This window comes from Watersipora subatra, chromosome 11 (assembly GCF_963576615.1).
Source record: "Watersipora subatra chromosome 11, tzWatSuba1.1, whole genome shotgun sequence".
NCBI classification, from domain to species: Eukaryota; Metazoa; Bryozoa; class Gymnolaemata; order Cheilostomatida; family Watersiporidae; genus Watersipora; species Watersipora subatra.
Genome location: NC_088718.1, coordinates 36,360,318 through 36,432,406, shown reverse-complemented (window position 1 = coordinate 36,432,406; position 72,089 = coordinate 36,360,318). Strand labels below are relative to the sequence as shown.

Here is a 72,089-nt window from a genome sequence, read left to right as displayed (position 1 = left end):
AATGTCTCTCAAACACCCAGTCTCTGCTTGCGGTAAGCTAAGCAGACTCACTCTTCCAGGGACTGCTCACACACTAACGGGAATATCATTGCTTTTTATATTGCATCGACAGTTTTTACTAAGCTGTAGAGATCTGTGTTGTACCTAAGTCATCTAAGTGTATACAATTTATGTGAAAAAATAATGCCATTCTTAAAGTAAAACTTGCAGAAAATTTTAGTAGACTTTATTAAAAAGTATCCATATTTTCTATCATTTGTGATTGTTTTTGATGTTTGAGATGATCTGACTGCCAGGGTGTTTCCAGATTAAAATTGGCAAAACATGCAAAAGGCCGCCACTAATTGTTATTGTTGTAATAGTTGACATCAGCTAATGTGTTCAATTTGCAGCATTATGCTTGTACATTCTGTCTCTGTGCAACTATAGACATCATAATCCGCACTTCCACTTCTTCTGAGCGTTTTAATCGCGCTCAAGTTTTGTTGATTTTAATAAGAAAATTCCGATACCTTCTGATAAATTCAACTAAATTTTTGCGCAAGTTTATTTTTGAAACCGTTCTAGAAGAAGAGTTCTTATCTTAAATGCAGTTATTCAAATATTCATTGAACATAACCGGAATTTAATCAATCGTTGCAACAATAGGAGTCGTGTCTGTCTGTCTGTCCGCCTATTCGAAGCTAGTTAAAAGTTAGAATAAACTATTGTTATAAAAGTATTGTTAACTATTGTTAACTATTGTTATGATATTTAGGTTTGTGGCATTTAGTTTCACATACAGACAAATTGCCAGCTACATCACTCAACTACCTTCCGGCATTTTAGAATACTTGTACGCACAGTTATTCTCTGTGCTTTGTCCGCAGTTTTGATGATCTCTCACATACTAGACAGCGGAGTACTAGTCATAGCAAAATGTCGAGTTGCTATAAATTTTAGTTGGTCTATGAAATTAGATTGACATTTGGTTAGCTTGATTATTGACACCTAATTCTGTTAACATCAAAGGAACCATTGTAGCGATCAGTCAAAGAGTGTGTTGAAACATTTAGCAGCCTTTGCATTTTGCAAACTGCAATCGCATTGATCTTTTTTCATAAACAATAGTTTTTACTAAAATTCATCATTGAGATTTGTCTATCTGCTTGCGTCGTCAAATCTATGACTGTATAACCGATAACAACGCTGACTTGTGATAAAATCGCGCTTGTTTCAGCTCACTTTTCATGGCGTTCAGCCTATTAAACATTCTGTAACAAACTACAAGCAATGTTAAAGGTTGACTTGCAAAAAAATTTACATTACAGTTATTTGGTATCAAAAGTTTCACTATATGTTTTACTCTGCTATGTTGTAGGTGCAAAATATGTGGAAATGTGATTACAAGCTCTTAAAAGCTCAAAAACAAACAGTTAATCATCGCCATCACGACACCGCCGTAGATCAGAATCAGTTTATTTCTCCGATGTAGTCATTACATTTGATTATTGTTTTGTCATGTGATGTTGTAACATAAATAAAGGCCAATAAAAGGTTCAATAAAAAACTTCACGTAGCACTAGTTTATGACAAACACTTTGGGTTTTACCGAAGACCCCGTATTGTATCAAAATAATATAGATGTTTGCTACTGTACAGTTTTGTTTTGGCTGGGTCTAATCGTCAAGTCGTAATCTGATCATGTGACCCACTACTTCGCGAATACTTTCTGCAGCATTTTTCGATTATCACAGGTGACCAACAGGCTCGGCATGTTTATCAGACAATGATATGTACTCCTTCGAGCTAAGGTTAAATAAATAAATGAATTTTTGTGGTAGGTTATAAGATATTAGTGCTGAAAGTAACAGCATTATAATGATGATGAAATAGACGCGTAAGAACAATAGACATGGTTTTATTGAATGCGTGAAGTATATTTGTGAAAACCTCATTCGTCACAAATATATTGTGACGAATGAGGTTGCGTGAAAGTATAAACAGAAGCTATTTTGTTCAACTACTTCCCATCTGAGCCGTTTTGGAAAGAGATTCTAATCTACAGCGGTCTCGCGATGGCTGCGATTAACTGTTCGCTTTGGAGCTGTTAAGAGCTTGTAATCACATTTCCACATATTTAGCACTTAATGTACAACACAGCAGAGTAAAACATAGTGAATCTTTTGATACCAAATAACTGTCCTGTGAATTTTGTTGCAAGTCATTGCTTATCTACCTTTCAGAAAAGACAGATTATTTTGAAGGCTGAATTTAGAGAATAATGGTTTTTAAGACACCCATCTCTATCATTCTAAATTGAACTAAACATCCCCAACTTCTGTTCCTCAAAAGCTAGGCTACGTCACATATTTATGGACGGGGCTTGTTGTGTCGATTGTGTCATTTGTGACACCGATATTGAATCACTGTAAAAGGCCTTCAGAAACAAAAATGGAATAAACTAATGTTTATTTTGAATACAAAATCGGAATCAGCGTGTCTGATTTACCTATGAAAAAATGATGAAAGCTGTTTGTGGTAATTATGCTTTAACCAATCCTCCATTGGAGTGACCTTTTGTCAATCAAAACAGTTGACCTGTGTCAGGAGGCATATGTTCCACAAGGAATATCATGCCGGTTGGGCTAGTCAGCAGCGGGTGAAAACTAAATACCTAATGCTATGTTTTTGCTTTCATAGCAGTTTTACGTCATAGCCTAAACATATGAGGTGTGATCCAGGGTAGGCCCTTAGGCCTCAAGTTTCAGGTAGGCCCCTTCAAAGTATGCCCATTACCTATTGATGCACTTGTCCCAAAATGCCTGCAGGCTAAAAGCCATCTTTTGTATTTTGGTTCATTCTACACTCGCCAATCAGGCCACTTTCATAGTAAGCGTTAACTTGCATACTAAAAAGTAGGCAGTCATTAATCCAATTGCTAAGAGAAGAAATTGTGAAAGCTAGAGTAAGGTGTCTGCAAGTGGGAGACAAGAGTATCTCGACATACTAATCACACATCAATTACGATTTCATTATATTATTTATGATTATTTAAGATTTATTATACAACTGAGTTACTCATATACATAACAATATACAACAAATTTGCATAGAATGGCTCCGTGTGATTGTCCTACATTGCTGCTGCTTAGTGATTTACACTATAGATATCAGCATCGTAATAACGACCACTGTCAACTAGCTGACTAACTCTGTAATGGCTTTGTCTTTATACCAATCCATACTATTGTTAGGCAACTGATCTGCTCCGTTTGACGCGTGCAATCTCTGACTGTTCCTGCCTGTAAAAAAATTATGATAATATTATATCTGACATGTTACCTTTCTGTATCTTGCGCTTGGCTCATTGGATAGCATCACTTCCTATCAATTATGCGTATGAACATATATAAGCGAATGCTATTTTTAATGTAAATGTGTGCTTTTAATTGAGAGCTGGTTGTTTAGCCTCAAAGATCGCTAAGGAGCTGCTAAATAAAGTTGATACAAAAAAGAGAATTTTTTGAGGTAACTGACAGAACACAACAGTTGATGTATACCAAGTTTGATAGAGTCTGCATGTTTTTAAGTGAAAAACAATATTTTTCGAACAAAGATTTTTGCTGCCGAGGTGAAAAAGCTTTCTAGCTCTGTCTATTTTTATTCTTCATTGCCAAGAACTTCAATCAGCATGTCATTAAAGACTAATATCCTGATGGCAGCCATTATTATCCTTTCTCAGTCAGTAAGAAGTGCCTTTGGTATTTTGGCGATATCTCAAGAACTAATAGACCAATTCATTTGAAATTTTGGAATTAAACTGAAAGCCTAAGCCACACAAAATGACTAAAACATGGAAATTCTAGTTTGGGAAGACAACGCGAAACTATGCAATTGAGTTTACTCAGGCCAAGGATCCAATGGGGAGTTATCTCCAGCCCAGGCTTCAAAGTTTTAAATTATATAACTATGATTCATTTTGGTGTATCGGATAATTAAATTTAGCTAGAAGATTTGTTTTAAATCTAACATTGATTTGACAGTAGCAGGTGGGAGGTAAATAATTGTGCAGTTGCAAAAGTTGTATAAAAAGTTACTTGAATTCCGTAAAAAGTCTGTTTTTGCAAAAATGCTGTTTTTGCAAGAATGTGTGTCACAGTCAGATTTGCAACCATATATGGCAAGAAAAACATTTATGTTGACATTTAACGTCTGACACTTGCTGCTGGAAGCATGTCAGCATTTTTGGTTTTTTTCCAAGGAGCTACCCTCATTTTTAACCTTGGCAGCACTTCATGCAGACCAACAATACTGCATTACAAAAACAGACTAATTTGACAAGGAGAGAATGTAAGAATTTAGATTAAAATATTGACACATTTAAAAAAACATCCTCCATTGTAGTGCATTCAGCTTGTCTATATTCAGCTACGCTATTATTGTTGCTTGCCTGATTTGTCTATTTGTACACCTTAGTTGAGTTGAATTGAAATGGAGTTGAATTGAAATGGAGTTGAATTGAAATGGAGTTGAGTTGAAATTGAGTTGAATTGAAGTTGAGCTGAATAATCTGACAAGCACTGTGAAGTCACCAAAAACTATGTAGTCATTTTAAATGCATGTTTGTTATGTCTTACTTAAAAAATTGAAAAATCTTTTCAATGAAGAATCTCATCTTCACAAAGAATGTGCAATGTGAATTTCCAGGAAAATATTAGATGGCTGCAATATTTCCTTATGTATCAGCGTTTCTTCAGGGAGGCAATCGGTTTACGGTGCACATAATCAATGAATGATTTTCGAGAGGATAACTCCGACATACAGCAATATAGTGTGAACCAGGCTTAGCGGCAACTGAGATGAGTATGTGTGATTTTTTCATCTTTCAAAACATTAGATCTGTGTGCCATATTTTCAATGGATAATTGCCAAAAGGACTACGCTGACATATTGCAATATAGGGAGAACCAGCCTTTAGATAACCATCTAAGGAAACAATGTGTAGGTTGTGTGAATATCTTTCAAGTTAATAACAACACGTTGAATCTATTACTAACAGTATATAAAACAGATGTCAAGTAGTTCCACATGCATTTCAGTTGTATACCAGTCATCGTCTGCGATGCGAATGCTTTGAAAGCACGAGCCGAGACTGCATTGCTTTGCATGCTTGCTTATTAAAACCTTTAGAACTGCTGTTGTGGTGGCACATAATACACTGTTTTAAAACAAGATTTTTGTTCCAACTAAAAAGCTTGTGAACATTTAAAAGTTGATAAAATAGAATTTAAACTGGTACATGATTAACCAGATCAAAGAAAAATTGTCTATATTTAGATTAACTTATTTGAAATGTTGTTGTCAGCCAATAGCCTGACTTTATTAAATATTTTGTTCCCTATAATTTTATTTCAAGCAAAAATATTTTTTTAATTATGCCATAACAATAACAATATAGGATGACAATAATAATCTTTATTACACCGAGAGATGTGTCTGTCTGTCTGTCCACCTACAGCCACATGTGGATGTTGGAAAAAAGATTAAGTTATCTGGTATTCAATCTCTTGACATTCCGCTTGGCGGTCCAGTAGTCTAACACCTGTGCCAATATCTTGCCATACCACATTTTGGAATACTTGTGAAGACAGTTATTACATCAGGCAATCTCTCACAGCACACTGAACTGTCAGGGTGGGCTGCTTGTAATCTTTATTATAATAAAAGCTGAGTCTGTCCATCCGCCCCCTCTGTCTGTTTGTCCATCTGTCTGTCTATCTGTCTTTCCATCCGTCTGCCAATTAGTCTGTCCACCCGTCTGTCTGTCCATCCATCTGTCAGAAGCCTCAGGTAGATGTTGAGAAAAAAGTTTACACTATTTGGGACGCCAGACACAATTTTTGGCTTAGTCACCAGGCGTGCTACCACCTAAGCTAATCATCCGCCTTCGATCATAACAGAATATGATATGAATGGACACGAGTATATAACCATACACAACAATGAGCTAAGGATTCTGATGACTGCCTGGGCCAAAGAGAATAATCAGCCAAGTCATGATCAATGCTGGTGCAAGTTGGATGGAACAAATGACTGGATGTAAAATGAATAAACAAAGTTGTGTTGGCGCTTTGGATACCAGATGAGAAAGAATGCTAATATCAGATGCTAATCATGATTTTAATATAATAGCTAATACCCTGATATTAAAATAACAATGATATTAATAATCATTATCATAATGATCTCATACCAGGAGGAAGTAGTAGCAGGAACGTCACAAAAAGGGCAATTATAGGGGCGGCAAAGACTGTGAGAAAGGCTCTACAGCAAAACAAGACAATGACAAGCCTATGGCCCTTAGATAGAGCCCTGGATCACTAGAAAACAGCCTTTAAGGTGGTCTTTAAAAAATCCAAGGCTTCCCACAATATTAATACTCCTAACCCTTATTATTATTGTTATAAATCATTATATATCAAACTATTGTCAGCCCTGTTAGATTCGGCTAACATCCTCAAAAAGGTCCTGTGCTTCCCAGCTAGTAGAACTAGGTCGATGTCAGAAAATATTTTATCCCAGGTCATACTATGATAAAACCAATTATAACAATAAAAATAATAATAGCAATAATAACAATAATAATAACTAATAATAATAACAATAATAACAACAATAATAATAACAATAATAATAACAACAATAATAATAACAATAATAACTAATAACAATAAAAATAGCAATAAAAATAAAAAAATTATAAAAATAATAGTAAACTGATGAAAATAATAAAAATGATAATAATGCTAAAATGATAAAAAAGCTAAAAGTAACCATAATGATAACTCTTTTTATAGAATACTTACCCTTACGGTGAAATTTAAGCCTTAAGGTGAAATTTTTATAGTGAAATTGTACTAACATAAACTTTATATCAAGTTCTGCTTCTCTTCTTTTAAATTAAACCCTTTTGTGTTTTAGTGGTTCGTGGCTGTGGAGCTGGTGCCACTAAATGTTCTTCACTCAAAGTGTTTGGAGTTAAGACCAAATATTGCAACTGCGGAGCAGACCTCTGCAACAAAGCTAGCACAGTCACAGTTTCGACCCTGGCTCTGCTTGCCCCATTTGTAGCTGCCAAGTTGATCAATTAAAGCAATCTATATCACAGTTTCACCCTCTGACCCTGTTGCATCGAATTAGCAGATTTTGTTATGACTAATTTTTGATTTTAAGTTGATAAAGCACATATGAGATTTATTTTATGACTTTAATTCTGAAATAAATAAAAATATGCAGTATAGCTGCGATGTATCAGTTTAGATATTATAAACCAAGTGAGTAAAGTACAGACAACTTTTTATTATTGAGGGAGCTTCTGCCGTCTTATTGTTATTCTTATCCTTATTCGTCTTATTGTATGTATAACTTTCTACTGGCGTTGGTAATCATCAACAAAATGATTTTTTTTTACATGCAAAAAAATTAAAGAGACAAATCAAAAATTATCGAGTGAGTTGAAAGTGTTTTGAGAATTGTTGTTCTAAGAGTATTACTGAAGAGTTGAGATAGTTTAGAATTGAAGGTTGCAGTAACAGAAAGTTCATAAACTGAAATATATGATGGTGGATGTAGTATGTTGGTGTCATGAAATAAAAATTATGTCTGTCATATGTGGGGAAGAATAAATAAAAATATTCTGGGCATAGTTTTTGCAGAATTTTGACAACTTTAACGCAGATGCATAACTGGGCAAGTTTGGGTAAAGTAAATATGTTCCATGATTCTATTAATGCAAAGGCCGCTGTATCCCTTATGCTGTTCATCCCTTTTTTGAGCTTCTTTAGTTACTGCCATAAGCTGTAGGTGCTTCTCTCGTGCCATGACCATCCCTGTTTAAAGCTAATCACATAATATATGACATGGCAATAACATTATCAGAAGCAGATGTTAAATCTATGATCATGACATTGCTGGTCAGGTCAAGGTCAAATACCATAGCATGCTGTAACCTCTTCAAAGCCACAAGCAGAAACTAGAGCACTTATCAATTTTGTGTGTTGAAGTTGAACTTCCACAAAATTTTAGTATATTTTATTAGAAAATCTGCATTTTTCTATCACTTGCAATTGTTTTTGATGTTAGAGGTGAACTGACAGCTAGGATGTTTAAAAATTAAAATTGACAGAATTTGATCGCGGTTAAGCGCTCAAGCTCACCACAAAATCATGCTCAGAAACACCCAAATTCTAACACACTCGCACTCCTCTACACACAAGGAAAAAGGGGGATATATTAATAAAGATGCCCTAGCAGTTTGCTTCAGACCTGTCTGTTTTCCAGAGAGCATCGGCCCAAGTTATACATTTGCATACAATTATTTAGGTACTGTTAAAGATGTAGTTGCGTCAAAATTTAAGTTGATCTTAAAAGAAAGCATTTTTTTTTCTCTATCAGTTGATATGTTGTTTGTTGTGTTACGCGATCGCATTGCCAAGATATTTGAAGATTAAAACCGAAAAAATCTGATCACCGTAAAAACGCTCAGGCCACAAAAACGTGCCCAGCCTCGCCAAAAATGATGTCACGTGTTTGGCAACCTCTCTCTATCTCTCGTATTCACATCGGCTATTTGCGATAAAAGTCTAGTCTTACGCGGCTCTATTGGCATATATCTTATTTTGTATTTGCTCGTGTTGGCTAGAATAACATTTTAAATCCTGCTACAGATGCATTATTATGAATGTTTAAAAGGCCTCAAATAACGAAAATTGAAAGTTTGTTCTACTCACTTTCTCCAAATGATGTGTAAACATTTGGGTACCGACTACCAATTCTACCGGTCTACGGTAATTCTGTCTAGTCACTTTATGTAGAACGCGGTCTTTGTATCAGCACAGTTCTGCAGCTACCCATATAAACGATATACAGCCTCCCATAAGCCCCGCCCACATTATGTCGCCTATTACCTATTGCCTACGTACTAGTTTCTTACTACTAGCAAGCCACCTCTTTGAAAAGAATATAGACAGGGATAGAGTTTTAAGGATGAGAAGTCTGCTGCAAACTGGATTTGAACTCACATTCTCCAGTTCTGCGGACACCCATATACCATATCCGATTCACTACAATATTCTGCAAATCATGTTTTGCATTATCTTCAACAATATTATTTTATTATATAATTTTTACAAGCAAAAATATTTTCATCTCGGCATAAAGCTTTTATTAAAAATATTCATCAAGTCGTGGCCACTCACATAGTATTAGCTGATACAATAAGACAAATTCATCTACTGCAACAAACTCAAACAAAACATCATCCAGCACGCATTCAAGTCTTGCTTTCTCCTTTATAGCAGTTTCCACACTGACAAAGCTTCTTCGGCTGGTGGGACGACATAAACATTCTGTAATCAGTAAAACAAGTAAATGTAAACAAAGTAGATGCAATAAATATGTCATTCATAGATATGTCATTCTAAAGCGTATCTATTGACAGCTTCCAAATTGGGAGTTAAATAGATTGCGAGTGTAATTTTAAAAACGAATAAACATTTAATAAAGGCACAAGTACGCCAAGCCAACTATTCGAAGCTTTGGTTCTGGAAATTAAAGATTTGCAATGATCAATCGATTTTACCCACTTCCTACGTGTGAAAATAATTTGTAATCATGACTAATTTACCAAAGAAAATTCGAAAAAAATATTATAGCTAGGTAAAACGGCAGATAAGCTATGAAACGATGATTGGAGATAGCAAAGAATTATCATTTTATTAATTAGTATATGTATTTATGACTATAAAAAATATTACATTTACTAAAGTATAGAAGACTCTAAGTTAATTTACCTCCATTCTGTCTTCTTCTGCAGCAAAACGCTGCTGACGCCTGTCAGCTTTGGCCATAGGCTGTCTACTCTAATCTTTTACTAAACGTTGCTCAGATAACTCTGAGTAGCGGTCGCTCGAACTTGAAGCCATTTTAAAACTATGTATAACTTAGTAATTGTTGAAACGCGTTGAATCAGTAACGATGAGCATGAATTCTCTAGCGATGAGAATCTTCGAGATCACAGACAACGCGTTTTACGAGTGATAACATTTATTACGGTTTATATAAAAATTTCGCGATCGTGATTGGCTAACGAAGCGACCTCATATTTATCGCTCGTGGTTTCGTTTCAGAAAACAAGCTAGTGACGTCACGAAATTGGCACCCGCTGGAACGTGAGCTTTTTAAAAGAGGGCCTCATTCAAACGCATATATCTCTGGACAGGGTTGGTCTACAAAGACAAAAATGGCATCAAATTGTAGCTGATGTTTTAGCCTTTTATGGGTCCTAATTTCATTTTTGACGCAACTACATCTTTAAACTGTGTCATGTGCTTAGTCAAACTACCCTACAGGACGAAATTATTCTCGGAGTTAAATTTCGTGAAAATTGTCTTTTCATGCATAGCCACGGACTAATTTATTCACGGATGGAAACATTCGCGAAAAAGTTTATATGTGAATACAGTTAGCAATAGGGTAAAATCTTCACATGTTCATACCATGTGTTTAGGGTTCTAATTAGCTGAGAAATTTATGTCGATCGTGTTAAGCTAAAAATTTCTAGCTGCATCCAGAGGTTTTCATGAATACTCATCGATTTGGAGGCTTTTGGTGAACCAACAATTTTTTGTAAATTATGAGTTTTTTCATCGTAAAGAAATGCAGGAGAGATTTTTGTGATTACGATGCCATGCCGAATTTCGAATAACTTGTGACAACCTTGAATAATTTGGTAAAGAAATGTGATGCATTGGCGATGGGCTTAACTCCAAGCCCCGGCGATGATTTTAAAAGTGTTTGGAACTCCAGAGAGCCTTGGCCCAAGTTATACATTTGCACCCAAATATTTAGGTACTGTGAAACTTTGTCATGTGCTCTATCAAACTATTTTGAACTTGGGTCACGTGCTGTTAGTTTGAAGCAAGTACATCTCTAAATTTAGTGATAGTTATGTCATTTCTACTGAGCTGACATTCCAGCCTCCTGACATCAAAGTGTTCCCATATCAAGTTTGCATGACTGCTGTTTTAATGTAAATCAATTTTCTTGAATTGTGTTTTCATACGCATAGGCATTTAAACTAAAATGCCTTACAATAACATTTCAAAGTTCAATGTTTGGCATTGGCTACAAGTTGTACATACCTTGGAGGTAAAAAAGGCTTATATCAGCATAGCATGTCAGCTCCAATGCAGCTTTCTGATTATACCGGTACTAAGAATCTTTGTATACACTTGCCTGTCACTTTTGTCTGTGTGCCTGGAACAAAATTGGTTTTGTCGTATTAATCTGTCCACCTATTCATGTTGTGTTTGATTCATAGCACATGTATATTGTATATGTATATGCATACATGTATACATTTATATATGTATACATGTATACATGTATATTTATTAGTGCAAATCATTGTTTTGTGTAAAATTGAATGCTCTTATTGAGGGAATGGTCTTTACTAATGTGTTCTTACATATTATACTTACTTATGAAGTAAAATGTCATGTTTTATAGACTCTGTATCAATTGAAGACGGTCTCTTGTCATGCAGTAGAAAGTATTGGACTAGAATAGGAATTCTAAATTATTTGAATTTTAAAGGTCCCTCACGTTAAATTTTTAAAAATTTTATAGGATAGTTTAGAAAGTTTCCTATCATTTTGAGATTTGTATTGCTGTGTTGGGTGATCTGACTGTCGAGATGTTTTAAGATTAAATTCGACAAAATTTTATCGCAGTTAAAATGGTTAGAGGTAAAAAGAATTCTCCGAAAATTGAACTTCCTGTTTTTCCCTCTCGTTATGACATCAGCTATTGCATTCAAGTTGCTGCATAACGCATCTCGATTGACGTATGTTTTATTTTGTAAGCTCAAGAATTATGGAATAAAAGTTCAAATATAGCCTACTGCTATAAATGTCTCCCATGATTTAAAGTTGGTTAGAATTAGTCCCAGTGTTTCACAAAGCCCTCTAGGACTAGCATAGCTAACCAGCATAGTCAGCTAGCCTGCTAGTTAGTGGCTAACAAGCAATGAGTTTACAAGCAATAGAAATATGATAAGGTGAACATGCTGCCACTGTGATTTGTGGTCAATCAAGCAGCAATTAATCAATACAATCTAATAAACATTAGGTAGCTGATAGGAAAAGAATTTACATTATGCAGGGAATAAAATACCATTTAGCAACTGCAGAACATATTTCTGCAATAGCGTTAATAGGGCAGATAGATGACTTTGCTTTTGTTCTGTTGCTTCCTCCTTTCTGGCTATAAACTTGTAGAGAACCTTGTGACATATGTGGTACGGATATTAAGATACAGTTGATATTAAGGTTCAACTTTCTTACCTCCATTGACTGTGTAATACGAATATTTTACAAAGAGTCTTTTGTTTTTACATAAATAAAACATTTTCACAAATATGGTCTTTGCATTTCTCCTTTGTTCAAACTGAAATAAAAATTGGTGAAATTGTGAAGTAATACGATTGTTAATCTGTTTTGGTATAATTATTGTAAAATCAATTATTCATCATTTTCAATTTCAATAATTTTTACCTTTTTGTTTAGGTATATACTACACTAGCAGTAGCAGTAAAAGGTAGGCAAAGAGTGTTTTTGAGAAATTTCATGGTCACAGCTATTTGCAGTGAAATTTAAAGGAGTTGTCTCACCCCTGCAGTAAGTATAAATAGCTTTCACTCATTCATTATTGCTGTATCATGTATGACACTTACGGTATGAGTTTTATGCGTTTGCATTGCTAACATGTGCATTGCTAACTGCGTCACTAATTATTAACTTATAGTATACAATTCCTTACCTTTTTTCAACAAAGTGCAAAAGTCGATCCGCATCGTTTGAATGTCCATAGAAGCACTTAATTTGCACGGTAATACAACTCTGAATCTGCATGATGCGCTTCATGCGTCTCATGGAAACATAGTGTATGTAAACTCCCTGAGTTGTACATTGGTTAATAATGACAATGAGCTAGTTGAAAGACTCAACAAGTCCTATCTGACAACGGAAGTCAGCAAACTGGAAATAAAAAAAGTACAAACTACCTCATCTAAATGAGGAAAATAAGCATAAAATCAAGTTTTGCCTTGTTCTCTGTATTACAGCTAGACTTAGACATATATACGGAGCTTAGCATTAAACCTGGTGATGCTTGGAGTTTCTTTCATTTTCAACATAAATTGTTCCACGACAAAAATCCTTAAACCCACTCATTAAGGACAATTGTCATAAAAGATGTGTTTGTCTTAAATTTCAGTTGATTTTAACAGAAAGTATTGATTTTTTTTATCTATTAATATGTTGTTTTTTGCATTAGGCGATCTCATTATCAAAGTATTTGAAGATTAAAATCGACAAAAATTTATCGCGGCAAAAACACTCAGAAAAGAAATATGTGCCCAGACTTGCCCAAAATGATGTATAATTATAGTGAAACAGTCTGTCTTTATCTGTTGTATTCACATCGGCTATTACAATAAAAGTTTAGTCTTACGCGACTTTATTGGCATGTATTTTATTTTGTATCTGCTCATGATTGCTATTGTAAAATTTTAAATCTAGCTACAGATACATTATTATAAATGTCTCAAATGCCTCGAATAAGGGCAATTAAAAATTTGTCATATTAGTTTCCTTTAAATGCTATATAAACATTTGAGTACCGACTACGACCCTTCTAGTCTATGGTAGTTAGGTCGTCATGTTAACTTATTTCATCATGACCTTTGTATCAGCAAAGTTCTCAGTTGCTATCAACGCTATAAAACCCTCCAACTCCTGGCACATTACTGCTATTTTATAAGGGACCCTACTAAGGGTGCTAACTATCATAACTAATCACTGTTTGAGCCACTATTTGAGTGTCTTATCGGGCACACTAAAGACTACCATGCAATCTCTAATAGTAAATATAACTTTTTCATTGTGTGTATGTCTGTTAGTCTGCATAAACTATGCATTTCTACATTTTTTGGCCAATTTAATCAAAAATGCATTCTTGGCATGTCTTGTATTTGGAAGACACGTCATGACATGTCTGACATATCTGACATGCCATGTCATGCCATATCATGTTATGTCATGTTATGTCATGTCATGTCATGTCATGTCATGTCATGTCATGTCATGTCATGTCATGTCATGTCATGTCATGACATGTCATGTCATGTCATGTCATGTCATGTCATGTCATGTCATGTCATGTCATGTCATGTCATGTCATGTCATGTCATGTCATGTCATGTCATGTCATGTCATGTCATGTCATGTCATGTCATGTCATGGCATGGCATGGCATGTCAGACATGCCATGACATGCTTTGCATTTTTATGCAAGACATGCATGGCATGTCTTGCATGAACATGCAAGGCATGTCATGGCATGTCATACATGCTTGGCATGCCTTGCGTGAACATGCAAGACATGCCATGTTCACCAGGCTTATTGCTAGCTTTAAATAAATAGTTTCGATATATTATTATTATTATAAATATCAAGCCATGAAGGTTGATAATCTTGCATTTTACTATTGCAAGAATGTAACTTCATTGCAGTAGCTATTTGGTGTTTTGACCGTAGTTGTGAACAAAAATCAAAAAACCTTTGACAAAACTGCCTTACAGCTTTGTTATTTAGAATAACCCACTAGTGCAGCGCCAAATAGGCAGAAGCCAATTGAGCTGGTATGTTCAGGAGTCTTTTTAACAAACCTTTGCTCACTCAACCTGTACCAGTGTGACATGTCACCGCCTTGGTGGCTTGCCACTCAGCATACAGCTCAGTGACAGCGTTTAATTGTTTGTTTGAATTAGCATTGTTGTACAAAAACTCTGAAAGTGTTTGTACAATTATGTGTTCATTTCTTATATAAAAGACATAGAAGACTAAAACAAAATTTAGCTTTTTAGAAAAAAAAATGCTTGCAAAGAAGTCATCTAAAGTGAAACACAAAAATTGACACTTTCACCTAGACAAGTAAAGCTCATAGCTGCAAACTTGACTAATGAAAGTAAAAAATATAATTTTATAGTTGATGGTTGTTGAACAAACCAAGAGCAAAAGAGTTCATAGTATACATATAAGAAAAAGGTTTCATTGTATACATTAACCAGTCTTAATTCTGTCGTTCTGTTCAAACTTATATAGTTTAGGTATGATTTCTCTATTATACATTTTAGTTTCAGATTGTTCTATTGCTTATATTTCAATCAAATCTTTTTATTGTTCAACCTAGTTTTGAATTGCTCTATTGTTGATCTTTAAGAGGCACAACAGTAGCAAATAAGTAGAAAAGCGTGTAGGGAGTTTTCTTCTTCAATCTTCAAGACAAGACAACTTCTTTAATGCATTTTTTGGAAGGAGATTTTTCGTTCGATTTTTCATTTTTGTCAAGAAGAGCAAAGGACAAGATATGTGTAATTTATTCTGTACAAGAACTAATCAGCTCGTACCATAGAAGTGAAATTCAAATATTTCACATTAGTAACTGGTTATTGTTACACATTTGTTTTTTAATCATTGCGTTATGCTTATATGTTTATGCTTAGGGTATCAGGTCAATATCGTGCTTAGAAACACCTTTTATCATATTTTAGGCATACAAAATATAGCTACCACCGATTGAAGTTTTTTGGATATTAACTGTTGCCGGTAGAGTGTTAATGAAGTGTTGTTAGAACTTTTTATAGTAGCAAGACAACTCCCCTTTGTGGATGCGGAGTGACCGAATTAAAAGCAGTGTTACTCAGCTGAGGATAGAAATGAAAGTTGTATGCGGGACTGCGGGTATTCATAGAACTCAATATTTAAATGACGGCATGATTTGAACCTGTAGCCCTAAGGCCTTGACCTTGACCTATGTTAATACCTGTTTATATCCTTGACTCATATATAAATAACTATCCTGTCCAAAGATTATGTAGCACTACTCAAAATCTCAGATTCAATTTCATTTGATTCCCTCCTTAAACCAATTCATGTCTTTCATTTGCTGTTTGACTCAACTTGAACGCTATTCAGCAAAAGCAGCTTTGTAAAAACAAGTTTGTAGAGCTTCCTGATGGTCTTATAACAAATGCCTGCGCACAAACTAATAGTCATTTTTGTTCTTGTAAGTGCTGTTGATTGAACTTCCTTCCATAATATACTTACTGATAAAATTTAAGACTTCACTTCTCCCTTTTGGGTTATAATATTTGCTGCTTAATAAAATATTTTCCACTAGTTTATATGTTTCTTATTACAAAATAGCTCAAAGCATTTATCCGATAAATTGCCAAACTGCGTAAGTACTTTTAAATAAACTAGCGCCTTGGCAGTTTGCAGTGAGAGATCATCAGGTGTAATAACTATATGTACAGTTCTTCCACACTACCAGTAGGTGACTGATTGGGCCAGTTGTGGATGTTTGGTTCATGGCATAGAATGTCATGAGTTCTAATTCTGTATGAAGTCATCTTTTTCCCAATCCCTCAATGTGGCTTCAGACAGAAGGATGGAACCCACTCTTACTAAAGTTAAAAGTTGACTTGCAACCAAATTCACATTACAGTTATTTGGTGTCAACAGGTTCACCATGTCTTACTCTGCTGTGTTGTAGGTGCAAAATACGTGGAAATGTGATTACAAGATCTTAAAAGCTAAAAAAACGAACAGTTAGTCGCAGCCATCACAAAACCGCCATAGATGGGGGTTTGGGGTTTGGGTTTATAAGTTTATTTCTCTGATGTTCTCAATCCATTTGGTTATTGTTTTGACACGTGATGTTTTCACGTGAACTGAAAGGCTAATAAAAGGCTCAATATAAAACATCTCGTAGCACTAATTTATGACAACCACTTCAGGTTTTACCGAAGAACCCATATCAAATATAGATGATCGCTACTTTGCAGTTTTGTTTCGGCTTCATCTAATTGTTTAGTTGTAATCTGATCCTGTGACCCATGCTTACTGCCAAACAGCGCGAATAATTTCTGCAGCATTTTTTGATTATTACAGGTGACCAACAGGCTCGTCATGTTTATCAGAGAATTATACGTACTCCTAAGGTTCAAAAATTAAACAAATTTTCACAGTAGGTTATAAGATATCAGTGCTGAAAGTGACAGCATTACAATGATGATGAAATAGACTCAAAAGGACAATAGACATGGTTTTATTGAATGCGTGAAGTAGATTTGTGAAAATATTTCGACGATTGAGGTTGCATGAAAGTGTAAACAGAAGCCATCTCGTTCAACTACGTCCCATTTGAGCCGTTTTGAAAAGAGATTTTAATCTACGGCAGTTTCGTGATGGCGGTGATTAACTGTTTGTTTTTGAGCTTTTAAGAGCTTTTAATCACATTTCCACATATTTTGCACCTACAACACAACACAACAGAGTAAGACATGGTGAATCTTTTGATACCAAATAACTGTAATGTGAATTTTGTTGCAAGTCAACCTTTGAGATTACTAACAGATGATTTTGGTTTTTAATATAATAATATAATACATGTATATAATATAATATAGTTGTTATTTATTTATGTTCTCGACTCATTATCTATAAAAGACTTTCCTGTCCAAAGATTATGTAGCAGCATTTCGTATGCATTCACATCATGTTGGCCAAGTTTGTGTCATGAACAATTACGGTATGATGGCCACTTGCTTATGATTGTCATTGTTAGTTGTCTGCCGTTGAATAAATCATTCATCTATATGACATCCCAGAACACAATTAATAAAAACTCAAACTGTTTATTGGGTGTAAACAAAATAGCTCGACTCAAAATCTGCAGACCATTGTAGAAGAAACATGTATACGCTATCAGAAGTATAATTTGCTAATAATTACAGAATAATTATTGTTCTGTAGTTTTCATGTGTTTCTGTAAAGCCTGGTTCCCATATCGATTGCGAGACTCCGGCGGTAATATTGCACAGCAAAACTCTTGCAACGCTAGGCTCTGCGGTTTATGTTCACATAAAGCTGCATCCCTAATATTGGCATAAAGATGTTCTGCTGTTTCCATGTGGTTCTGTAAAAGACGCTGCTCGGTCTTTCACTGGCACACTAGTTAATTCCCCTTTTTCAGGCTCAGAAATAATAACCCATGAGAGTAGAGTGCCTTAGTATATATTTTCATATAACAGGCACAATCGCAGCCAAAGACTACTCTGCAATCTCAGAAAAAGTGCTGCCTTTTATAGGGTTGGCCTATGACAACAACAAGTATTACATAAGATAGTGTGGTCAAGCTTATGATGGTGATTACATAAGTTGTGGTAAGATGTACTTAATACATGAGGAAAAGGGTATAATAAATGGCTAAATATAGATATGCGTACGTGACAACTACAGCTACCGAAAATCACTAAAATAAAGTGTAAGTTTGTCCTAAAATGTAGCCGACAATGTCTGTATGCTAGGGCCACCACAAGTCAAACAGTTTTTGCTGTCCCAAACATTACAAGAGGAAACGTTAAGCTGTTTACTGTCTTACAACTCGTTAGTCAAAGCAAATTCATATTGAAATATAATTTTTTGTTTTCAGAATCACACAAACAACCTTGAAATTGCTCCTCATGTTAAAGCTATGCTATAATCATGATCTTCTCTATCTATCCGTGTGTTATTCTGTCGATGCTTGGACATTGCCCCATGTAAAATTTGGTTTTTCCATTTCTTAAGCTGTAATACTGCATATCAAACTTCATTAAAAACATCTTTTAAAAGATTTAAAAAGTATATAAAATAACAAAATATTAATTGGCAAAGCAAATCGCTTTGTATTAAAAATCTTCAACAATTTTAGCGAAAAATTTCTCTTTTTATTGCAGTGTACTGTAATGCAGCATAATAACTATAGCTGACTAGGAGAGTCATCACTAGCCTTCTACTTGCAATAGATTTTACTTAGCATCAGCAGTGTGTAACATTGTTCTGGAATGTTCTAGACAATGAAAGCGTTGAAATAAGTACTGACTGGTCATAACTGGCTGATGTCATATGACCAAGAAGCTAAATGTCCTACATATTGACACTTTGTTTAACCAAGCACGTGCTTTAGCTCTTGCTTGGAATTGCCGGTTCTTTGACTGTATTGGCGTTATGCCCTACTTGTTGTTTTCTTATTCATTAGTTCAAGCACACCTGAACAAGTTGATAGACTTAGTATGATGCTTGAGAGCATTATACTACAACTAAATACTAAAGTTCAGCCATTAGTACGGCTATAAGTTAGCACATAGTATGTAGAAAGGTATTTATATTATTGGAAAGAGGACATGTCCTTTTAAGGGCTTGACTAGTTCTAGAATAGAGCATCTGGAAAGCTTTTTGTGCTTAAAACAAATGAATAGAAACTAGCTATCTGCAAATCTGCTAGCATAAAACTTTTACTATTTTCCTCATAAAAGTCTTTACTGTGTACACATTGCTAAAAGGAATGAACTTATTTTCTGATTAAAATATGTTAAAAAACTGTGAAACTACCTTTGAAGCAAGGTGTTGTATATGATGATTGTTGTTGTTTTCCTTGTATTAGAGTTGTGTTCTCTTGTATTGGAAAATTTAATCTATTTCTGTTATGTATGTATTTACATCGAACTACATTTTGGTGAGTCAAGTTTTGGTAGAGTAAAAAGTACTGGATGGCTTTTTACAATTTTGAGTGGTAATGATTTTTCCCTACGAATGCACATGGAACACTGAGTACTAGTAACTTGAATGCTACTGGCATACGATTTCGACGATCTCAGTATAAGAAGCCGTGTCTCAGTATGGCATTAAGAGCTTGGCCGACATCTTTACAATGTCCTGTAGGTAGTGCATTGCTACTCTACCCGGTTAAAAAGGAGTTAAAGGGTCGCTCACGCCAAATTTTAAAGATTCAATGTAAGTATAGATATTTTCTATCTTTTGAGATTTTGTTTACGGTTTTAGGTGATCTGGCTGTTGTTGTATAATTGAGCTGGTGGGCCGCGGGCTACACTAATGCCCGAGGTCATGGTAGTTACGGGTAGTTACGAGAGGTTACGGGAAGGTACGAGATGTTACGGGAAGGTACGAGAAGTCAAGGCGAGTATGAAGGCGTCGGGAGATTCAGGGAGCTTTCATCTTTGCTTCAACCACATGTGAGAACAAACATTTATACAACAGCTGCTAGGATGTTTCAAGATTAAAATTAATAAAACTTAATCACAGTTACCATAAAACCTGTAATTAAACGCCATGGCGCTCTATTCTTCAACCTTTCCTTTATCGTGGAGGTCAATTGGAGGTGGCGTTCAAATAGAGGCTGGCGTTGTATTTTTCAAATGGCTTAACCAGAATTTTTGGAAGATAAATTTGGAACTTTAATGGGCGATGCAAATGTCGCCTATATTTTTCCCTCTCTTTACAAAGGGGCAATATTAAATTTTTTGGTCGAAATATAGCTGCTAACTTACCTCTAACTTGTCAAAGATCTCCTAATAAATAAACTTGTCATGCACCATTTGCTGATGTAAACCCAAATGGGTTTGTGATAGTGTAAACATCGCTATCACAGATGATCCCCAAAGTTATGTTGGGTTACTGCTCATATAGCCTACTGGACATGGTGTACCAGCATTAAGTATTAGCTCAAGCACAAGAAGAATGTCTTGCTAGTATGCTAGTAACTTTCATGATGAAGACGTACATGTAGCTAGCTATAAAAAGATTTAGCTTCATGAGATAGTTTGTATTAAAAACCTGTTTTCATTGGTTTCAGCAAATTCAACTCGCTTTTCAAGAGAGCCACACACCAAAACATGACTTACATGTAAGACAAAGTCCTTAAAGGTTGACTTGCAACAGAATTCACATTACAGTTATTTGATATCAAAAGATTCACCATGCCTTACTCTATTGTGTTGTAGGTGCCAAATATGTGGGAATGTGATTACAAGCTCCTAAAAGCTAAAAAACGAACCATTAATCGCAGCCACACGAGACTGCCGTAGTTTGGATTCTCTTTCCAAAAAGGCTCAAATGTGATGTAGTTGTGAGAGATGGTTTCTGTTTACACTTTCATGCAAGCTTATCCGTTGAAATATTTTCACAAATATACTTCACGCATTTAATAAATCCATGTCTATTGTTCTTACGTGTCTATTTTATCGTCATTGTAATGCTGTCACTTTTAGCACTGACATCTTATAACTTATCGTAAAAATTCATTTAATTTTTTAACCTTAGCTCGAAGGAGTACATATCATTGTCTGATAATAATGATGAGCCTGTTGGTCACCTGTGATAATCGAAAATCGCGTCAGAAATTATTTGCGAAGTATGCGTCACGTGATCAAATTACGACTAGACAATTAGACCAAGCCGAAACAACACTGTAAAGTAGCAAGCATCTGTATTTGATACAGGGTCTTCGGTAAAACTCGAAGTGTTTGTCATAAACTAGTGCTACGATAAGTTTTATACTGAGCTTTTTATTGGCCTTTCAATTCACGTGAGAACATCACGTGACAAGACAATAACCAAACTGTAATGACAACGTCAGATAAATAAACAGATTCTAATCTACGGCGGCTTTCTGTTTTTGAGCTTTTAATAGCTTGTAATCATATTTCCACATATTTGGCACCTACAACACAACAGAGTAAGACATAGTGAATCTTTTGATACAAAATAACTGTAATGTGAATTTTGTTGCAAGTCAACCTTTAAACAAGACATGATGATGAGTAGACAACTACTCACTCAGTGAAATTTTCAAATGAGAAATCAGAGAATTCAAAGAAACCTGTGAAAGGTAATAACAAACAAGCCCTTAAGGAAGAACTTGCACAACATTTTAGTAAATTTTATCAGAAATTATCAGTACTATGGTATCATTTGCAATTTTTTTTGATGTTTGAGGTGACTTGATGGCCAGGATGTTAATAAAATTAAAAAAACCTTGGTCGCGGTTAAAACCCTTAGAAGAAAAAGATATGCACAATGACATCCCTAGTTGCTATCGCTGATGTGGGCTGCTGCTTTCAAGTTGCGGCGCCACGCGTTTCTGTTCGGTCTATTTGCCACTATAGACATCATAATCACACTTTCGCTTGACCTGAGCATTTTAACTGCAATCAAGTTTTATAGATTTCAATCTTGAAACATCGTGACAGGCAGGTCGTCTCCAAAATCAAAAGCGATCTCAAAGGATAGAAAAATATTGATATTTTTTGATAAAGTCAGCTACAACTTTTTGTAAGTTTATCTTCAACTACATGTAGGTACTGGTCTCCAATAATTATACTAATACTATGAAGTGTCATGATGGGACAATTGTGTTTTTATTTTAGGGTCCAATGATCGGCTCATTTTTTTCAAATTAAGGTATGTCCCTTGCGATCAATCAACACCGAGCTCGTTAACAACACCGCAGCTTTGTGTGGAGTTATCATACTCATATTACTGTGAGAGGATGCTTATAGTTTTGTTACCTTGTCTTCCCTATTGTATCCCTAGCCATGTGCAACTAGTACAAAGTAGATTAATGTGTATCCACTTTTAATCTTTCTGATACTAAAGGTCGTAAATGCGTGCGGCATTTTCATAGACATCGCAGTCTCTCCAGCTTTCTATGAACATGTCATGCAAACATAAACATGCAAACGTATATTTAATGAATAAAATTCGTTTTATCGCATCAGATCTTATCAAACTGGTAAGGTTATGCCTGATGGGAACCAATTGTATGCAGTTTTGCAGCTATGATAAAGTACTCCACAATTACAGCATTACCTGATGTTTAATAAATGAAAGTATCTTTCCTAACTTTATCATTTTTTTCCTAATTAACCTACTAAGCAACTCTTTCGTAAAATGTATAGCTTACAAAAAATTCACACCTAATGAGCGCTGTAACTTTTTATTTGAGTCAAATTGGCATATATAACATTAGGCTACCTATAGAAATTTTAAATTTTATGAAACAGAAAGTAGTTTTGCAATTATATATTTGTAGGCCCATCTGTAGATTTGTAAATTTATGAAATGTATAGTTTATAATGAATTCATACCTTTTGAACATTATAACCATTGTTTATCAGGAAGCAGCCGGGATTCAGTAGTTATAGTACTCTCCACACAATCAGTAACTCAGTGGTTTGAATCTCAAAAAGACCATTGATGGTGTTTGGAAGGGTATCAAGTCAGAATTGCTCATGCCCAAATGGTCTCAATATATTCCGTATCAAGGTATATTTACGGTCGCCACTCATTTGCGGTAGTGGCCCCTAAATGTGATAAGCCAGAAGAAAAAACAGTACAACTATTTGTTCAAGCAAATGTTTTGCATATTTAACATCATTTTTATAAAGTTATACCTTTACAGAACCAAACATGTTTTAGTAATGGTATATTTGTAGATCTATTAATGTTATGGAATAACAATATGATAATATATGTACAATTTTGAGGTACAAAAATTCATTTTTACACTAAAGTCACCTGTATTTGAACCATATGGGCAGCATCAAAACCTCCGACTGAAGATACATAGACTATAGAGTTATACCTTAATATACAAGCCTAATGCACTCTGGGACTAAGCTCGTATGTCAATTTTCTGGCATCGAAAAACAGTATTTCCTATATAAAATAACTAAGTTCAAATTAATCCGTTCCCATGCTATGAAACAATCACCCAATTACAGAATAGTACAATGGAAAAAAGTTTTTCTATTTGTTATAATTCAGTACTTACCCTAACAAAGTAACAAATACGCATTTAATTGTGATGATCTGCAACAAAAATGAAACATCACTATGTACACTACTGAACTGAGTTTTTACTCTTGAACTAGACGTTGTGGATAACGGCGATCCTAGGAACTTGAGAGCAACATATTCGGTACACTAAACCTTCGTGACCCAACATAAAAAAAACTTTGAATTTAACGTAAATGAATTTAGTTTACTAATTACACCCTTAAAGCCAAGTTGTAATCTTTTACTAGACTTACTTCCATTTTGTTGTCATATTTTTTAGTATCTGTTTCCAGTTATGCGCTTTTTGTCTCGCTTTCTTTATGACTTTTAGTCTACATTTAAAAACCTTTTTGCGAACTGATTCGAGTAGCAAGACTGAGCTACGGCATGCTGTTCTTGAAATTGGCCTCTCGCACACCTGGCCATACAATGTAGTGGTCGCCGAAAACTGGCTCGTAGGCTGGATTTGTAGCTCAAAGATTATTTGTACCTCAAAGAAGAAACTTGCTAGAAATTCAGCGCATATCTCGAGTTTCTCACATATTGGGCACTCGTATGTACAGCGATGACTGTTTCATTCAAAAGATTGTTTCCAACTACAGCAAACCGCGAATAGCCGGGTTACATCAACTTAAATAAATATTTTACTCTATGTGTACTGTGAACTGTAGTGTTATTATAAAATGTAACAAATAACATAAAATTATTTTGTTAGAATAAGGGAAAACAATTCCTTACTACATGAATAAAAGTATTTTTGAATAAGATGATAGAGAAGGTGACGTGTAGGCTGCTAAGATAGATGGCAGAGAAGGAGACGTGCAGGCAGCTAAGATAGATGATAAAGAAGGGGACGTGCAGGCAGCTAAGGTAGATGGTAGAGAAGGAGACGCGCAGGCTGCAAAGATAGATGGTAGAGAAGGGGGCGTGCAGGCAGCTAAGATAGATGGTAGAAGAGGTGACGTGCAGGCAGCTAAGATAGATGGTAGAGAAGGGGACGTGCGGGCAGCTAAGGTAGATGGTAGAGAAGGTGACGTGCAGGCAGCTAAGATAGATGGTAGAGAAGGGAACGTGCAGGCAGCTAAGGTAGATGGTAGAGAAGGTGACGTGCAGGCAGCTAAGGTAGATGGTAAAGAAGGTGACGTGCAGGCAGCTAAGATAGATGGTAAAGAAGGGGACGTGCAGGCAGCTAAGGTAGATGGCAGAGAAGGGGACGTGCAGGCTGCTAAGATAGATGAAGGTAACGTGCAGGCAGCTAAGATAGATGGTAGAGAAGGGGACGTGCAGGCAGCTAAGATAGATGGTAGAGAAGGGGACGTGCAGGCAGCTAAGGTAGAGAAGGGGTTTGGGGTAGATGGTAGAGAAGGTGACGTGCAGGCAGCTAAGATAGATGGTAGAGAAGGGGACGTGCAGGCAGCTAAGGTAGATGATAGGTTTAAAGTAAAAAGATATCATCAAAATGAGGCAAAACGAGCCACGCAGGAAGAAGATTATGAAAAATGGAAAATGAAGACAAAAGCAGAATTAAGTTTAGTATAGAATCAAAAATTATTTTCGAGAGTGTGTTAAGCAGGCTAAATTCTTTCATGTTAAATTTAAAGTTCATGTTATGTTACGTAAGGTTGGAAAAGGTGTTGTTGTCAAGTGTCTTTTACACCTCCGTTGGTGTTTGTCTGTCTTGAAGGTAGGAACTCCATAAATTCTTTTATACAAAATCGTTAAATTTTGTTGCAGGTCATTACGACTAGATAGATATTTGTTACCTTTTGTGCGTCAGCAGTGAATTAAAACACATTTTGGTCGTTTTTTCAAAGGATTGGAAATGATCAACTTGTATTTAGTTATTTTATATAAAAAATATTGCCTTGATATACGACATGGTTGACTTACAGCGTAGCGTTGCCATGGAACACCTTATTTTACCAGGTTGAAGTATGAATGAAGAGCCAATTGGCTTTTTGCCAAACTGTGCTCACATGATTCGATACAAATACAGGTCATAAGACAGAGCTAATTTTTGATGATTGACAAAGGAGGTAGTGAATCCCAAGCATTACAGCGCTGAAGGCATTCAGTTGTAAAATCAATCAATCCAGACAGCTTCAATGTTGAGGTATCAACGCCTCCAAACTCAAACCAGTAAAAGCCGATTTAGTATTATGGGCTAACAAATCTTCTCTGCTAAAAGTCAGAGCCATCCTAACCAGGCCATCAGATAAGCTCCGCCCATATCTTAATGTTTTTGTGCTATCAGTGTGCAGTCTCTCGGAACATCTGGGCCATATGCCGCGCGATATTTGATAGATCGCTGGTACTGTACTAGTAATCACAACTTGGAATCAACAGCTGGTGAGTACAGGCTTGTCTCTCTTTGGTTTGTTTAGGGGAGTTTTACATGTATATTCTAACTAGAAAATGCATCATTGTACTGGCAAATATGTGCAAGGAGGCTATAGCTATAACTTCATTGAGGGAAGACCAAACAGCCTTGTCCTGAATCAGTAAGGCCTGGTTTCCATATGACAGCGCAATGATCGTGCGCGGCCCAGTGATCGTACGCGATACATTTTTTGGGCTGCGACGCAGTGTTTCTATAGCGTGCGTAGGCGCCTTGCTTGCATTGGACATGGTGGGTAATTTCCTTACTTTTTCGTACGGCAGACTGATTTCTTCGGAAACCAGCCCTCCCTTGCGACTTTGCGCTGTCATATGAAAACCAGGCTTAATCTTTCGTACAGGAGACCGATTTCTTAGAAAAACAGCCCTTGATTTGAATTGTGCGATGGGTTGAAAAGGTCGAGCGGTGTATTGTGGGATAGGCTACATCATCGCGCACACCCGTCGCAAGGATCTATTCTGTTGGATCCTTGCGATTAGCGTACGCATGTCGCGCGATCGTCATGCGTTGACGTTTCCACATCACAGCTGGCCTACGCACGACGTCGTGCGCCTTGTTGCACGCCCTGCGCTGTCATATAGAAACCAGGCTTTAGAGCAGAGAGAGGCTTCTTCACAAGAATTTCGTACTTGTTTGACCTTGACCGCAAACTGCAAGCAGAAATCAGAAATGATTGCTTTGTTGGCAATCTCGTTGTAATATTTGCAAACGAGACAGTTTGGGTTAACCTGTGCTCTCGTTGTATCTCGGTAGCTGAAGATGGGGCTAAAATTTACAGAACTCGGACTCATTCTCTATTAAACATAGAGTTTAAAATTTCAAGCTTCGAGTTTTTCGATGGTTGCATGCAGTTTGTTCGTTATAGGAGGTCTTACAGTGGCGATGTCTAAACATTTTGTATAGAGATTATGGGGCAGGCTAGTTCTCTTTAACCAAAAGTTAATCCCCATGGAACAACTCTTAATTGTTTGGCAAACCTGCACATGCGCCGCAATGTAGGTCAATGACAAATCCGAAGTCTTCTTATTAAGGTGCGTTTACAACAAGACAATTTGTTGGAGTTGTATTTCCGTTGAGAGAGTTTGAGTTGGAAGGGCTTCAGGTCTGTTTGCAATTTACAACATGTTTTAGCAAAGACTTTAAACCAAGTCAACTCAACTCCTACTATACAAAATGGGCCATCTTTTTAGGCAATAAATTATAACGACGATATTCATTCCATTTTGACAACTTATCGGCATAAACTCAAAAGTGAGCAATTCCGCTGCTTAATGCCATGTACACGTATATGTAATAATTATAGTGCAATATTATCTGGAAGTGTGGGGTTCCAGATAAAAGATGGTGGCTGCAACATTAGAATTAATTGCTCAGTATCTATTGATTTTAATGCTATTTTCACCAAATCCTTTTGGAGAACGGAGTACACCGCCATTATGCTTGTATTTTCAGCGCTATTGCAATATAGGATCGCTCAGATCTATGCTTTATTCCGTCAATGACATCTGTCAAAATCAGGCAAACATTATGCATCATTCTGCCGATCTTGTGTCGGCGACCGGAACAAAGCTGTTTTTACAACTATTTTCCATTTTACACCAAACAGACCTCATCAGCGTCACAGCAACTATGATAAAATGTCCTGGTGTAATTGCACCTCATGTTTATGTAGCTGACTATTTACTTGTCTAACTAAATGAGTTAATACTTTGATCAGTATATTATTCCCACTTATTTTCTGTTATCAAAAATTTTTTAGGAACATCGGCTGTAAATAGCTCAATATTCATTATGAAAACAACTACTACTGCCCATACAATTATGAGTGAGCTGTCATACCCGCCTTCATCGAATACACCTTACTAAGAAGTTTAGTTAATGTTCTCTCTCTGTCCATTAATACAAGATTATTAATTAACAACATTATATTGTTATATTATCTATATCAACAATATATTATATTATCTGCTACATTATGTTTCTTCTAGTGCCAGTCCCGTGCACCATGAGTGATCAGCAGGATTAATGAGAATGAGCATTGTTTTCCTGTAATGTACTAAGGAGGCCAAGTAGTGTAATGGTTAGTCCGCCCGTCTGTAAAAAGAGGGGTTGAGTTAAAGTCCTGTGTGGAGCAACTATTTTTGCTAACACTAACTGGGGATTTAGACAGATGGACAGCCAGGCGGACACAACTCTTGTTATAGTAAAGATTGCTATAGCTCCATAGTCTGCCAAGTTTAATATTAATTGAAATCTTGTTGTATTCCTATTTAAACTTAGCAAAAATGTGGAGCTTGTAAACTTTTTGATTTTCCAGTGACACTAAAAATGGAAAACAACCTAGTTTTTCAAACTTCGATTTGGAAGAAATAATCCATATTCGGCAGTTGAAGGAAAAGGCCAAGGGCAGCAAAAATTTTGTTGTTGTATAAAGTTGTTAATTTCTATTGCATTTCAGTAAAAAAGAGCAAAAATAACACTTTGAGACTAGAGTAACATGCAGTCTTACAACTCTTGTATTGGTGGACACTGCCTTCTGCTAAATTTGTTTAGATTCACCCTATATTTGTAGTGTACAGGCAGTTTGTTTAGTATAGCCATCTACTCTTATTCTCAACTTTACTGTGACTTGTTACTGTAATAACTTTTATCTAAACTAACTGCATACCCGCGACAAGAGTAACAAAGTGCCACCTGAATCTTTAAATATTTGGTTTAATTTTCCATGAAAAGTTTGTCTGCAATTTCATTTAAGATATAAAGATTTTTGATGTTATGCATTTTATTGGCAGTAGTGCTTTTGTGTAAATATTTCTTGATTTGGAATTCCTAATACTATTACTATTACTACTACTGTTACTACCACTGCTACTACTACTACTACTACTACTACTATTACTAATACTACTACTACTACTATTACTACTACTATTACTACTACTACCACTACTACTACACCTACTACTACTGCTGTTATTACTACTACTGCTGTTACTACAACTACTACTCCTGCTGTTACTATTACTACAGCTGATACTACTATTACTACTGCTACTACTACTCTTACTACTACTACTACTATTACTACTAGCATAGAAAAAATGTATATATAGGTTTGACTTTGGCTGCGATAAGTGATGAGGCAGAGGCAGCAGGACCAATGATTACTATTAAAGCTTACCAAACAATGTACAATCTATCATCCACACGCTTCTGAGTCACCACGGTGTGTAAGGTTTAAACCATAACTGCCACGTACAACTTTTACCGTATTTTGTAAGTAAATCAGACTCGCTGATTTCAGCGTGTTATTCATCTTTATCTGTTATTTATCTTTATTCATGTTATTTCACCTTTTTTATTCTAGATCGGTCTAAACATTCCTAAATTCCGTTCCTAAAAAGCTAGGTTACGTCACGTATTTATGGGCGGAGCTTGTTGTGCCGATCGTGTTGTTTTCACGACTGATATTAAAACGCTGTAAAAAAGCCTTCAATACTCTGAACATTTGTGGACCAATCTTTATTTTGAGTACAAAATCGGAATCACCATGTCTGATTTACCTAGTCAAAACGATAAAAGTTGTTCGTGACAGTTATGGTTTAATATATCACCGCTTTTAAATAGTCTGGCCAGAACAAGATAAAACTGATGAGAAGCTCTAGTTTGGGCAGCGCAAATTCTGAAAATTTTGGTCAAATTCACAAGTTAGTTACAACTTGAACTGGAACTTACAAGAAATGCACTGTTGAAGTTGTAAAAACTTCGTACAGTAGCAACTTCCTCATATTTTAATTTATGAAGAAACCAATCAAAGATTACCTCCTCTTGTCTGCCCTTTAGGTGATAGTGCAAACATGTGCTGCTAACTATGCATTTCTACTAGTGGCTTGGCAGTACAGGTCATCCTCAACTTACAGCCGTGTTTGGTTCCGTCCAGTCGTAAGACGATTAGGACAAAGTCGATTCTGTATAGTGTCACATTAAATTCTGAGTGCAACACCATAGAATAATTAGTAACTGTATCAGGCTAATAGTAGTTCTGTTTTAACACAGTCCTGATACTTCGATTTAGGTGAAAAAAGTTTTTGCATTTGCGATAGAATCTGTGTAACTACGTATTTGTGGCTAAAAATCTGAGGCTATTTTGATTACACATGGTTTCTCTTTATTTGCTCGAGAAATGCAAAGAGGAGTTGCGGCGAGATGCAAGTAGTTAAGGCCAGAAGAAACTTGGGAAGGTATTGAATGGCCAGAAGAACATGAAATGAGTGAAAACAAAAGCAACAATCAGAACGTAACTGGTCGAGCAAATGATGTTACTATTGGTTTAAAAATATTAATTTTTGTTTTAAAAATATTAATTTTTGTTTTAAAATGGTAATTTTTGTTCCTGAATGTATTATAAATATGGTTTGTTTATATCATTTGTTCTAAAAGATATATTTGTGACAGGTCGTATCATTTTTAATACAAATGATGCATCTCATATAGTGCACAATGAGCTCCCAAAGTGATAATTGTCAGTGTGACTAAGACCTTTGTGAAGCCAAGTCATTTCCACCATTCATAAAAATGTGATGTTTGTAGCCTGTGGTTGCTATGACCATCATAAACATTAACAAATAACACTGTTTAAATTCCAATCCATCATCTTTGAAGACAAATTTTTTAGTTTTTTGTGTTGACATTATTGACAAACATCACCTTCGATAAAAAACTTTATCTCCGGTTAAAATGCTTCGATTTCAATTCCGAAAACAGTTTTAAACAGCTGAGAAATTTTTCTATTACATAGGACTACAACAATTTTGTGATCCATCTTTATTTGTACTGAAGTTGATATGACTTGTTCCATTTGTAACATTTGATAGATACTATTATATAACTTATAAATTTGCAGTTTTGTAGCATATTATTTGATAACATCATTGCGGTAATCTGAATTGGCGTACGATGGATTGCCGCTCATAACCCCTCTTCTATTGCACATAAAAACTGGTTTCGGCTTATTGAAACCAGTTTGTTTCAGCTTACAGCCTCGCACTGAACTGCTGACCTTCCCATTGTATAGAGTTTATATGTATAAGCTACACGCAATCGATCTACACACGCATAATTATAGCCTAGTTAATGGAGTAAAAGATACTAGCTTGTCATGCGTTAAACTGACTTCTGATTCATTCATTCAAAACTGTCATTCATGATTAATCACTATTTCATAGCAGCAACTTTTCATCAGGCGGAAAGCAATTATCAGACCAGGTTAGCCTAATCAGCGATTAGCCTGATCAATATATCATCCAGTAGTTACACTCCAACTTGACTCACCATTCTTTCCAAACAACCTAGCAATCGCTTAAAGGTTGACTTGCAACAAAATTCACATTACAGTTATTTGATATCAAAAGATTCACCGTGTCTTACTCTGTTGTGTTGTAGGTGTAAAGTATGTGGAAATGTGATTACAAGCTCTTAAAAGCTAAAAAATGAACAGTTAATCGCAGCCACACGAAACCGCCGTAGTTTGGATTCTCTTTCCAAAACGGCTCAAATGTGACGTAGCTGTGTAAGATGGTTTCTGTTTACACTTTCATGCAACTTTATTCGTCGAAATATTTTCACAAATATACTTCACGCATTAAATAAAACCATGTCTATTGTTCTTACGCGTCTGTTTTATCGTCATTGTAATGCTGTCACTTTTAGCAGTGATATCTTATAACTTACCGTAAAAATTCGTTTAATTTTTTAGCCTTAGCTTGAAGGAGTACATATCATTGTCTGATAATCAAGATGAGCCTGTTGGTCACTTGTGATAATCGAAAAGTGCTGCAGAAATTATTTGCGAAGTATTGGGTCACATGATCAGATTACGACTTGCCGATTAAACCAAAACAAAACTGTAAAGTAGTGAGCATCTATATATTTGATACGGAGTCTTCGGTGAAACCCGAAGTGTTTGTCATAAACTAGTGCTACGATAAGTTTTATATTGAGCTTTTTATTGGCCTTTCAATTCACGCGAAAACATCTCGTGACAAGACAATACATAAATTTCATGACCTACGTCAGAGAAATAAAGAGATTCCAATCTACGGCGGCTTTTCGTTTTTGAGCTTTTAAGAGCTTGTAATCACATTTCCACATATTTGGCACCTACAACACAACAGAGTAAGACATGGTGAATCTTTTGATACCAAATAACTGTAATGTGAATTTTGTTGCAAGTCAACCTTTAAGCCTGGGTCCCCATATCGATTGCGACACCCCTGTGGTAATCTTGCAAAGCATAACGCTAACGACGCTAGGCTCGGCGGCTTCTGTTCACATAAAGCTACATGGCTAATAATTGCATAAAAAATGTTCACTTGCCATGCCGTTTCGATAATGGTGACCTTCACCTGTACAGTGCATTTCGGGAACGTTTTGTCTGCGACTTTTCGCGAAATTTGAACAGCGCTAAACTCTTGTGTGGACCGCTGGCTACTAACGGTGGTGCTCAGAGGTACCCGGCGTGTAGGTTCACATTTCACTGCTAATAGCCTGCGGTGCTATTGCCGGCGCTTTGCGGCGTATATGGAAACCAGGCTTTTCACACATACAGAACTTAACACACAGGCCTACATAGATATATTTGCTCTCTCATACATGCATATCATACTCATTCTTCCAGACAAAGATAATTACTGTAGCATCATTCTCTTCATAATAAATTGTCTTCTCTTCATTATAAATTGCCTTTGTAGGCCTACATATAAATCTTAAGAAATCTAAGTAGGGCTAATTTTAACTAGCAAGCCTTTCATGAGAGGAAGCTTCTCAAAAATAGGAAACCGCAATCAAGCCTCAGCTAACATAGCGTGACAAAGATCCGCCCACCACTGCAAATGATTAATTTACAAACCTTCCATAGTAGTGAAGTGGTTGCGAGCACGCACTATAATAGTGCTAGAAAGTGAATCAAGCTGAATTTCGACTAAGTTTTATTAAGTTGCAAAGAGGGTTCTGACATTTAGTTTCAGTTGTAAGACCTTTAATTAATGAAATCAATCAGTGAAACTAGCTTGAACTAAAAAGTTGTATTTTATTTTAGATATTTAGGCTGCAGAACTGAACATACTAACATGGTTTGAGATTTTTATGTTAGAACTTATTAGATTTTTACAAGGCATTTAATTTTATTTTGTACCTAAATTTTATCAGTTTTTAATAAAATTGTGAATCTGTATTTTTTCTTAGTTGGTGTGAGTCTGGTATAACTAGCTGTCTTAACATGAAATAGTCACCTGCGTATTCCTATAAGAAAAAAAAATTGGATTTTGAACAACTGGTTAAATATGCTTGCCAGATTTATCGCTGATATCCTTAGATTTGCTGAAATTTTTTTATTTATCAGAGGTCATAATGCCATAGCCTCTCTTTACCTTACATCAGCTAACATGGGACTACAAACATTGCCACCCCGTAACAAAAATAATAAATCTGTGTTTGTCCAGTAAATAAAATGAAAAACCGTGGCATGTTCTGTAAAGCGGTAGTCTTGATGCGCATAAGGAGTCTTCCTGTATAAATGTGCCAGTTTTCATTTTTCACTCGCAACTGGCAAATTCAAACATCTGAAAAGACGATGAAAAACGTTGAGATTTCTATATATATATATATATTACATATATATCTATGTGTACTAAAAAACTACAAGTTTTGTTAAAAAATTTTATTACTTAAAAGTTTCGTGCTTCGTGCGTTAGGCGTGTATCAGCCCTGTTTTTACTCAAATCATTGAGCACTCTTTTTAATAATGTGTATAAGTATAACTTATATATATATATATATATATATATATATATATATATATATATATATATAGTATATGTGGTTTACACTGTAAAGTAAAGTGCTCAATAATCGAGTCAATTAGAGCTGTGTATGAAGTTTATTAAAAACTACAGGTTAAAATCATTACTACTATTAGTTTCATGCAATCGTGTTGCAATCTTCAGGTAGAATCTGAAGATTGCAACATGATTGCATGAAACTAATAGTAGTAATGATTTTAACCTGTAGTTTTTAATAAACTTCATACACTATATATATATATATATATTTCTATAGATTTCTATATATATATAGAAATCCTTTTGCTTGCAAGCGTTCCAAACAGGGTTCCAAGCAAGGATCTCATTCAAACTATTATGTCTCTGGACTAGGGAGGCATACAAAGGCAACAATTACGCCAAATTGAAGCATGATTTCTCAGCTTTATATTGATATTATTTTAATCACTTCAGTCATGTGAGTTCAGTGGTGTGAGTTCCCTTCAAGTTTTGACAAGTGATCAGGATTGTTGATTTAATCTAGAAACATCCTGGCAGTCAGATCACCTCAAACATCAAAAACAATCGCAAACGATTAAAAATACCGATACTTTCTACTAAAATCTACTAATATTTTGTATAAGTCCATCTTTAAAAACAAAATAGTAGGCCTATGCAGGTATTGATAACACTGCTTTTTCAGAACAAAACTTATTTATGAATGTCAGTACAGGGTATCAAAACAGGTCTAACTATAGTCAGTTCTCGCTGCCTTTCACGGCTGTCAATTGGTTAGGACTGACAAAATGTAAATCTGTATGAACAAAATAATAAAAATGAATGGAAAAAGCTTTTCTTGGTTACTTTACACGTGAGTAGGCTCGACAGCGCTTAGCGTGAGAGGTAAAGGAGACAGTAAAAATAAGACAACTTACTCTAGTTTAAGGTGAAATCTAAAGTTTAACTTGGCATATTTGTGGTTACATTCTTTTCAGATTTTTGCATCCAATTTTTAAATTTTTCCCAAATTATTTTAACAGACAATATTTAATGAGGTCCATTAGAAATAACTTCAAATTATTTATCAATGTTGCTTATATGTTGCTGTTTCTGCGGTGAGAACCTGAACTATTGTGTATACAAGTAATTGTTACTGCCTAGATGATTTTTTGAATGAGAAAAAAATTTCTGGCTTAAAAATATGATATAACCTGTTTTCTCTCAAAAACTTCAAAAAATTTATCCAATCCGAAAAAGGCAGCCATTAGTCTTTCTCTTTTCAAGAGTGTCCAAGCTCATTCTGGAAAACATTTGTAGCCTTTTTATGGCATCAGCTCATGTAAAGTTTTATGCTGATTAAATTGGTGTCAAAATATTTTTTATAGATTGCAGTTTAAAATTTATTACAATTTATATTCTATCTTGTCAAATATTGGGTTTTACCAAATATTTAATAGTATCCAGGTATAAAGGTTATTTTGGTACTGTAAGAGTTAAAACAGCCATTTGACTGTCTCTTTGATGTAGTCTAAATCTGTTGGCCACAGAGTTGTACCATCTGATTTCATAGAGGGATGATTATTCAAGGACATAAAGTACTCTACAATAATGAACTTCAGCCTGCACAGGTCCATATAGCTGATGACGGGGACATTGCGGGAGTCACCCTCGGGTATGACAAGGACCTAAGGCTGCAAACAGATGAGGTACGTTTTTAGTGACCACCAGGGAACTTTTTCATGGATTAAATTTGCAGTGTTGTTGAATGGATATAATTTGGCTTAAAAACCTTAACTCTTTCGCTATCATGAGCCGATGTATCGGCTATGGCGGTAATAGAAGTACAAACCGTTGGCCGATGTAACGGCTTATCAATAGGGTTTCACTTTTCATTACGAAGCCTACACATAAGCTAGACCAATCAAATTTGGTTTCCAATGAAACAACCTTGCTGCCAATCACGTGCAACTAATCAAAAATCTTTTTGCTAGGCAGTTCACTTTTTAATCATTTTTCAAAACAGGAAAACCTGATTGCTATCGTCATAGCAAAAAGAAATCCACCGTGTTCGTTCAATGCAAAGGAAGCGTCAGAAATTTTGTGAGAGTGGGATTCACTAATTAATTTTATACCTTTCTTGTAAAAAATCTGTATTTATTCTCGAGATATTGCATAAATACTAGTGGTATATCAAATTTTCAAAAATCCGTTTGAATTAATTTGGTCAGAATAGCGATTTTAGTGCCGTAGCGAAAGAGTTAAGTTAGTATTATTTGAACGAAATGTTTAGCAAGGTAGGTCTTTGGTTTACTACATCGATCTGCTCTTAAGATGGCGTGTAACTCATATTTGAGTGTAAGTCGTAAACATTATAGGTGAAATACTGTATATGCCCTGTACCCTATTGTACAGATAATAAAATGCAACAAATAATGGGCTATTTCACAATCAAGTGTACATCAAGGATTTCAATTTTGTTATAACACTGTACTGTTTGTTCAATAGCAAAATACTTTGTGAGGTTTAAGATCCTGGTAGAGTAAGAAAAAACCTCTACAGCGCAGAAAACCGTTTTCATTTTGGTGAATTAGAACGGAAGCTGTAGCAGTTTATGTCATCAAAATCCCCCAATTTTTGAACGTTATATCGTTTCACTTGATTTTTCATCATCAATATCATGAGTAAAACTTCAAGAAAACAGAATTATGTATGTATTTTGATAATGATTCCCATAGCCCAGTAAAATTTCCAACAAAAAAATATGACACTCATGTCACAAAGCTCCCATTTCTCGCTTTTCATATTTATAAAAAGTGCTTTATGAGAAAAAGAAGAGAATGCCTCATCACATAAATAATAGTAAATTCTAATCAAATGGCAGAGAAGCTCAAATAGTTGATGCAGAGCTAAGGTGGACGGTCGAGGCTCCGTAGCCATGAAGAAGGTCAAAAAGTAAAAAGAAACGATCAAAGAACGTGAAAAAGAACACAACTGAAAGTTAGCGACACAACCGCAAGAAAGCATATTCAACCGGTGTGCCCTAGAAAGTAGTTCACCAATTGTTTGCATCGCTTACTATGCAAATGATGGAAGACGAAACGATGCTTTGTGCATAACTTCAAAACAGCATAAACCTTAAAGGTTGACTTGCAACAAAATTCACATTACAGTTATCCCACGACCAAACAAGAGTGAAACGATTGATTGGGAGAATTATGATAAATGCACATGTGCACACAACTCCCGAAAATTATCCGTTAACGGCTGTCACTAAACCCTTGCAACGAAATCCTATCAACAAATTTAACTATTTTTCAGTAAAGTCGTTTAAGTATAATAATGATACAAAACGCATATAAACCTATTTAAATATGTTACCAAGCCTTTGAAAGGTTACCGCAAATTCCTAAAACTAACCCATCTGATCGGATTATACATAAATAGACAGATTTATTAGGACGAAAATTGTCACAAAACGCTTGAAAAGCTTCGTTTAATAAAAGTTAAGACCGGAAGTTGAAACGCCGAGCGACAGAGAATAGAACGATTAAAGTCTTGCCACAAATCGCCACAAAACACTTGAACAGCTTGGTTTATTAATAGTTTCGACCGACCTACGAAACGCCAATAAAGCCATGCGACAGATAGTAGAACTGTTTACTGTGTAGGCCTACTGTTTGAGGCGTAGACCGTAGAGGCGTAGATTTACGGATACGAAAATGTGGTACACAGTTTATCAGCCTACGTTTGTGTCCAATTACCAAAGGTTTTTCAAATTATCTAGAACATCAGCCAGATTTCTTTACATCTTATCTACAAGGTAGGGCATTACTATAACGCCCTTTTATGACAAGAATATTTCTTTATTTCACTCCAGTTTGCATAAAACTTCCAGACGCGTAAATGCCAACGCTTGCACTCTGTTACATATCGCTGTCAAAACCGTTCTACATTCAACACAACCAACTTTCAGACTGTATATTACAATATATTTTATTTTTAATATTGCATTTCAGAGATATAATAAACATATTTCTTTATTGTTGGCATTGTTGTTGTTAGTTAAATTACGTACAGTAGGTTAGGTCTACAGCTTGAATTAATATTTATTTTATTATTGTAAAACATAAGTTTGAGATAGTTAAATATTTATTTTATTAATATTTATTTCTGTTACATATTGCTGTCAAAACCGTTCTACATTCAACACAACCAACTTTCAGACTGTATATTACAATATATTTTACTTTTAATATTGCATTTCAGAGATATAATAAACATATTTCATTATTGCTGTTGTTAGTTTAATTACTTACAGTAGTTAAGGTCTACAGCTTGAATTAATATTTATTTTAACCAACAACCAACTTTCAAATTGTATATTACACGGCAGCTTGCCATTTACTTTTAATATTGCATTTCAATATAATAAGAGATATAAGAAACATATTTCATTATTGCTGTTGTTATTTAAATTACGTACAGTAGTTTAGGTCTACAGCTTGAATTAATATTTATTTTATTATTGTAAAACATAAGTTTGAGATAGTTAATTATTTATTTTATTAATATTTATTTCTGTTACATTTCTCTTATTTATATTGCGCCTTTTTAGAGTCGTACTCCCTCAAATTTATTTTATATCATCTCAAACAAGTCTCATTTACATTATACTCTGTCAATTCCTGCTGAGAACTACTTTTTCAACAACCAACAGTACCCTTTCTTTTTTCCATTATTGCTTTGGTCGTGGGCTGTATGACAGTGGAATTTCTAGTTTAGTATCAAAAGATTCACCATGTATTACAAAGTTTCCATCAACTGAGAACGTACTTAAAACAGTACAAATTTTTAGAAATGAACATCATTTTGAAGTTCTAAGCTTACAGAAAACAAAGAAAGAAAGAGAAATAAAATAGAGTGAATAGTTCTTATGTCATGATTGGAGTACACCTAGTCTGATAGCCTGATAGTCTGATAGAGTGTGTATATTTATTATGAATAGAAAAACAGCAAGTTTTAGGGTAGTTCTTTTTGCTGATGATAAGAAGTTTTTTAGCTTTGTCTGTTTTTGATCTTTCATTATCAAGAATTTAAATCAGCGTGTCATTAAATCCTAATATCTTGTCGGTAGTCAATTTTTATTTTTTCCAAGGTCATATGTATACCTTCAGGTCGCCTCAACCTTTTTGTTCAAATGCCCTCAGTATTCCAGCCATATTTCAAGAGATAATGTTCCTTCAAAGTTGAAACTTTGAAATTAAACTGAAAGCGCATCATGCACAGAAAGACCAAAGTTTACTTATCCCAGTTAAACTGGAAGTGGAAAAAACAGAGCAAATCCCTGCAGCTGAGTTTTTCTCTCTGGTGAGGATTGGGAAAACTCCGAATGAGAGAATCTGGTGAAAAAACAACTTCTCAAAATATTTTGAGCCCAGGCTTCAAAGTGTTTACTATTAACAGTTAACGCGTTTACAGTTAATGTTAGAATTAACATTAACTTTAATGCTACAAACGATGTGTTTTGGTAACCTTTTTGAAATACACAAAATTCAGTTAATTCAACTGCAAACATTTAAAGTTATAATTAAAAGTCCAGGCTTTTACAAATGATCAAGTTTGACTTCGGTGCATCCAGCTGCTCAATGTATCTGATATGAAATTGAAAGATATTCATTTTGTCTTTCTTCTGTTTGTTATCTGCCAATTTACATCCTATGATTGTAGCTGGTTATCGATGCCGGCCATCGTATTGTCATGCCAGGGATAGTAGATGCGCATGTACACGTCAACGAACCAGGCAGGACTGATTGGGAAGGTTTTGAGACTGCGACAAAGGCAGCAGCAGCAGGTGGTATAACCACCATCATTGACATGCCACTGTAAGTATATAACTAGATAACGATGAACTCACACTAAACTCTAGTAGATTTTATTCGAAAGTATCAGAATTTTTCTATCATTTATGATTGTTTTTGATGTTTGAGGTAATCTGACTGCCAGGGTGTTTCAAAATTAAAACCGAAAAAACCCTAATCATGATTAAAATGCTCAAATTTAACGAAAGTATAATTATGACATTTATAGTTGCAAAGAGACTGACAGAATAGAGACACATAACGCTGCAACTTGAACACACTAGCTAAAATCTACTATAGCAATGATAACAACTAGTGACATCATTTTGCAAGTATTTTGCTTCTGAGAATTTTAACCACGATCAAGTTTTGTCAATTTTAATCTTAAAACATCCTGGCAGTCAGATCACCTCAAACATCAAAAACAATAGCAAATGATAGAAAAATATCTATACTTTCTGATAAAATCTACTAAGTCTTTGTGTACGTTCTTTTTTAATAATTAAAAGACAGAACCTTACATTATTATAAAATATATTATTATAAATACTTTACAAATACATACATTATTCTCGCTAGTACTCTGGTAGACCGGTGTGCCGTAAGCGATCGTCAGGCCTAGTAGCTAACTGCACAATAATTCTAGCTGTACATCAAAGTGGTTGATTGGTGCAGGTGGGAAGTTGCTCTGCCCAGCTGAAGGCTGCGTGTTTGACTCTTTTATAATGCAATTTTGTTTTTTATTTTTATTTTTTGATATAAGAAAATATCATTGTCAGCTGCTTTAACAACCTTCCACTTAATATCTGTTCTCTTACCAGAGAACAGATATTAGGTGGAATATTGTAATATATTAGGATATTAACTTGTTTTTAGTGGTTAACTGTTGCCCTTCTTTTTTATAGTTTAATTATTGTGGTATGGCATAGTTTGAAAACATTTCTCATTTCTATTTTAAGTAAAATTATTGCCAATAAATTATATATATATACATGTATATATATATATTTATACTAAGAGCCATGTCCATCCGTTAAGTCACTCGAATAGCGTTAGGAAAAAAGATTCTGCACACTTGTATTGTACTCGGATATACCAGTTTGGTAGACAGGCGCAGGAACCACCTTGCCATGCTATGGAAAAATTGTGGACATACCTACTACACCTGCCAATCTTTCATGGTGCACTGGACTGCCCTTGTCCCAGTGATAAATAGTAGAGCTGCACAACGATTATAAAAATTGATCGCGATTAATAACTGGTGTGAACCAGTTAATCGTTGATTAATCTTAGAATCAATCTAGCAAAAACCTGCATATTCAAAAAACAAATAATACAGCAACATATAGATTAATTATATTTTAGACAATTGTTACTAGTAGTACATGTTATGTACAATGTACATAAGTTACAATGTAATAATTATTATGAGTGAAAACTGTCTATGAAAGTCTATAATTAAGTCAGCCAAGAGTTGAGGCAGCACAGTTTATTCCCATTATCTGAATAAAGAGATGCCCTCTTCCTACATACAATATTGTCAGCTTTAGAGAGTAGCCGCTCACAGGAGACAGGAGTGCCAGTAGTCAGTAGTATTAGCAATTGTCTGAGACAGCTGGTGATGATTTCTGCCGGTAGGATGATAATTAGTTAAAATATATCTTAATGATGATGTGCTGTGGTGGAAGGACAAATTCTTTCTGGCATATACTGCACTTCGATTTTTTGTTTATGCTTCCAACATTTTACAGAAATGCGCTACCTAGGGTGGAAAACATTTTTCTGCTTTCATGTTCCAATAAAGTGTCAATCCTATATTACTTATATTCTGAAGCTGAAATATGATTATGATTTTTTTGAAAAATGAAAATACATGTATAATTTACTTGAGAAAGTTTTTAAAAATAAACAAAAATAAACTGTAAGATACGTATTAAATAATACTGAAATCCCTTTTGTTACTATTAGCCTACCTAGAAACATGTTCAAACAGCTAACAACATCGCTGCTTACAGCTAGATCGGCACGGCGCTTGTGCATTGTATTGTATAAACAAGTTTAACGGCGAATCACTGTGTTTTCATAGTTGAGTGCAAAGTAATTGTGGTTGTAATTTATTGGTAAGAAAGTGTTGCTTGTCATAATATTTATTTGTTAGTAAATTAAATGGTAGTAACCTGCTACGTTAGTATTACTAACGTATGGTACTAAACAGTACAAAGGAAAGGAACCACATCAAGATCATCACCTCGGCTGCATTTTGATTGAAGATTAATTGGCCCAGCTCAGTTAATCGTTTATTTGTATTGGTCGCCGTTAATCGTTAAATTAACGCGATCATTGTGCAGCTCTAATAAATAGTATCTATGTTTGTTGATATTTCTATATCGTTGGCTGTTGTCGGTCCATCCAATTAGATGTTTACTTTTGCAGTCACAAGGTGCAGAGAATAAAGGCTGGTACAATTTTTTTGAGGCTTTTGTTATGCCTGATTATCTCAGTCAGAACATAAGTTATGGGTTTGATTCTTATACTGGTCAATATTTTACTTAGCTCCTTAATTGTATGTACAGAATTTTGTGATATGAGGCCGACACTCCAATACCCGCACAAATCGACCACCATACCGCATTGTGGAATAATGATGCAGATACAGGGCACCCTCACCATACGATTTCAATTTGTTCCAGGGTTGGCATCATAAGACGAAAACTTTGTAAAGAGGGTATAGAAACCCATTGTAAATATCTAATGCAAGCACACCCAGGTAAAAATCATCAGAAATTGATATACGTACTTTACATATTGAAATTAATAACAGAACAATACATTAAACTTAATAACTATAGTTACCTACAGAAGCTTTAGTGTATTTAATTGTTATGATCAGCAATAAAATGTAACGTTACGATGAAATATGTACAGTACGTACATATTACAAGGCAGACGTATAAGATAAACTTTGAATTTAACTCGAATAAATATAGCTTATTAAACATATATTTAAAGCTAAATTTTAGTATGCGACTATGCTTCAACTTTTTCCTCGGCTAAAATTTTATCACCTATCTGTTTCCGATTTTGTTTGCACAATAATTGATAACTAATAATGCTGAACTGAGCAAGATCGACCATTGTATCTCTTTTATTCGTTGTTAGAGGAATTTCGGCGATTAGCGCATCGACATATTTGCTATTTTGACGTCATCCGCCACCAACTGCCAAACTGGAATTTCGAGAGAAATTTTCATTGATTTCGTATGCCGAAAAATATTTCATATATTGAGGGTGAAAAATCAGTGTGTTTTACATCGCAAGGCAAAAAAATTGTATAATAGGGTCATCATAATCCGAGGATGCGCTATATTTATTACACATGGTGATCATCTTTCATGGCGAAACAAATTGCCAGGGTAATAATAAAATAATGAAATTCTTCATTACACATCTACTTATTTGAAGAGACTTTGCGTAAGGTGTACGAGACCATGACCTCATGTGTCTGTGCATTTGTAAGCGTGCATTTATGTATGTGTATGAACGCATGTGTCAATACAGCACTTGTACGAACATTTGTAGTAACACTTGCATTGTTTTTGAGCTCATGTAAATAAGTTCTTCCTACAGAAACTGTGACCCTGTCACAACCTCAGTTAAAGCCTTGGAGAAAAAGATTCCACACGCACAGGCTGAGAATCGTGTTAACATTGCATTCTGGGGAGGAATCGTACCTGGAAATCAGGTTAGATAAATTTTGACCGGAGTCTTGCACTCTGCATTGCAATTTTGTTATTTTATACAATCTGTTGTTGTTTACGAGAAATTTTAGTCTAAAAGTGAAAGTTCTTAACATATTTCAGATCATTCCAAAGAATCAAAACACTTTGAAAATACTATTTTTTTCAGTACACGAGCACTGATAAACTAAAAGCTGACTCACAATATATCACAATATGTCAGCGTTAACCACACAGTACCTCGGTGATCGCTTGTAATAACATTGTTCACTCTTTCACAAACATATCTGTGTTTTTATCGGCAAATATTTAGCAATATAGTGATCTCATCACACAATGCTGCTGTGGAAATGTTGAAATACTAGCCCCGCAGCAACTATCATGAAGGGAAATATAGATTAAGCAATCACTGACAGCCACTCACCATCCTTGAAATGGGGCACCCTGCACAGAATGCCGTGGATGCTCGACAAAATATTTGGAAAGTTTGACATCTGTAATGTTTCTCGACACATCCGTGTTACATCGGCGATGTCATCAGTTCGCAGTACATATAGTTGGCCGATAATCGTCAAGAGGACAACTCAGAAATAAGGCGATACAGCGCGAACCAGCCTTAAGGTATCACTGCAAGAAACTGTTTATGGAGTTCTGGTGCACCTAGATGGTCTAAATTTCTGCCACATGACTTTGAGTACTATGAACGAATCAATCAAACAATAAATACCATAAATGCTTAATTTATTATCTATTGAAGGCAGTCATTCAAACATCCATAGCCAAACAGGAGGATTTGGACCAATTGCAGAACTTTTTAATTTTTTTGCTAGTATATCAAAACCAATTTTTAAATTTAGTTTTTGAAATGCAACTTTTAGTCTTATCGTCAGGTGATTAGTTTTATAGTATTCAGTCTGCCAACACAGACTTTTGTCAGGTCGTCGATAGATCAATTACTGTGTTAGCCGAGTTTCACTGAAAGTAGCATATATAGGATAACTCCACTTTTACTGATACCCATAGGACAGACGAATGCTTATTGATATCCTCAATCTATGAAATATATTTTTGTAACATTTTGCTCAGTATACACAAAGGAAATCTGACAGCGGCCCTCCTGTGATTGGTTGGGTGGCAGCATATGCTTTTAGTCATTTATTTATTGCATTTCTACTAGGAAATGTTCTTAAAACTGTATATTTTAAATGAATTTAATAGTTTTATACTTCAAAATCTTCCTTGACTTGAATTCCTTAAAACTTTAGTAAAACAATTTTTTGTTGTTGTACAGTAATATCTTGAGATACAATTATAATTTTGTCGTATCATCATTAAACTTTCTATGCCTTTCTATATTTATTATACTATTATTACTGTTAGCTTTTTAAGATACAGAAAAATTAAAAAAATATTTTTACAAAAACTTGGACAGTTTTCTGAAATTTTCAAACTTTGAAGAATTTAAATTTTTGTAATTTTTTAGGTTTTTTAAAATGCTATGTTCTGTCTAAATTGTGTTTAGACATCAAGGTTTACATGTACATATTTGTAGCAGTACTCTGAAACTGCATTCACTGTACAGTCATGATGTTCATATTTAGGATAAGCTAAAATCTCAATCCTAATAGATTAATTGCCTCTTCAGTTACTTGCTCTGGGAAGTCTGATAGAGCTACTTAACTCTTTCGCTACCGTAATCCGATGTATCGGTTATCGCGGTAATAAAACTACAGACCGTAAGCCGATGAATCGGCTTGTTATTAGTGTTTCACTTTTCTTTTTATTACGAAGCCTACACATTAGCTAAACCAATAAAATTTGGTCTCCAACGAAAAACCTTGTTGCCAATCATGTGCAAACAATCAAAGTTCTTTTTGCTAAGCGATTCCATTTCTAATCATTTTTCAAAATGGGAAAACCAGATCGCTTTTGTCATGGCAATAAAAAATTCACCATGTTTGTTCAATGCAAAAGAAAGCGTCATACATCTTTTGGGAGTGGGATTCACTAAACATTTTTATACTTTTCTTGTAAAAAATTTTGTTTTGAATAAGATGCATTTTACAGTGAAAAGAATCTGCGTTTGTTCTTGAGATATCGCATAAATACTAGCAGTATATCGAATTTCCAAAAATCTTTTTGAAATAATCTGGTCAGAATAGCGATGTTAGCGCAGTAACGAAAGAGTCAACAAAAGTTTTTCCAGTAATAACTTTTGCATGTTTTAATTTAAATGTGACAGACATTTTCAGATTTTTTTTCTCTCCGTTTAGCTTTGACATAACAGAGCAATTCAAAGGCTGCTAACTTCGCATTATGTAAGCTTACACAAAAGCATCTATAATATATTTTTATGTTTTTATATTTTTAGAGAAGCTAAAATTGGGAAATATTGCATATATTTTTTTGCAAATTTCAAATGAGTTTGACAAGAAACAAATTAATGAAAATTAACCTTTTCTGACTGGCAAGTTTTCTTGATAACTACACAAAATATATGTGGATAGTTTGCTAATCAAGAAAAGTTATATAAGATATCTCATATCGATAGACAGGCATATTAAACTCCTCAAAAATGCATTATTGACATATGAGCTTTAGTAGGGGAAGATGACATATATCCGTAACCATTTTGTAATTGTTTCTACGAGACTATTAGGGAACCTTGAGCAATTTTTGCATAGTATTTACACAAAATACTATGCAAAAATCATAAATAATGCTGTCATAATATATTGGAATCTATGAATAGCTCTATGAATTAGATCTATGAATCGCTCTTAAAAATAAACTTACACAAAGTTTGGTAGATTTTATCAAAAAATATCGTTATTTTTCTATCATTTGCGATGATTTTTTTTATGTTTGAGGAGATCTGATTGCCAGGATGTTTTAGAATTAAAATGAACAAAGCTTGATCAGGATTAGAATGCTGAGATTAAGCGAAAGTGCAATTATGACAACTATAGTTGTTAAGAGACAGACAGAATAGAGACACATAACACTGAAACTTGAACACAATAGCTGATATCAACTATAGCAACTAGTGATGTCATTTTGTATATATTTTTCTTCTGAGCGTTTCTGTTGCAATCAAGTTGTGCCACTTTTAATCTTGGAGCATCCTGGCAGTCAGAGCACCTCAAACATCAAAAAATAACTACAAGTGACAAAAATATACTGATACTTTCTTATAAAATCTGATAAAATCTTTTGGTGACCAAATCGATAGTTGACAGAAATTTGGTTTTATCCCTAGTTCAAGCATGATGAACGACTGCAATTGACTGTTGAAGATACTGCTAGCACCCAACAAATATTTTGTTCACTATTGAGTTCTTGCCATAACAACATAATATTGCTTGTATTGGTAGCATTAAACTCATTAGCAATACATACATCTGAAGATTTAGGTGGAATGATATTATAACGGTGATTACATTTGTGAAAAGATTGTTTCCATGGCAAATATTAGGTTATTTTGAACAAGGTTTCTCACTGTCTTGAGCAACAGAAAGGAATAGCGTAACAATACCTTGTCCAGAGTATGAGAATTTCTGAGTGAGTCAAGTAGGTAGGCTGTTATATGACTATAATGGCGAGAGTTAATGATTGTCATTGGCTGTTTTACTTCTTATCATTCTAATAACGTGAAAATTACTAAAGTTTTTTTACCTTGCAGCCTTAGCCAGTAGCCTTAGCAGCTTTTATCGAGCTGTTTTTAACACTTTCTATTGCCGTAAATAGCCAATTGCAGCTATGAATGTCCAACCCGTGAGCTCACAACTCCAAAGTTGGCTTTATAGTTCTATTCATTCTTAATAATTAAAACAAGAAAAGTTTTAGAACAGAAAATTCACATGTCTTTTTCGTTTAAAATGTTATCACACTCTTCTATCTTCCTTATAAAAGGTTGAACAGACTGTTTTTGGCTAGTAAGAGTGCTGTCATATTTTATCTATGATTGATAGTCGATAGCAGGCGACATAAATCGTTTGTCATTACACTCGTGATTTGATTGATGTGTACTTCATGATTTGGTCACTCTTACATCAGCTTTACTGTTTTCTGATTTACTAGATATTTGTCTAGACCTAAAGTTTCTAATGAAGATGAAGTTTTTAAATAACTACTAGCGTGACACGTTCAGCAGGTGCTTTTAGGCCTCCAAAGTAACCTTGAGTGCCAGCGAAATATCCTGTTACTACCAGCAGAATTGTTCTTGCTCCTGTGCGGACCTTTAACATTCCTTTCTCACCAGCATGTAAGGCACTGCATTGGAATTTTTTTAAATAACATCATAAACAACCAGTATATAGCTGTGCATTGTTTTAGTCTGAGATCAAGCCTATGATAAATAAGGGTGTGAGGGGGTTCAAGGCGTTCCTCATTCACAGCGGAATAGACGAGTTTCCTCACTGCGCTGAAGCTGACCTTCGAGCCGCCTACCAAGAACTTCGGGGAACCAAGTCTGTGTTTTTGGTAAGTTACCCAGCAGATCTCAAACTAGGTCTGAGAACTAGGCCTGATCTCTGAGAACTAACCCAGCAGATCTGAAACTAGGCCTGATAACAGTCACCTTGTTAGACTGAATCAGCAACAAGCTGTGGTTAGCTCACACATGTAGAAAGTTCAGGGTCATTAGGACTCAGAACTGCGAGCATAAACAAAAGTTCGCTAAAATGCTATTACAACAAAGGTTGCAAGCTAAAATCATAGTTTTGTTCAAAACAAAAGTCTAGCCTAATATTCAACGGCCATTTACTGCGAACGCTATTTTGCAAGCTACAATTTATTGCTATGGAAAACTGTAAGGTAGAATAACTGATCTACCTTTATTATGATAATAGCTGTGTTTGTCTGTTTATTCGTCTGCCTGTCTGAAGCTGCGCTTACAGTTTGAGATAAAATGTAGTTTTCAAAAGGATTGGATCTCATGACTTTTTTCTTGGTCGCGGAACACTCTACTCTAACACCTGGACCAATTCACCACCTTCCAACTTTTCAGAGTTGCGTAGGTGCGTATTATCTGTGCTTTGTTGACACACCTGATGAGCTTTCACTGAACACAAGACTATCAGGGTACTGGCATGTGTCTGTGCATAGAGTCAGGTTTATAATTATTTAAAAGTGATAGTTTCACGCCTGGTTACTTTACAATTAGACCACTTTATTATTGGATATGTTCCTGGTTTAGATAAAAAGCTGCTTTTAGAATTTTGGTATGCTATTTTCTTAAGACAGCCTAGACAGGGCTTGAAGCTCTCAGAATTTGGACACGATATCTGAAGTATGCTTACTTCAGATGTTGTGTTGTGTGCTGAGACAGAAGGGTGCTCATGAATGATTGTTTGAAAATTTTATAAAACCCTTGATTTAAACCATAACTGTCACGTACATCTTTTATTGTATTTACTAGGTAAACCAGACCCACTGATTCCGATTTTGTACTCAAAATAAAGATTAGTTCTCTAACTTTCAGAGTAATGAAGGCTTTTTTACACCGTTTTAATATCGGTCTCGAAAACAACACGATCGACACAACAAGCTCCGCCCATAAATACATGACGTAACCTAGCTTTTTAGGAACAGAAGTTACGTAGGGATGTTTAGACCGATTTAGAATAATAGATATGGGTGTTTTAAAATCCGTTTATATCTAAATTCAGCCTTAAAAATAATCTCAGTCTTTTCTGAAAGGCAGATAAGCTGTTTACATTGCATATTTAAAAAAGTGCGATAACAACGCTAGCTTGCGATAAAACCGCGCCTTTTGAGCTCACTTTTTTCGGCTTTCGGCATATTTAAACATCATGTAACAAGCTACAAGCAGTTTTAAAAAGTTTATATACGTTTCATAAAAGACTGCGATTATTTTACAGGCTGGATTTAGATAATAATGAGTTTTAAGACACCCATCTCTATTATTCTAAATCGGACTAAACATTCTTAACTTCCGTTCCTGAAAAAGCTGGTTTCATCATATATTTATGAGCGGAGCTTGTAATGCCGATTTTGTTGTTCTCGAAACGGATATTGAAACGCTTTAAAAAAGCCTAAATGACTTTGAAGGTTAGTGGACCAATCTTTATTTTGAGAACAAAATCGGAATCAGCGTGGCTGATTTACTTACAACATACGATAAAAATTGTACGTGACAGTTATGGTTTAAGCTATAATTAAATTACTAAAAATCAACAGTTTGAACCAAAATTTATTATTTAGTTCCGAAATCAAGTCCATTGCGGTTAAATTCGTCTTTTCTTGTCTTGAAAGTTTGCATTGTATCTTATGATGGAAACTTGAACGAAGATTAAAATCCAGAGATTGAACACAATATTTGGCTCTGACCAGGACAGATAAGCGACCATGAGTGGTTGCTTTTATCTATAAAGCATTTTATGTTTTCTAAAATATTTGAACTAACATTTTAAATCAAACTTTATTTTATAGTTCCACGCTGAAGTCGACTGCGGCAATACGGCTCCTAGTGACTCAGAGAGCAAGCATTATAAAACATTCCTTGACATGAGACCCGAAATCATGGAAGTTGAAGCTATCAAACTTGTTATCAAGCTGTGCAAAGAATATCAGTGAGTCTGCTTCTGCATACAAACATAAAGGCAGCTGTGCATGTCCGATTTTGCTACCAACTTGTTGGTTAATCTAAGCTGCCTTCCATTTTATGCTTTTAGATTTTCTAATCCAAAATCTAATATTTTGGAATACGCCATTCACTATTTTTCTATGATGCGCATGATTAACAAATTTGAACTAATCCGCAAGATAACCGCATCATGGAAACAATTGATCCACAAGCTAAGCGACTTTTGCGATTTGCAAAACTTTATCTAATCCATCATGCTTGCGAATAATGGAAACCGCACTTGTGAATGATGCCCATTAAAATACCGCGCCAGCTATTCAATTTTAAACATTTTCAACACTTCTGTTGTACTTTCTCGGTTGAGTTTCACGCGTTCGACGCTAACTGCATTGCTAATTATTAACTTTTGCAATTTTTTACCTTTTTCCAACAAGGCGTTGGAGTCAATCCGCATCATGAGAATATCCATAGAAACACTTGATTCGCATGATAACACAACTCCAAATCTGCACAATGCGTTTCATAGTGATCTGATTTCTAATCGCCTACCACTCAAAATCATAAAAGAATTATGGTAGCTTTCGGCTTGACTGCCGTAGCTGCCGCCATGCGTTGAAAGATTTCTGATGAAGCAAAGATCCGACTTGTAGTTTGGAGTGTAGGTCTTTTTATCGAATACAATCAAAACTAAAATCAGAAAAGCTAATGAAATGCATCAGAGTGCAAGTAAAATAAAATCGAGATTACAAGATGCAATAATAACAGTGAATGCAAAACAGCAACTTATGGAGATTAACCTTTGACATGAAAGCCATTGCGTAAACACACCTTTTTGGTTCTGTATACGCTGGAGTTATCAATAAATGGTTTATGATAATTAAAGGGCTTTAAAATGTAATCATCTGATGGCTATGAACAAGTTATAAAATTGAAAAAGTTGCATGACAATGCGTTCAACGCAATGCACAGTTTTTTGTAGCGAAAGCTTCTATAGGAGAGTTATTATTGTTTGCTACTGCTGTTGTTTGTTATTGTAACAAGGAAAATAAAAAGTATTTTTACAAAACAGATATGATCGTGTCTTGCTACCTTCTGAGAAGAATCATTGGGTTTACAAGCTAAACTACACATGATCAGCATCTAGTCTGTCACAATACCCAGCTATACACAAAAACTTTTTATATTAACATCGTTATGGTAGACTAATATTCTATTTGTTAGTATAAAGCCTAAATTTTATAATTACCGTAGGCAAGGGATTTCTAATCAGATTGGAGCCCATTAAAGATAAATTCGCACAAAGTTTTAATAAATTTTGTCAAAAATTATCGATATTTTCTATCATTTGCAATTGTTTGCTTGAGATGACCTCCTTGCCAGGGTGTTTCAAGATTAAAATCGACAAAACTTGGTCGTGGTTACTACGCTCAGTTCAAGCAAAAGTACGACTATGACGTTTATAATTACAAAGCGATCGACAGAACAGAGACATGTAACACTGTGACTTGAATGCAATAACTGATATCAATTTTCACAACAATAGCAATTAGTGATGTCATTTCACACATTTTTTTTCCGAGCCTTCTACCGCGATCCAGTTATATTTTAATCTTGAAACATTCTGGCAGCCAGAGCACCTCAAGCTATTGAAACAACAATTACAAACGATAGAAAAATACCAATTCTTTCTGATAAAATCTACTAAAATTTTATACGTAAGTACATCTTAAACAGCGATTAAATGAAGTTTTGGAGATTCATCAGAAAAAGCCATAATTCCACATCTTTATAACTAATTAAATGTTTTTTTGAAACAATAACCAAATTTTCACTTAAAGGTTGACTTGCAACAAAATTCACATTACCGTTATTTGGTATCAAAAAATTCACTATGTCTTGCTCTGCTGTGTTGTAGGGGCCAAATATGTGGAAATGTGATTACAAGCTCTTAAAAGCTAAAAAAGGAACAGTACACACGAGACTGCCGTAGATTAGAATCTCTTTCCAAAACGGCTTAAATGGGATGTAGTTGTACAAGATGGCTTCTGTTTACACTTTCACGCAACCTCATTCATCGAAATATTTTCACAAATATACTTCACGCATTCGATAAAACCATGTCTATTGTTCTTACATGTCTATTTCATCATCGTTGTAAAGCTGTCATTTTGAGCACTGGTATCTCAAAACCTACCGTAAAAAATCGTTTAATTTTTTAACCTTAGCTTGAAGGAGTGCATATCATCCTCTGATAAACATGACAAGCCTGTTGGTCACCTGTGATAGTCAAAAAACGCTACAGAAATTATTTGCGCTGTTTGGCAGGAGGTATGGGTCACATGATCAGATTACAACTAGACAATTAGACGAAGCCAAAACAAAACTGTAAAATAGCGAGCGTCTATATTTGGTAAGGGCTCTTCAGTAAAACCCGAAGTGTTTGTCATAAACTAGTGCTACGAGAAATTTTATATTGGGCCTTTTATCGGCCTTTTAATTTATGTGAGAACATCACGTGACAAAACAATGACCAAATGTAATGACTATGTCAGAGAAATAACTTGATTTCAATCCACGGCGGTTTCGTGATGGCGGCGATTAACTGTTCGTTTTTGAGCTTTTAGGAGCTTGTAATCACATTTCCATGTATTTGGCACTTACAACACAACAGAGTAAGACTTGGTGAATCTTTTGATACCAAATAACTTTAATGTTAGTTTTGTTGCAAGTCAACCTTTAAGAATGCACCTGTTCAGTATATGCTGTTAGTTAGCCAAAGCTGTGACATTTTAACAATATTAGTCTACTATTATGGCCGGGCAACAAACAATTTCTGTGTATGTTGAAAAGTTTTATTGGATTCGTTTTCAGGTCATCGATAGATCAATTACTGTGTTGGCCGAGTGTCACTGAAAGTAGCATATAGAGGATAACTCCACTTTTATTGATACCCGTAGGACAGAGGAATGCTTTTTGCTATCCTCAATCTATGAAAGATATTTTTGTAACATTTTGTTCAGTATATACATGTAAATAGGAAATCTGACAGCGCCCTCGTGTGATTGGTAGGGTGGCAGCATATGCTTTTAGTCATTTATTGATTGCATTTCCACTTGCACATGTTTTTAAAACAGTATATTTTAAATGAGTTTAATTTAATTGCTTTATACTTCAAAATCCTTTTCGATTTGCATTCCTTAAAATTTTAGTACAGCTATTTTTTGTTGTTGTACAGTAATACTTTGAGATACAAGTGTCCCGAGTTTCGAGAAATCTGACATATGAAGAAGATTCTGAGCAAAGCTTTGTTTTGAGATATGAGACTAATTTGAGATACGAGTATTTGAGACAGTTTGTGATAGAGCCGCTAGGTGGCCGAGTATGCGAAAGGTTGCTTACGAGAACAGCGTCAGTTGGTCGTTCCTGTCTTTCCGGATCACGAAACCCGGCAAAAAGCAGAAGTGAACGCAAATCTGAAAGCGAGACAAAAAGACCCCAACCGGAAGAAAAAAATTGCAACAAAAACAAAATTAAAATTAAGTTTAGTGTAAGGTTAAAACTTATGTTTAAGTGTGTGCATAGTAAGTTAAGTTTTTTTAAAATTAAATATAAAGTTTATGCTGTGTAAGGCCACTAGAGTGGAGCATAGTGAACAAACTGCTGTCATGTTTTTGTCACACCACCGTTATTCACTACCGTCTGTCTCAAAAGTAAAAACTATTTACAATAATGCCACATTTTATTGCAGATCATAACAACTAGGTAAATATTTGTTACTTTGTGAGCATATGGAGTGAATTAAAGCAGTTAAAAATATGTTTTTCCTTTGTAATATCCGACTTTAAGGTGTTTTTTTCAGAAAGTGGGAACAGATTAATTTGTATTGAATTTGTAATCGAACTTGCCAGACTTGACACTACGTTATATTTCATTTTTTTGCATAATGCAGTGCAAAAACTCCACATAATTTTTTTACGTTTTCTGAAGTTTACAATATAGAAGGTATACCCTATAGGGGCGTCTACTGTATAGAAAAAATATATAGGAAGGTCAATTTGAGGTACGAGAGAATTGTCATACTAGTTCGGTCTCGTAACGCATTAAGCTCGCATCTTGAGGTATGGCTGCAGTTCTCTGGTATTCTCTGTATATGCTCATAGTTTTTATAACTATCTCTAAATATTGAACGAATGTTGCGAAATCTTCAGAATATTATTTAGCTGGGAATAATTAGCCGATTAAAAGCTATACAAAACCTACCAATTACTCAAACTCTCTTTCATGACTAGTTGGAGATCTTCTATTATAGGGTTCGATCACACATCGTTCATCTCTCAGCGGCGTCAGCTTTGCCAATTATCCGACAAGCCCAAAAGGAAGGCGTTCCTTTAACAGTAGAAACTTGCCACCACTATTTGACCTTGGCCTCTGAAGATGTGCCTGATGGTCAAACTGAGTACAAGTGCTGTCCGCCAATCAGATCTAAAAAAAACCAGGTCAGTAGGCTACAAACATTTGAATTAGAGCAATAAATTGAAATTTACAAAAAAGTTTAGTAAGTTAATTTTTAAAAAGGTATGTACCAAAATATCTAAAAAGAACATATTGTAGATCGGGGTACACAATAGTTCTACACATATTCATAAACTTGGAGTTATCTTCCACACGCTGCTTCCAGCAATACGCTGCCAGACACAGTATTTACTCTATTGATGTTTCGCCAAAGAATCCAATAAATTAGTTTAGCAATTACTAAATGAGTTTGTTATAAGAGATGTGTTGGGTTATTTTAGCCTGAAAATTTTAACATATCAGTATAGATAACGGTCTGCTGCTTAGCCTGTTACCCACTTTAAGCTGCTGATACTTGACAAAATTCATTGTGTACTACAAAAAAATCAAAAGCTGCCATGATTCTTGTAAAATTGTGGGCCGTACGCGATTTGAGTTCAAATGTCTCATTTCCCCAATCGTCCAACAATATATATAAATCTGTGTTTGTCGGTCTGTCGTTCAGGTGTCCAGTTATGGCGATTAAGTTTTAGGAATGTAGAATCCACTTTGCAGTGGATTTGACCACAGAACCTCCAGGTTTGCAGGCAGATGTTATTGCCACTAGGCCAAGCGGCTGCATTGTTATACAATGGAATAATTAAGGTCTTACTAATTACATTATTAAAATACATTCTTGCTAAAATATTATTGGTTAATTTCTTACTAGCGCGCTTGAACACCTTTATTGTTGGAGAAATCATTACGCGTAATGTAACGATTATGGAGCTGGCTTCAGACATGGCTCTTGTTATAGTGAAGATTTAGATTAGTTTAAATTACTAGCTCAAGCTACTCAAACTCATTACAGGCTACATTGCAATACAACAGAGTAATTGTTGTCATACTCACACAGGTTGAATTATGTTTTGTTTGAAGTGCTTGCAAAAATACTGTTAGTTACTATGGGCAGGCTTGAAGATCATGATTGTGACAAAGACCATTACATATGCTGTAACGATTATTAAGCTGGCTTCAAGCACGGCTCCCATTATAGTTAAGTTTTAGACATTAGAAGTTGCTCAAAATCATTGAGTAATTATTTCATTACCCGCGTGATGTCGCTCATTTACCTAGTGTCCTACAAATGAGAAATCAAAATTGTGAAGAGTGTCTGATTTAAATTTAAATTTCTCACATGTACCTTGATTGGATTACTCTTAAAAGTACCTTCTACATGTAAGGGAGTCGAAAGAGCCTTGATAGCCTCCAAGATAGAGGAAGGAAGTATATTACACTGTAGTGTTTGCATCTTAAATTTTTTTTTAATTGATTGCCACATAAGTTTGTTGATTCGCTTGCTTGAGTATTATTTGTCACTACAAAAGCAGTTAGATGAATTCAGTTGTTACATGGCCACTCCGGAGAAGGCTGGTTTTGAGCGAACCAATAAGTGGGAACTTTCAAGAGCACTCTTGTAACAAGCTTCTGCATTGAGCGTACTGCAACTGTAGCAGTCTCTCTTTTAGAGAAGCAAAAGTGGTGCATGTCGCTGCTCTTTGGTTTGTCGGACACTTATGCTAATTATTATTCCTCACTATGAGTGAGCAACTAAATTTTCAACAGTCAACAAACAGTAAAATATTATCAGTATGTTATTACAACAGGAAACCAACTAAAATGTAAGGAGCAACAACTCCAAACATTGGCAATCAATATAGTTTTATGTTTTTCACATGTTTTGCTATGTAATGCTCACACTTGAGCAAAATTTACTTAACTAACATCATGGCCAGCCATATTCTGGTTAGTACGGTTTTGAGCATGCCTTCTTTAAAAAAAGTTAAAAAACTTGCTGCTGTTAACTAAAAATCACATCACATCAACTCTTTTGCTACAAATATAATTTTTGTACTGAAACATATTGTAATTAAACATTTGGCCAGACAAAATTTGGCAAATGTGCATAAAAATTCTCATAATTTTTAAAACAAAAAGTCTATAAAACATATTGTGATATTAATTAAATTAATCTGCATAAAACTTTACATCGGTTGATGCTATAAAAAAGCTACAAATGGATTGCAAAATGAGCTCCGACACTTTTTTGATCTCACAAGTTGAATATGTTCTGAGTCAGACAAGTTATCAATAGTATTATTGTTGCTTATGTCATTATTAATACTAATAAAAATAAAATCATCAGCCTCAGTAGTACTGTTGTTCAATAGATAAATTGTCAGCATTCCATTGATCTGCATTCAGTGAAACCTCAGTAACTGTAATGTGTCTGACACGGCCTGTCATTGCCAATAAGAAATTGCGATAAAAAATAGTTTAAGCAAAGCAAAACTAAACATTGGGTGAGCTTTAAAAAGGCTTTTTATTGGTTCAAAGCATGCGAATGGTTTTTACCTTTTGTTTAAGAACAGACATGATAGGCTAGTATTTTAGCAATTCACTAATAAGAAACATTTTGTACAAAGCCTACTAACTCTTCAGGAGGCGGTTCTTAACAATACGTAAATAGTACGCAAAAGATCGCTTGTGGTGCACAAAGAGTTGAAAATCAACGATCTCTGAAATAATTAACACCGTTAACTAGTGCGAATTCATATGAAATTTTATTCATTTTCATAATAGCTAACTACCAAGTCTTATCTGTTTATGTATGTCTAAGCAGATATATGTTCTTATTGAGTTGTTTTGTTTTCTGTCATTTACTGCAAGTGATTATAAGTTAATATTTGCTTTAGGAAGCACTGTGGGAAGCCCTAAAAGATGAGACAATCTCCATGGTAGTCTCTGATCATTCACCATGCACAAGCGATCTGAAAATGAAGGAGAAGGGAGACTTTATGAAGGCCTGGGGCGGTGTAGCTGGCCTACAGTTAGGTTGGTTTTAGCGTTATGTTGGTTCATTTATTGTAAAGCCTAGGAGTGGTAGTGAGTAGACTACATAGTGACGTCTAGGGGTTTATAGTCAGTTTACAGCCAAAGAAAGAAGTAGTAAGTAGTAGAGAGTAGGTGGTAGCTAGTAGAGAGTAGGTAGTAGCCAGTAGAGAGTAAGTAGTATCTAGTAGAGAGTAGGTAGTATCCAGTAGAAAGTGGGTAGTAGCCAGTAGAAAGTAGGTAGTAGCTAGTAGAGAGTAGGAAGTAGTTAGTAGAGAGTAGGTAGTAGCTAGTATAGAGTAGAAAGTAGTTAGTAGAGAGTAGGTAGTAGCTAGTAGAGAGTAGGAAGTAGTTAGTAGAGAGTAGGTAGTAGCCAGTAGAGAGTAGGTAGTATCTAGTAGAGAGTAGGTAGTAGCTTGTAGAGAGTAGGTAATAGCCAGTAGAGAGTAGGTAGTAGCTAGTAGAAAGTAGGAAGTAATTAGTAGAGAGTAGGAAGTAGCTAGTAGAGAGTAGGTAGTAGCCAGTAGAGAGTAGGAAGTAATTAGTAAAGAGCAGGTAGTAGCTAGTAGAAAGTAGGTAGTAGCTAGTAGAGTAGGTAGTAGCTAGTAGAGAGTAGGTAGTAGCTAGTAGAAAGTAGGTAGTATCCAGTAGAGAGTGGGTAGTAGCCAGTAGAAAGTGGGTAGTGGCTAGTAGAGAGTAGGAAGTAGTTAGTGGAGAGTAGGTAGTAGCTAGTATAGAGTAGGAAGTAGTTAGTAGAGAGTAGGTAGTAGCCAGTAGAGAGTAGGTAGTATCTAGTAGAGAGTAGGTAGTAGCCAGTAGAAAGTGGGTAGTAGCCAGTAGAAAGTAGGTAGTAGCTAGTAGAGAGTAGGAAGTAGTTAGTAGAGAGTAGGTAGTAGCTAGTAGAGAGTAGGAAGTAGTTAGTAGAGAGTAGGTAGTAGCTAGTAGAGAGTAGGAAGTAGTTAGTAGAGAGTAGGTAGTAGCTAGTAGAGAGTAGGTGATAGCTAAGATATTAGTTTTCGGCTTTGAATAAACAATGGCCTATCACGATGATCAAAAATGGAGTCGTATGTATAAACATTATTACATTCTCAGTTTTTTATCATCGCTAACAGTGTCAGTACTTTCAGCAGTCTATTACCTTTTACCTCATCTACCTATTCTCATTAAAGCATGCTTCTACAGGTTTTTATTGCTAACAAACCACCAAGGTTTCCTTAGGGAGGTTTTGGATTTGTAAATCCTCAATCTATATATAGATAGTTCAAAGTTTGTCATCTGTTTTCTGACGCCGTCTGTCCTTCGATATGTGTAGTTACAGCTATTAAAATTTTAGAATTAAAATTTTGCTTTCTGCTGGATTTGAACTCACTTATATTGTGATCGCAGGTTTGTTACTTACACTCTTACTGCTACTTACACTTTTCCTACATTACCTGTAGAGACATACTGCCTGTGTACATACTACCCTTTGCCATTTTCACTCCCTAAATGACGTATTAATTGAAACTCTATGAATTCTATTACTCCATGAAACACGATGCTTTTTGGCGTTTTCGTTAACTTCAATTTCTGTTTTTTTTGTAAGGTTCAATTGCTAAATCGCGGCGAAAGTCAATACTTTTCACGTAGACTGATGTATTATCTTGAATAAGAATGGCCTCTACATTCTCTCACCGTTCAGCCAGACAAAGACAGTCCGATATCTCATTTTTACCTTTGTACCAGTACCAAGAGGTACTCATATCGTCATATTCGGAGTTTTGATGGATAGCTTCTGGTGGAACAGTGACCTTTTTTATTCACACACACACTTCTATGCAAGAATTGTTACTATTAATTCAACATTTTCAAGATTTTTATTTTGTTTTCTCAGTTTGTATTAATTGTATCATAACAGAATCATTTTTTATTGTAATCATAGCAAAACAAACTTAATTTAGCTATTACATGTTAATTATTTCATTTTCACATTTGAACACTTAATTTGTTTTATTTTGTTTCTTAATTTATTTGATCTGCACAAACATTTTCTTTTTGATATGAAGTGTGAAAGTTACAGTTGTTTGACAAAGTTTAAAAACTTTTCCAGTTGTTTACATCTCCTCTCTTAATTTATTTTAACTACACAAAACACTTCTCTCATGATATTTAGTTTGAAAGTTAAATTGCAAATGTTGTTACATTTTAAATACAAAAAAACTTTCTGTTCAAGGTTCTTTTTATTACGCCAGCAATGTTGGGTTGTACAGATAGTCTTTACTATAGCAAGAGCCGTGTTCATCTATTTGTCTGCCCAAAACCACTCTAAAGTGTTAGCGAATAATATTGCCTTTCATGGAAATTAAAATTTGACACCCTGCTTTGCAGACCAGCATGTTAACTACTATACTACTGGGCCGCCTCTAGTGCTGCACGATATCTTTGCCTGTAAATTTGATTATTTGGTCTCTAAATATATCAAATATCGAATAGTGGAGATGTCTTCTTTCGATATATAGTGTTAGGCTTTAACATGAACAATATAAAAAGATATATGTTAATATTGGTTGAAAAACAGGAGTTGTCCTCTCTTTACAATAAGGAGAATGGACAACTCAAATTTTGCAAAATAAAATAAGCCGATATTTCGATAAAATATCGGCTTCGATATTCATATCGATTGGAAAACTGACCCAATATAAAATCATCCACTAAAATATATCGTCACATCGAATGATATCGCTTTATCATGCAGCACTAGCCGCCTCACCACTTCATAGGATAATTATGCACATAGATTTTTCACACTGCACTAGACTGCCAAGCATAAACTTTATGAAAAATATAGTTTTTATGAAAAATACAATTTTTAGTAACATATACAGGAAAAATACAATTTTTTATGAAAAATACATTAGTATTTTACTTAATTGAGGTAAGAAACATATTGGCTAGAGTGTTTTGACTGTTGATAATAGACTGTTGATAACGAACTGTCGATAACGCATGGGTGTTAATACATCTGTAGAAGCAATGCTTCACGATCTTTCTAAATATTATTATATTTATACTTGATAACAAATACATGGGTTGGCGGCTTTTCGCTGAAACTCGCCTGTAGATAACTTTGAGTTTATAGTTACGTGTAAGACTAAATGATTACTTATAGCATACTCTATTCTATTACAAATATCTTCTGTTGAAATTTTGTTACACACTACAAGGCTAAATGATAATTATGGCGTCACATTACAGAAATAGCATCCAAGTGTTTTTTTATTGTAGGACATACATGTACATGTACTTTTGACACCCCTTTTATAGTTATATTATTCTTAGTGTATTGAATATAGGCTCATCCAAAAGCCAAGACTCTGATGTATTGAAATATATGATAAAAAATGATATAATTAATGTGCTTTAAAGAATTTGAAATTGCCATTAATTTTCAAATCAAATCTTTACTATCATAGCGTAAACCATCATTATAAAAGACTCAAAATTTGATGTAATTAGTTCTGGCCAAAGAGAATAACAAAAACATGAACTTTTATAGGCTTGCCACTCTTCTGGACAAGCTGTCGCAAACGAGGTATTCCTGTAGACAAATTGGCGGAGTATATGTCGGCCAACACAGCTAAGCACGCTGGCCTTATGCGAAAAGTAGGCAACAATGCTCCAGGACTGCGAGGGGACTTTGTTATCTTCGACCCTGATCAGTCCTTTACCGTGAGTTATGTTCACCTGTTCAATAGAATGTTGTTGTTTACAAAGGTTTAGAAAACAGTGCGGACACACAATCATTAGTTGGTTATCACTTTCTGTATAATGCGGTTGTGTTCCTTAACCCTTTGAACCCTGATGGCTTGTATTCTGGCATTACGTAATGGGTGTTAGAAACCCTACGGTCATTATACCGGCATCCACATGGCTCTGTTTACAATTGCTGTTTCTACGTAACAACTTGAACCAATCTAATTAATTATTGCATAGGGTGTTAAACCAGAAATTGTACTTAAATTTTTAGCCATTTTAAAATGTCTTCCTTCGTTATAATAACAGTTTTACTGAGACGATGTCGTAGAAAAATGTGATATGGCTCGTTTGTTGGTATGTGACAGATGATTGTGATGCAGATGAAAAATTGTGTAATACTGACTATAACTTTGCAGATTATTTTGAGTCATAAAACAATGAAGAACGTGTCACGATGTCACGTATCATGAACGCTCAAAGGATATGTTGTTACTAGAAAGATTTTAAGAATTTGTTAAAATCGTGTGAATTTTTATGGTTTTAATCCAGAGAACTGCGAAACAAATTTTTTTATATTTGGTGAAATTTGCTGTGTGTTGTCGGATTGTTTTACCAGTGTTCTACTAAATATCGTTGAATTATGAGCATGTTTAGTTATATTTGATAAAAATTTCAAAAGTTCATGTCTTTTGATAAATTGCCCAAGAATACTGACGCACATTGACAAGGACGGCCAGTGTTCAAAGGGTTAACTCAACTAAAATCAACTGACTAGAGTGAACTCAAATTACAGAAGTGCGTATTACAAATGCGATGCAGAGATAATTGTAAAACCATCATGCTATGCTAAAATGGTCAATAACAACAACATGTAAACAGCATCAATTTGTGAATTGCCTTTTCAACATTACCCTTGTTGAAAGAGTTGCCTGTCATAAAATTATTATTTTTACTTTTGAAATTTCAATTATACACTAAACCTCTGATTTTATTTTATTTACCTTGGGTTGAAGAAAATGAAATAAGTAATTTCAGTTTTTACCAGATGTTGATAGTTAAAAAAGTATATTTAATATTATTTCATAGCGATTGTGAAGCCCGTCATGTGGCTGTTAACAATGACGAATATCATCTACTGTTTTTGCTATACTATTATTTGTTGATAGGTGACAAAGGAGATGCTGCATCACAAAAACAAGTTATCACCATATTTGGGCATGACCTTATATGGTGTTGTGGAGACGACAATAGTTGGCGGCGCCGTTGCCTACCACCGAGAGACAGGTTTTCCTGGTGATAATTGTGGCAAAGTATTTCTTACATTTCCAGCAATGTAAACGGGAAACACTTTGGAGCCAGATCATTAGCTTTTCCAGCATCATTAGAAGTACAAATGGCGGCCTAGGTCTATCGTTAGCTAACAGATCCGTTTCACTCCACGTATGGTTTTACAATATGTATAGCGTGACCTTTATTGGTCAAGAATAAAGACATTTTTCATTGCCAGTTTTAGTGATGTTTATGTTACTAAAGACACACCTATAATGTACATTTACATGCTTGATTGCTAACAGGTATGTAAAATTGCACTCTGCACAATAAAATCGTTAATAGAAGTCTATGTTTGCTGTCCTATGATACCAACTAGAAACCTAAAGGATTTTTACTGAAGTGGTCAACATGTGGCAAGAGAAGACAACTTTAATCCCAACTAGTCAAATGTTCTGGGTTGCACGGGTATTCAAAAACAGCTAATAAACAGTTCCAGTTAATGTAGTTGCCTGCCACTTGCTATTAGCCTGGCACATTGCCAAAGACTAATTTGAGTACACTACTAACCCGATTACTAAACTTACGAATATGAGTCGTGAGAGCAGCTTTAGTTGCGTTGCATATCGCAGAATGCTATGCCTATTTTAACCGCCATAATGCTTCATATCACCTCAGAATTCAGTGCATCTCGCGTAGCTTAATTGGTAAGAGATTTGTGTGGTCAAGGGGAGGTTCCGAGTCCAAATCCAGCATGAAATGAGTATTTCATTGTTAAATTACAATAGCTATAGCTGAAACACAAACTTTGAGATTTATAGAGAAAGACTTCATTTTGGTAATATAATACAAAATAATATTTAGTTTAAACTTTTATTATTTTTTATTATTGCATTTATTGTTTCTTTGAAATGTTTTATGAAACAGAAATAATTTGTGAGTCATTAGAAGACCTTGAACTACACCATCACAGCCGTTTTGGCGTGGAGCTAGAAAATAGAGTTCAGTTTAGAATGTTAGTTCCCTTCCTTTTATTTATGAAACAAAGTGTTTCATAGATGAAAGGAATCATATTGCGTTCATCTTCTGAACACAAATAAGCACGCAAACTTTAGAGTATTTACCTATTTAAGAAGAAAAACAGTGATATCAACGGATACAAGCAGTTGACGAGTAAGTTCCATCTTACCGACTGTGTACTAGTCAGCACTTCAATGCTGTGCTGCCAAATACAAATAGCAAGATTTTGTATGGTACGGAGATACCTAGCATGAATTGTGAACAAGGCTGCAAGAAAGGCAACATGAAAGGCAAGAAGAAAAGTCAATGGTAACTGAAGTGCAAAGTATTATATGTATATAGATGTATATAGATAATAGATAAGTGTAATTATTTTTTATTATTACTATATTATTACTTAAGCGCTTATCTATTATACTTGGAAAGAGCGAGTATAATAGATAAGCACTTATTCATTATACTTGCTTCGCTTACTGTTTGCGCTTTGTCATTTCAACCATGAAACTTAGTTATATATATATATATATATATATATATATATATATATTTGAATAATATATATATATATATATTTATATATATATTTGAATAATATATATATATATATTTATATATATATTTATATATATAAATATATATATATACATATATATATAAGTATACATATATACTCATGCTACTAACAGTACTGTTTGTAGCATGAGTATATGCTCCCTCACTTCGGTTTGGTTGAGCACTCTGTGAGAGGTGCGGCACTATTAGCCTTTGTGCAAAGCTCATCACTTTTGTGATTTGAGCACTCTGGTGCCAGCACATTGATTTGCTTAAAGTCTGTGCGGCAACCTAGTTGTTTCATGGCAGGAAGTCAACTCTCATTGGTAATGGGATTTGTGTCTCTTGCCAAAGCTCTGAGCTGCACTGATGAGGCTTCAATAGCCGAAGCAGTACTGTCTGTAGCATGAGTATATATATACATATATATATATATATATATATATATATATATATATATATATATATATATATATATATATATATATATATATATATATATATATATTTATCTACTATATAAACGGCAATCGTTGTGTGTGTGTGATTGAGTGTCCGCGTTATAGAGTACCGTACTTTTCGGACTATTGCCCGCTACTAGGTATCTTGGGCGCGTTAACGGGAATCTCCGGTTAGTACACGCCTCATTATACATAACCTAATCATCATTGTTTTTACACGGAACACGTTATATCTGGTTAGCGTGCCTCTTTACGGCGTCCAACGACATTGGTGCGTTTGAAACAGCAAAATTGATGTCGTGTTAGAAAGCGCCATCCTGAGTTTGGCGGCCTATACAGCTATACAAATGTTCTAATCATTAAATAAATTAAATTAATGAATAGTAATTTACATGCGATTAATATTTACTGCCAACGTGTACCGAGAAGGTCACGCGAATGTTGGTTTCTTGTGGCCACTGGAAAACGCAGTTCTCACCTATTACATTTCTACATAAAAAGGTAAGTATTCCTTAATCTATGTTGCATTGTCTATGAATTGCCACACTTCCACTACATAAACCTTTCACTTGCGTCTGTGTACAAATTTAGCTATCAGCCTACTGCCAGCCATTTTGCCGATATTGCTTAATATGTATACGATATCGTTTCAATTTCAAACTCCATCTATAACGTTTGTTTTGGTTATATATTTCATTTTGCCAACATGTTAACAAGCACTGCTATACAAAAATTTCGTTGTATCTATACTTTGTGCATTTTAATTATCTGTGTAATCACAAAAATCTGAAATGGCTATAGTGTCATCAATGTTGCGTCTTACCTGTTTGAGTTATGTAGAATGTGTATGCAGTATATGTGTGACTATGAAAATCTTAATGATAAACCTGGCCAGGCTAAATCCCCAAATAAATACTCTACTTGTCAAGTTGCTATTTTATCGAGCATGGACTTTTTACGCATGTGCAAAACATAGTCTATATTGGCGTCGGTAATAGTTCGGCACAACATCCTCCCTTCTCTTAAAAATGTGTTGAGTCTATCTGTTATGCAAATAACTGTTTATATATTGATTGTTGGTTTCCCCGTTGATTGTCCATATGATCGACGCTAGTAATTAGCAAGTTGAGTAAGATATGAGTATTGATATAATAATATGTAAGGTAAGTAGTAGAGTAATATAGTATGTACAGCGCTGTCCCAAAAGACAGCCCGCTACTCTAGGTAGTGACGAGGAGGATTAATTGTTCTTCCGTAGCGTGTGATTCTGATAGGCATTGCCTCTGATACCTCCCCCTCTTTAGTGTTGGTAGATGTTGAGTTGTCTATCACTGGTTCTGACGTTGTTGTTTCAGGAGTGCTGAGTACTTCTGGTTCAGACTTTGTTGGATGAGGGACTTTTCTAATATCCACTCTGTTCCTACGAACAGGAGCTCCTCTCTCTGGTTGCACCATATAAGATCGTTCATCCAGACGTTGTGTGACTTGAGCACGTCGCCAAACTTTCTGACCCAAGGTCACTGGTCTAAGTCGAACTACATCCCCATCCTGCAGAGGTTTTAGTTCCTTTGTGTGCTGGTCATACACCGTGCAGATTTTACACTATCAGTATTTAGATTTGATGGGCTTAGTGATGATGCAGTAGTTGGCAACCTTGTCCTGCAACGACAACCTAACATTCGCTGAGCTGGACTGTATTCAAGCCCTTCTTAAGGTGTGTTTCTATGGGCTAATAGCGCTAAATAGGCATCAGTCCCATCTTCGTTAGCTTTAGCTATTAGTATTTTTGCTGTCTTGACTGCTGATTCCGCCTTGCCATCCCCCTGTTGATGATGTGGACTTAAGGTTTGATGTCTAATGTCATACTTTTGAGTGAACTTTTCAAATAATTCTGATGTAAATTGAGGGCCATTGTCAGTTATAAGAGTTTCAGTAAGACCATATCGAGCCATGTGTCCTTTCAATTTCTTTATTATAGTTCTAGCGTCTTCTGACTCAACTCTATCTACCTCAATAAAGTTGCTATAGTGGTCGACAGTGACCATATACTCTTTTTCACCACATGTGAAGAGATCAATAGACACAATCTGCCATGGACAATCTGGTAGGTCTGTCCTCATCATTGGTTTGTTCTGTTGTCTTGCACTTTATCTTTGACAAATGTCACATTGGGCTATAAAGCCTTCAATTTCAGCCGTCATTCCAGGCCAGTAGAGGCACTCTCTAGCTCTTCTCAGCATGGCCTTGACCCCTTGATGAGATGAGGGTAGTTCTTGTTTTACTTCAGCTCTCAGTGAGCTGGGAATCACAATTCTCTCCCCTCTGTAGGCAAGTCCATCATGCACAGCCATTTCATCTCTCATGCTATGAAATGGTTTTGCTAGCATGTATGTTCTCTCTTTCTCTTCTGGCCATCCCTTCGCTATAACTTTCATAACAGCTTGTAGAGTCAGACAGTTTGCAGTTTCCATTTTTAGATCTTTTTTCCATGGACCAGCTATTGTTTCAGTTAAGGCTTGAACAGTTTCTGTGAGACAGTTTATTGTTTCATTCTCTCTTGCACTGTCTGCTGGATTATTCAGGTGACATCCGTGTCTACTAAGCATGTCAGCAATATGTTGCTGCGCTTCTGGGTGGTATGTTACAGTAACATCATACTGCTGAAGCCGCAAACGTAGATCTTGCAGTCTTTTAGGGACATCTCTGAGAGGTTTGAGCATGATTCTTTGTAGACATCTGTGGTCTGAAAATACAGTTGTGTGCCTGCCATATGTGTATTGATGATACCTTTCAATTGCCCACACAATGGCAAGAAGTTCTTTCTCGATGATAGCATACCAGGTCTCTCCATCTCGAAGAGCTCGACTGCTAAACTCAAGAGGTTGATCATCCTGTAGTAAGGTTGCTCCAATAGCCTTGTGACTAGCATCACACTGCACAGTCAACTCTTTCTTTGGATCATAGTATTTTAGCATCACTGGCTCAGCTGCTACTAGTGCTTTGGCTTCTAAAAAGGCCCCACTTTGAGCTTTGGTCCAGCTCCAAATTTCCTTATTGTTTGCCTCTCGCAGACGAACTGCAATCTCTGCTAGGTTGGTGAGAAACTTGGATAGATATTGAAGGAAACCAAAGAAAATCTTCAGTTCCTTTTTATTTTGAGGTTCTTTCATTTCCGCCACACTCTTGATTTTCATGGGATCAGGCAGTAACCCTTTGTCTGTTACCATGTGGCCTAGAAACTTGATCGATTTCTGACATAACTGTACTTTGTCTGGGTTTAGCTTAATTTCTAGATCCCCACAGCGCTCAAGAAGCAATCTCATTCTTGCATCATGATTTATGCGCGCTTCTACATCGTCTGAGTCGCAGCCTATCACTACAATGTCATCAGCTATGCAGACTACACCATCTACACCTTGCAGTGCACGATGAAGTTGTTTCTGAAATATCTCAGAAGAGACTTTCAGACCAAACGGCAGACGCAGCCATTTATAACGACCAAAAGGTGTGTTCATGCATGTCAGTAGAGATGATTCTTCATCAAGATTCACATGCCAGTATCCAGCCTTCAAGTCTACTACAGAGAACAGTCGAGCATTTTTGAACTGTGGAAGTACATTCTCCAATGTGGGCATAAGGTAAGATTCACTCTGCAACGCTTCATTTAATCTCTGTGGGTCTATGCATATCCTCAGCTTGCCATTAGGCTTCCTTGCCACTACCATGTTGCTTTCCCAAGGAGCGGGTGTATCCACAGCCTCAATTACCCTTTTCTTCACCATAGCATCTAGCTCCGCTTCAACATCTGTGTGTATAGCATGTGGCACGCATCGCACTGGTGAGGCATGTGGTCTGACTTCTTCTGCCACTTTCAAGTGCTGAACACCAGGTAGAAAACCTAACTTGTCGTCGAAAGCACCTGAAAATTCTTTCAAGATGTCAATCTGATTGCTCGTATTAATAGCATTGATATTTCCCTAGTTAATGGTTATCATGCCCATTGCTACAGAAGCTCTTAAACCTAAAATGAGTGATCGGTCTTTGTCTACAATATGAAACGCCACTTTGTACTTTTTGTTGTTTTTGGGATTACGAACCATTATCCTAGCGGTACCCAAGACTGTCTGCACATCGTTGGTCTATGAAGTTAGTATTGTTTTGTCTGCTGTGATTGGTACCCCCTGTGGTAACATATCCCGCCTCAAGATATTGACCGTCGAGCCACTGTCTACCTGAAACTTGGCCTCTGCGCCTGAGTTTATCAAAACCAAGCGTGCGAAAACCTTTTGAGAGCTGCTTTTTGTTGTTATCTGGTCTATTGATTCATGATCACTAGTCTCCCCTGCTATCGCATGTGTCGATGCATGCGCACCAGCTTTTTTTTTAAGACAGACAGCTTCAAAATGATTTTCTGCCTTGCAAAAATTGCTAATCTTGCCAAAAGCTTTGCAGGATTCCTTTCTGGGAGCATGCCTTCTGCCACAGTATTTGCAATCCACCGACCTAGTTGCCGATTTTGTGTCCTTAAAGGAACGATAACTTCTCTTTGAGATTTCATTCACATTAACTGCTTTCTCTGCTTGTATTTTTCGAAGAGTAGTAGTAGCACGTTTCTCACTCTTACATAGCTTAATTACAGACTCAAGTGTTTGCTCAGTAGAAGCCAGCAGTTTTCTTCTTGTGTCATTGTTTTGAATGCCTAACACAAGTCTGTTGCGCAGCATTCTATCCTTCAACTCTTCAAAGTTGCACACTTTTTCCAGACTGTGCAGTCTTGCTAAAAAAGTGTCGAAATCCTCTCCCTCCTTCTGGTCAGCAGTACCAAACACAAAGTCATGGTACAGCTCATTCTTTGTTCCAACACAATGTGACTCAAGAATATTTAGTATTTGTGTAACAGTTGTGTGTTCTTTTTCACTAGATTCTACTAGCGTTACTGCGGGTTCACCAACTGTGTATAGTAACAATGCAGAACGGTAGTCCTGGTCTTCCTTGCTTAATTTACTTACTATAGCATATCTCTCCATTGTTTCTTGAACACCCGAATCGCTTCTTCACGATGTTCATCTAACAACAGTGCATTAGGAGGGTCAAATCTGTGAGCCTTAGCTTAGTATAAGTCTTCTAGATCTTCTGTGACTAGATTTTTTATTTATTTATTTTCATTAGCTTAAATTAGCATCGTACTCGTTTGCATCAGGATGTTGGTAGTATATTCAGTGGGCTATTACCAGTTCACTTCAGACACCATGTTGCATCTTACCTGTTTGAGTTATGTAGAATGTGTATGCAGTATATGTGTAACTATGAAAATCTTAATGATAAACCTGGCCAGGCTAAATCCCTAAATAAATACTCTACTTGTCAAGTTGCCATTTTATCGAGCATGAACTTTTTACGCATGTGCGAAACATAGTCTATATTGGCGTCGGTAATAGTTCGGCACAACAATCAACATAAGTAGTTATTTGTTATTTAACTTGGACGCATTTAATGAACTCGCACAAAAAATTTTCGTTTTCAAGTTGGAAATTCTCAAACAAAGATTTAAAATTAAATTTTAGACTAATTTTGTAGAGAAATCTTTGGACAACACTGTCACTACTATGAAAGTCTTAAAGATTGTTGGTTATGTTGTCAACGAATAATAAAATTCAGTTGCTAGCAATTCCTGGGAAAGTGGCAAAAATGTGTTTACGGCGGTCGACCATGGAAAGCGCATGAATGAGTCTACTTCAGTGAAAGGGTTGAAAACGTTGGATTTGCCACTGTTTGTGATAGTAAACATGTTCATTTCCTTCCGCAGCTGAGTTACTTTTACTTTTTTTCCAGCTACAAGTACTACAGATCTACAGCTACTACAGAACTTGCACGGGCACTCCGAGCGTTGCGATAGGCGACGGTGAAAAGAAAGCGAGCAGTGTATATTACAAAAAAAACACACCATCTCATTTAATTTTAGAAATGCTTGAAGCAGTGCAATGCCTTTCAAAAAGCCTACTGCCCAAACGCAAGAACAGATTGATTCCCATAAAGAAAGAGACCGAATTCGCAAAGCAGCAGCTAGACGAGCAGAAACTGCAGAGCAAATGCAGCTACGCCCACAACGAAGCAGAACTGCTACTGCATCTGCTAGAAGTTCAGAAACTGCAGAGCAAACACAGCTACGCCTACATTGAAACAGAATAGCAGCTGGTAGAAGAGCAGAAACTGCTGAACAAACACAAGTACATCGAGAGCAGGTCAGAATAGATGCTGCAGCCGCTAGAAGTGCAGAGACTACTGAACCGACCCAGTAGCGACTCAAACGGCTCAGAGCAGCCGCTACATCGGCCAGACGTGCAGAAATCTCCAAGCAGATGCAGCGGCGACAAGAACATTATGCACTAGCTACAACAGCTGCTCGGTGAGCTGAATTTTCTGAGCAGAAGAAACGGCGACAACAGCGAGATGCACTAACTACAGCAGCTGCTACCAGGCGCCGTGTATGGACTGAAAACTTTGCACTTGACTACAGTCCTGCAACATAGTATAAGGCCGAATTTTTCTATGGGACGAATGTCCAAAAATGCTCCAGATGTAATGCCTTACGTTGAAAAGGCGAGAGGCCCTATATGTAGTTTATATGGTAGATTTTATTGATAATAAATTTTATCAACACTACTGCATTACTGCTGCACAGTTTGTATATACCATGTCAAAACACAGGCTATAGACGAAGAACTGGTAAGTCATGATTAGTGTTTCAAGCATGTAGAAGTCTCAATTCAATAAATGCTGGTGATAGCTAAGCAGTGCAATAGGAAAATATTTTCTAGAATTTCTTAAAATATGTAAAACTTTTTAATACTGCCAGTTTGAAGAACGTCAGTTTGCCTAGCAATGTCAATTTCGTTATCAGTTCTGTGTACAAAATTAGGACAATTCCGATTTGAGTGGTTCGAGACTGATGCATTGTAAACTAGCTGTGAAACACATTGCATATTTCCATTGGTCTTTTTAACATTATTGACATGTAGGACTGCATATGTGTATGCAGTTACATAGATCAGCACAAAAATTTCAGTAGATTGCATATTTGGAGTTGTTTTACAGTATGAAAGACAACTCTCAATAAAACTATTGCTTTGCGTAAATCTGTTCCCGAACACGGGTAATGCAGCTAGTATATATATATATATATATATATATATATATATATATATATATACTAGCTGTGCTGCCTGGCGTTGCCCAGGTAATAAAAAAGTCTTCAGACAAAAAATTGATTTGTGTTTAACATATAACAACATTTGCCATTCTAACTTTCAAACTGTATATCATGAAATAATTTTGTGTAGTTGAAATAAATTAAAATAGAAAAAAAAAATCTGTAAAGGTTTTAAACTTTGTTAAACAGCTGTAACTTTCAAACTTCATATCATCAAGAAGAAGTTTTGTGCAGGACAACTAAATTAAAAATCCA

The 72,089-nt window shown here is 35.5% G+C and overlaps 3 protein-coding genes across 3 annotated transcripts in view; all 3 read left to right on the top strand.

Annotated features, from left to right (window-relative positions):
* Positions 1 to 7,495, top strand: part of LOC137408701 (CD59B glycoprotein-like) — a 10,923-nt gene extending 3,428 nt beyond the window's left edge. The window contains exon 3 of the mRNA XM_068095277.1: positions 6,964 to 7,495. Coding sequence (XP_067951378.1) covers positions 6,964 to 7,133 — 170 coding nt within the window. The 3' untranslated portion in view covers positions 7,134 to 7,495. The remainder of the gene's footprint in view (positions 1 to 6,963) is intronic.
* Positions 7,496 to 24,107: 16,612 nt separating this feature from the next.
* On the top strand, positions 24,108 to 25,326 carry LOC137408014 (sodium/potassium/calcium exchanger 1-like). Its single transcript, XM_068094405.1, has 2 exons — positions 24,108 to 24,242; positions 24,577 to 25,326. The coding sequence occupies exons 1-2, from the start codon at positions 24,108 to 24,110 to the stop codon at positions 25,324 to 25,326; spliced, it is 885 nt and encodes a 294-aa protein (XP_067950506.1).
* Positions 25,327 to 26,044: 718 nt separating this feature from the next.
* On the top strand, positions 26,045 to 62,943 carry LOC137408367 (allantoinase, mitochondrial-like). The gene is made up of 10 exons (XM_068094868.1): positions 26,045 to 26,136; positions 35,573 to 35,708; positions 39,730 to 39,884; positions 43,488 to 43,602; positions 47,933 to 48,079; positions 50,051 to 50,190; positions 54,514 to 54,700; positions 57,452 to 57,590; positions 61,123 to 61,295; positions 62,489 to 62,943. The coding sequence occupies exons 2-10, from the start codon at positions 35,577 to 35,579 to the stop codon at positions 62,657 to 62,659; spliced, it is 1,359 nt and encodes a 452-aa protein (XP_067950969.1). The 5' UTR covers positions 26,045 to 26,136; positions 35,573 to 35,576; the 3' UTR covers positions 62,660 to 62,943.
* The last annotated feature ends 9,146 nt before the right edge of the window (positions 62,944 to 72,089 follow it).

Excerpts from the sequence above, each read along its gene's own strand:
- LOC137408014 (XM_068094405.1), top strand. The coding sequence starts at position 24,108 with ATGACTTTTAGTCTACATTTAAAAACCTTTTTGCGAACTGATTCGAGT. Across the intron at positions 24,243-24,576 it reads TGGTCGCCGAAAACTGGCTC|GCTGCTAAGATAGATGGCAG; the intron begins GTAGGCTGGATT and ends GGTGACGTGTAG.
- LOC137408367 (XM_068094868.1), top strand. The coding sequence starts at position 35,577 with ATGATTATTCAAGGACATAAAGTACTCTACAATAATGAACTTCAGCCT. Across the intron at positions 50,191-54,513 it reads AAGCTGTGCAAAGAATATCA|GGTTCGATCACACATCGTTC; the intron begins GTGAGTCTGCTT and ends CTTCTATTATAG. Across the intron at positions 54,701-57,451 it reads TCAGATCTAAAAAAAACCAG|GAAGCACTGTGGGAAGCCCT; the intron begins GTCAGTAGGCTA and ends TATTTGCTTTAG.